Source organism: Amia ocellicauda, chromosome 15, assembly GCF_036373705.1.
Source record: "Amia ocellicauda isolate fAmiCal2 chromosome 15, fAmiCal2.hap1, whole genome shotgun sequence".
Classification (NCBI taxonomy): domain Eukaryota; kingdom Metazoa; phylum Chordata; class Actinopteri; order Amiiformes; family Amiidae; genus Amia; species Amia ocellicauda.
In genome coordinates this window covers 4,240,201-4,294,642 of record NC_089864.1, presented here as the reverse complement: position 1 = coordinate 4,294,642, position 54,442 = coordinate 4,240,201, and the positions used below count along the sequence as shown (strand labels likewise).

The following is a 54,442-nucleotide window of genomic DNA, read 5'->3' as shown; positions in this document are numbered from 1 at the left end:
GCAGGCTGATCCATCACAGGGCAGAGTGACAGAGTCCCAGACTCTCACTGACACTGAGACAGAAGCTGAGGAGACTGAGAGAGAGAGAGAGAGAGAGAGAGAGAGAGTGAGATAAAGCAACATAGCCAACACGTCAGCTTTCTTAAGAGAGACCAATCTCTGAAGCCTTACCTCCGGCATCAGTCCCAGCCAAGGAGACACTCAGGACTATAGAGAAGAATATCCTGTGGATATGAGCTGACTGTAAAGCATTCTGTTCAGTAAAACACATAAATAAAAATAATAATGATCCTACAAGCACATTTGATCATCTAGATGTTTTGTCTAATCAAGTGAATGTGGTGTCAATCATCTCTCTGCCCAAAGGCATCTAAAAGAACCGAGAACTGACTAACAGCTAACTAGAGGGTTTGAAAAGCTGTCTATGTGGTTTAAAAAGAAATTGTATTGAAATTTACTTTTTTACTTTTCTGAATTGTCCATGGTGTTAATTGTTTCTCAATCACATCTAAATGTTGTTGACAATGGGTAAAATGTATTAACAGACCCATCATAGTCTATTTGCAGAGGATTGAACTGAGACTTTTATTGGTATGAATATAGTCTGATATACAGCTATTAATGCAATTATTATACATATAAAAACTATGACTTTAGTGAAACATGGAAGCAAAATTGCTGTCCCTCCCAATAACATACATAGTCCCAATGTATATATATATATATATACATTGGGACTATGTGTATATATATATATATATATATATATATATATATATATATATATAATTTAAGGAATATCATGACAGAGCTTTTGGTATATTGGTCTAAACAAGAGGTCACCAAAACACCCATTATAACACTGTGGTTTGGATGAGCGTTTGCCTACATCTGTATTACAGTGTATCAGTTTGTCACATTTACTGTTTGTACAGTGTGTGTATCTATCCAGTCTGTCTCTCTGTCCAATCTATCTGTCTATCTGTCTGTCCAGTCTGTGTTTCTGCACAGCCTGTTAGTCAGTACAGAGCGATTCAGTGTGTCAGTACAGAGAGCTCGTCTTCTATTTCTATCCTGTTCTAAAATGTTATAATCTTGATTCAGTTGATCAGAAGTTAGTGGTAGTGAGTAGAAATCTTACTTGAAACTAAGCCAAACAAACTCACCCCTTCTGAAACAGAAGTACAGTTTAAGTATATCCCAGTATACTAAGAGTGCATTCCAGATATACAGCAGTGTAATGAACTGTACTTCTGTTCTCATGAGGGATGAACTGCAGTTGAAGAGCAGTGCATGGACGCTGCTCTGTGACTGCGTCGCAGCTCATACTCCAGCAGCAGGTACAGACTGTAGAGACACTGTCGAAAAAGGATGTCAATAAAGTCCTCCACTCACCATTCCACTTCATCCCTTTCTCCAAACAAGCCGAGCTTCTCCAGGTCTGTGGTTTGATTTGAGGAAAGGAGAAGAGCATGGATAACACATGAGATGCTCTTACTGTGTTGCTGTTTGTTCTGTATGGCAAGTTAATACTCCCCACATGGAAGGAACTGACTGCTTGGGTACTGTGCCCACTAATTCCTATACATAAAGTATAGCCTAACAATACCACACAAATGCATCACATGTTGCCAGCTAGAAAATCTATAGTTTTATACAGCAGAAACCTCAAATCAACATCCTGCCAACTCGGACATACTTTGCATTCACAGAAAAAACATAATTATATACATGACAAATAAATAAATAAACTAATACAATAGAATTGTACAATTTATTCACTATGTTTAAATTTTTCCTCCATCCTTCTCTACTGTCCATATTTTCAACACACAGATATTTCTGTGGTCAATACAGCGTCACAGTCAGAGTTCATTCACAGTGAGGGAGGGGCTGCACACAACAAATTCAGATTTGGGGGGCACAAGAAAAATAAATCAGATAATTTCTATTGACGTTACTGTGATGGCAAGTTAGCACACTTCAGGTGGCAGGAAGTGGTGAGATGCATTGTGCTTCTTCTGAAGCAGCACTCTCTCACACACATGACATGACTGGCTTGGTGCACAAACCTCAATGTCTGTCACCACAGATACTCATTTCCATTCTCAACAGTGCTCGTACCCGGGGCCAGGGCGACTCGCTTCGCCCCTCTCCACAGCGCACACCGAGACAGAGGCTCCTTCTCCTGCAGGAAGAGCATGTTACATTATTTGGGTATCAGTTTTCGGGGGTTTGTGTCTGACCTGAACTTCAAACAGTAGTGGAGCTGGAGCCCAGTGTTTTGTACTGCGAGGCGATCAGCTGTAGAGGAGCAGCAGAAACACTTATGTGTCTTCTGTGCTGTCAGTGTGGGATGAGAGAGAGAGAGAGAGAAACAGTAGAATCATGTTTGACCATCTCAAGGAGATGGCAGCCCTCTTTATTGAAGTGCAGAGGACCACAGCACCAGCTGCTCAACACCTGGCTGTCTAGTCTGCTACAGACACAATAACACAGCCCATTCCAGTAAGACACTGGATTCTGATTGGCAACATTTTACAATAGGAGCCGGTCCCTGATTAATCTTCAGATCAGTGTGCTGTAGTTGTAACAGATCTTAAGTTTGTACTTCTGGTAGTGAGTTAAAGACTGGTGTATACTGATATACTAGAACAATCTCGCTGCTATAGCAAAACAACATGTTACACTTACAGCGCCACCTAGTATTACAAGTATTCAGAAAGTTCATAAAAGCACACACAGCAATTTAAAGCTAGATTTCACAAAAACTAGTCACACTACCTAGTGCAGCCAGAGTATGATGGTGTTGATATGAAGACACTGCATGTTAATTGTAGATAAAGCTGCACATTGATACAAAATGTGGTTGAAGCCGACAATTTGGGATTTTAAAACAGACTGGATAGGATCCTTGGATCACATAGTTATTAATGGACAGCAAAAGAGCACGATGGGTCGAATGGCATCATCTTGTTTGTAAACTTTCTTATGTACTACTACTACTAATAATACTACTACTACTACTACTACTACTACTACTACTACTACTACTAATAATAATAATAATAATAATAATAATAATAATTGTAGCGGAGGTTGATGAAAGAGTTAAATAGCTGATCATTCAAAAGGTGTGATCGTTGTGGGCATCGGTAAAAATGCTCAATTCTCATTCATGCCAAACAATGTCCCTTTATTGGATCACTAGCACTGTATCCAAAACGCTGTCTTCAGTAATTGTAATATTAAATTTGATATATATGCATGTGTTGTTCTACAAAGAAATATCAATAACATAAAATCACTAATATAATAATCAATATAACCAATAATCATGAAAATAAGAATAACACAAATATGCACAGTTCTGACATTAAAGCTAATATGCTCAATGAATTTACATGCTGCATAAATGCACACATGATATGGATCTATGCTATCTTACTACAGCTACATGCTGAGAAATGACTTTAACCACGGTAAACTCTAGAAACGTATGCAACTTATACAAATCGATAATACACTGTCTTAAATTCAATAAACATGAAAACAATAGATAACGGTAAAACACAATATATATATATGAACGCAGTTCGATTTACGACCGCATGGTGACGCAGTAGATAAGACTCAGCTGGCTAACAGACTAGCATCGCTATTCTCAATATGTAGCGCAAATAACCTATACCAAACATGAACAAACATGTCTACTTACATTTTACTGCACGCACATCATCATATAAATAATAAACAATTACTCTCTGTTTTGTAGACTAAACTATAACTTTTCCAGCACCAACCTACACATAAAATGCCAGGGTAAATTTAGTGTGAAAAGTCAGGACGAGTATTACCTCCAGGCGTGGCGGCTCGGCGCTCCGATTCGCTGAATGTTAAGGGACCGGGCAATGGAGCAAAAAACATAAAAAAAAGTTAAGGGAGTCACTACAAAAGCAATTTCCACTGCCCTTCAAAACAATAATAATAATAATAATAATAATAATAATAATAATAATAATAATAATAATAATAATAATAATAATGTGTATCACCACTTCTATAATATAGGGGCATGTGTATCACAAACAATCTGCTCTTAAAATGTATTGTTGAATTTTAACAGAAGGACATTTAAGTGATAAATACACGTGAACAATATACATGTCACTATACAATATAGTTCAGCTGGGTGTCGCTTATGAAATAACAGAAGTAATACTACAGATGCAGGTTGTTAGGGTGGCCAAGAGACAGAGACACACAGGTTCCACTTCATTGCATTTGTTTAGAAACCAGTTTCTATCACAATTAACATCATTCACTGTACATTTCAAACGCATTAAAACTGCTGGGTGTGATTCACTTGCAGAAGAATGCAGTACAAATGGAATGGATGCATGTTGAATTAAGTCAGAATACAGAACAAAACGTGTTCCATTAACACACAATGGAGCAGTATTTTCCATTTTGGGAACAATTCCTTAAAATACAAAGCAGGTGAAACTCTAAGTTTAGACCTTTAAATAAAAGAACGAGCTGAGGTTCCCCTGGAGAGGATCAGACAGGGGGACTTCTCCCTGACTCTCCAGCACACACTGCTCTCTGATGGAGACATGAGAGGGTCTGGGGGAGAGGGATGGGGCGCCGGCTGTGGTCACTGGGGCTGGCAGAGCTCTGGGGTCTCTGGCTCTGGAGGGGCGGCAGGTGGAGGGTCAGCTCCAGAGGAGAGACACTGATGTGAGGAGAGAGCACAGAGACCCCTCCTCCAGCTGCACTGCTCTGACCTGGACCTGACCTGTATCCAGAGCCACACACACCAGCGCACACTACTGCAGCATCATGCTGTGGAGAGTGGAGAGGCTGAACTCATGTTGTTATAACTGGGCTCATCTGAACTGGCTAGAACATTAAAATCCCTTCACAGTCAGAAGGTTTTTATTCATTTAAAATGTCATACGCATTTGTGGTGAATGCTGATCTTACACAGCTCTACCAGCCACTGTGTTGGCCAATCAACTCTTACTGTTTATAAATTCCTCTCTGCTCATCATCTGCACTGACACTGTTATGTGCCCTTTACGTCGAAGCCAAGGTCACGAATGTGACGTCAGCCACAAACCAGCTTTGGTGTCAATGTGAGCACAGCCAATGCCTTCTCTAACAGCAACTTCCTATACTGCAGCGTAACTAGGAGATCAATAAATAGCAAATGGTACGTAAATCCTTTTATCCAATATACATTTGTTTTTACCTCAGGAGGGAAGTTTAAGGGCGTTTATGTTGTAGTCTCTTTTGATTTAAAAAACAGTTCCTCTGTCAACTCCTGTATTTCACTTTCGATTTGTCAGTTTTGTTCTTGTGTTTAATGGCGGACTCTTCCTCCTTCTTAATTCTCGTTCTACATGTATTGTTTCTGACGGGCGGCCGGATCTCAGTTCTGGTCCTGTTTATCCACCATCACACATCCAGTATTTAACTCCCAGTGCTGTCTGTGCCGAGTCGGTTCTGTCTCTGTTGAAACCATGAGTTTATATTCACTTAGACCAATGCAAATTCAGCACATTGATAATGAACTGCAGCCGATCAGTTATTTTAAGCCTGAGAACAGAAAATGCAGCACCTGTATCTCATGATAGGAGTGACTCGCACTCATCACAAACCACTTCTGGTCACCAGGGTGTTGGCTGTTACATTTCAGTGATCATCCTGTTAGTGTAAATACATCCGACTACCTATCCCTCTGTATTTACTTGTATCATTATATACATCTACCTATCTATTGATCTATATATGCTTGAATACAGTGGCTCTCAAAAGTATTCACCCCCTTGGACTTTTCCACATGTCATTGTGTTACAACATGAAATCAGAGTGGAATTAATCAGGAGTTTTTGCCACTGATCAACACAGAAAATGGCCATAATGTCAAAGTGAAAAATACAATCTGCAAGTGTTACAAATTAATTACAAATTCAAAACAGAAAATAACTGATATTGCACTTTAATATTTTTAATAGTGAGTATAGAACTGTTACTATACAACTACTATAAGCTGTTCTTCTAAAAAATGGTGAATCACCCACGTAACACTAAAACCCTTTAACCCTTTAAAAAAAATCACACAAGGGGTCTCCAGCCCTGGTCCTGGAGAGCCCCAATCCAGTTTCTCTTATAGGTCACCCTAAATCACCAATTTCTAAATACTAGGAACACATGTGAGTTATTAATCAATTAAGCAAATCAACCAAAGGGAGCTCTCACTCAGAGAGGCTGCAGGTATTTTGATAATTGCTTCAATGGTTTCAAAATTACTGAATTTACCAAACCAAAGCTTCACTGATCTGACTGAAATACTTCCAGGTGTTTAAAAATTGGCAATAGAAGGGTGACCTCTAAAACTTGCTGGATAGGGGCTCTCCAGGACCAGGGTCTACACCATGGGTTTTCAAAGTACTCCCTGGCCTGCTGGTTTTTCTTCCAACCTAGGTCTTAATTACTTAATTGAATTATATATTGCTTTGTTAGGTCAATTAAGGATTCAATTAAGCAATTAAGAACTCACCTGGAACAAAACACCTGGAAAACCCCTGGTCTACACATATCTAATATACGGAAGAGATCTGGGGCCTGTCAAAGAAAACAAAACAAGAATGTCTCATGTAAAACCTGAACTTTAGAGATTACAAGTTTAAATGTTGAGTTTTAAGGTCGAAATCCGGAGTGTTTTTGTTTCACATGGTCCCAGGGCTGTTCCGCGATATTAATTAAGGGCATAAGAAGGACATGTACAATCGAGAGGAGGCCATCCGACCCATCCTGCTCGTTTTTGGACAATAATAACTACATGGAAAAAAAACTTCTGTTGCAATTTTAAAATTAACTGAAACAGATGATTAAAATAAATGAATGTTACTCACCTCTCGTAATTTCGTGGCCACAGAACAGGTTGTGTTGACAGCTCAAACACTAAGCTGTCCTCCAGTGAAAGACATGTGGAAGCGATTGGTTGAAATACATTTCGCAGAGGACTAAGGTTAAAATAAATAACGTTACTCGAAAGGCCGTACTCTGCACATATTTCGTAGAAAACAACACAAAATGTGTCATGGTACTATTAACACATGATGTGTGTGTATAATTTCAACACATCGGTTCTAGTGCAGCTGTGCTGATTTGGGACCATCATCACAGCCTTCAATGAGCACAATTGTGATTTCCCATCACTGCGCCGCAAATATCCCAAAACAAGCGGCGTCCATAAGGATTTCTACATTACACCGATCTGTATCCGACTGTTTTTCTAACAACAAGTCGAAATAATAAAAAAACGAACTAAAAAATCAGCTGCAACATGAATGAAAAATGATCCGTTCAAAGCATATTCATAATAAACTTTATGCGCCGTGATGAATGCATGTTAACATAAATTTGTATTTTAGTCAATACAGAAAAAGTGACTGAAATTGCAAATCGGTGTAAAACCCTTCACGAACAAACCCCAGTGTTTCCACCTGTGTACATTTTCTTATATTCAACTGGAGGATACACAGTGTTCAATTGTATGTATATTTATGTATTGTGATCATGAATGAGAAATTAATCTAGCAATTTATTTCCCTGTAGCACCTAATGTCCTAATCTGGGGGAAACGCTTTCATTCCGTGTGAAATTAGACACAAGTAAAGTAAAGGCTGAGTTAGCTTTGCATTTTCGTGTTGTATTTTCGCTTCTGCTCGTCTGCATGTGATCTGTGACCACGGAGCCAGAAAGACAGTTTGAGTCACCGAGGCTGCCCGCGTCCAGCCCCATTCACTCTGAAATGCCAGCACAATACACGCAACGTTTGCCTGCTTTTTTCCATTTTGCCCCCCATTCACACTGGCTTTGAAAGCCGGCAACATGCGGAGTGAGAGACATCACACGAACCCCAAACACACCGAGTGACCTGGCTGCTCTCAGCACTGAGGCTGCAAGAGCCAGATTAAGGCACTTGACATGGACCAGTTTATCAAACTTTTTGCCACCCAGCACAAAAACAGGTTTATTCGGCTGTTTTAAAGGTGCAGTCTGAAATATTTTTATGGCGCCATAGATCTCATCAATACTCATGTATTTATCGTGTATCTGCAAAGTGCTGCTGGGGTTTGGGTTTGTATGTATATATTATGATTATTTTTGTATTGTTTTAATTGTTATTTATAATTTGTTTATAGTTTCTACATTATGTTAAATATGTACTAATGTATGCTAATACCCTTTTATAAAGTCATAAACTTCAATGCAAACACTGTATTAAGACTTGGAATTGAATTATGAATTATGATTTATTTGAAGGAGGAAATGTACCAAACCTAAGCTGAATCATTTAATGTGTTGAACCATCATAATTATATTGAGAAAATCTATCTTGCATCGATTAAGGATGGCCCCTCTAAATTAGGTCTGTACCACCCCTTGGACACCCTATTCAAAATGTTCTGGACACGCCACTGCACCAAAGGTCCCCATACAACTTGATGGAGCTTGAGCAATTTTGCAAAGACAAATGGGCAAACATTGCTGTGTCCAGATGTGCACAGCTGGTAGAGACTTATCCACATAGACTCATGGCTGTAATTGCTGCCAAAGGTGCCTCTACAAAATATGGATTGAAGGGGTGATTACTTATGCCTTCAAGTATTTTCTGTTTTGTATTTCTAATTAATTTAGAACAATTTGCAGCTTATATTTTTCACTCTGACAATATGGACATTTTCTGTGTTGATCAGTGGCAAAAACTCCTGATCGAATCCATTCTGATTTACAATTATACGTGGAAAAGTTCAAGGGGGTGAATACTTTTGGGAGCCACTGTATATTATAATTGGTTTCCTCCTAACTTCAGGGTTTAGTTTTGCATTATATCTGCACAAACATTATCTTGCAAGTAATATGATTGACAGTGTAGATCTCTAAGGGTTTTGAGGCCAGGAGGAACAGAGCTCTGACTTAATGGGTTGTTACTGTTATTATTATTCTCATCATTATGGTAACACTTTACAATAGGTCTCCTAAATGACAGTTTATTATCATAGTATACAGCACAAAATCATTAGCAAACTGAACACTGTAAGTGTTAAGTGTACATGCACAATGTAATGTAGCTTTATAATTATATTTTAAGTACATAAATACCCAGACCCAATAAGACAAGCAAAGTGGTCATGCTTAGACAGTTAATGCTCAAAAGCAACACCACAAGCAAAGACATAGACAAGACAAAACCAAATAATTGTTAGGTGTTGATTCAAAGACATGACTTCTACTTAGTGTAGAAAAACCTGACAACACAAATATAAATATATTGGCAGATAAATATACATTTTACACTCAAACAATAATTACTTTACAATAATTAATATATACACAATAATTAAGAAAAAATAACACAATAAAACATAAATTATTGTGCATTGTGGGAAAGTTCAGTTATTTGGTTTTACACCAGTTCAGTGTTAATTCAACACTCTTTATTTTGACACCCAGTATTAACAGTGACTCTCAAGATGGTTCAACTCTCAGAGTGTTAATTTCACCCAATGAGTGTTGAAATAACAATGATTTCACTATATAACACTATATTTTAACACTGTAATTCTAACACTATAGATTTTGCTGTGTAGGTACTCATTAACCACATGTTAGTTACTCATAAGAACAGTGTAATTAAGCATTTGTTTACATATACTTAATGCGTAAAAAGTGTTTAAATTCAGACACAAACCCCCAAACACAATTCATTCTCTGTCTTTCTTCTTTCCTCATCCTCCTCTAGCACTCCCAGTTGCAGCTACACTCTCACAGTGTGCACAGCACTGACACCGTCACGTGCCCTTTACGTCGAAGCCAACGTCCCGAGCTCGACATCAGCCACAAAGCAGCCTTGGCGTAAACATGAGCACGGCCTACGCTGTCTCAACAGCAACTTCCTATCCTGCAGCCTAACAAGGAGGGCAATGAATAGAAAATGGTACGTAAATCCTTTTGCATTTGTTTTTACCACAAGAGGGTAAGTTTAAGGGTGGTGTTCACACCCTAGTCTGTGTCTCTTTTGATTTCAAAAACAGGTCCTCTGTAAACTCCGGTATTTTACTTTCGCTTTGTCAGTTTTGTTCTTGTGTTTAATGGCGGACACTTCCTCCTTCTTAATTCTCGTTCTACATGTATTGTTCCTGATGGGCGGCCGGATCTCAGTTCTGGTCCTGTTTATCCACCATCACACATCCAGTATTTAACTCCCAGTGCTGTCTGTGCCGAGTCGGTTCTGTCTCTGTTGAAACCATGAGTTTATATTCACTTAGACCAATGCAAATTCAGCACATTGATAATGAACTGCAGCCGATCAGTTATTTTAAGCCTGAGAACAGAAAATGCAGCACCTGTATCTCATGATAGGAGTGACTCGCACTCATCACAAACCACTTCTGGTCACCAGGGTGTTGGCTGTTACATTTCAGTGATCATCCCGTTAGTGTAAATACATCTGTCTACCTATCCCTCTATATTTACTTTCATCTTTATATGTATCTACTTATCTATCTATCTGTATATGCTTGAATATATTTTAATTGGTTTCTTCGTAAGTTCAGGGTTTAGCTTTGCATTTTAGCTGCACAAACATGAACTGTTTGCAAGTAATATGATTGACAGTGTAGATCTCTAAGAGCATTTGACTCCGGGAGGAACAGTGCTCTGACTTAATAGACTGTTATTGTTGTTGTTATTTTATCATTATTATTATTATTATTATTATTATTATTATTATTATTATTATTATTATTATTGTTTATTTATTTGTTAGCAGACACCCTTCTCCAGGGTGACTTACAATATATAAGAGCAATACAAAGTGCAATAATACAGTACAGTTGAAGGCATAATACATTTGACAAATTCAGAATTTACACAAGTGTATAGGAGATATACTGTAAACAATATATAAGGTCTTACATCCTAGAATGTAAAAGCTGATAAGTGCAGACAAGATGTTAAATCACAGTCTAGGGCCAAGGGAGAGGGAGCAAAGGGGAAATCAAAATAAACAATACAAGTGCTAGTAATGCAAAGGCAAGAGTATGACAAAACATTGTATAAGTGCAATCTCATAGGAGAATAAATGACTAAATTACATAATTATGGTAACACTTTAAAACAGCTCTCCCAAATGACAGTTTATAATATAGTATGTACTCGTTAACTACATGTTAGTTACTCATAATAATAGTGTATTTAAGCATTTGTTTACATGTACTTAATGTGTAAAAAGTGTTTAAATTCAGACACAACCCCCCAAACACAATTCATTCTCTGTTTTTCTTCTTTCCTCAGTCTCCTCAGCTCCTGTCTCAGTGTCAGTGGGAGTCGGGGACTCTGTCACTCTGCCCTGTGATGGATCAGCCTGCAGAGGGACTCCTGTAGAGCAGCTCTACATTAAATGGGATGGATGACCAGCAAGCAAAAGTAAACTTTAGCCCAGCCCTGGGTTTGAGAACAGAGCAGAGGTTCCCCTGGAGAGGATCAGACTTCTGCCTGACTCTCCAGCTCCCCTCCTTCTCTGATGTAGACATGAGAGGGTCTGGGGGAGAGGGATGGGGCGCCGGCTGTGGTCACTGGGGCTGGCAGAGCTCTGGGGTCTCTGGCTCTGGAGGGGCGGCAGGTGGAGGGTCAGCTCCAGAGGAGAGACACTGATGTGAGGAGAGAGCACAGAGACCCCTCCTCCAGCTGCACTGCTCTGACCTGGACCTGACCTGTATCCAGAGCCACACACACCAGCGCACACTACTGCAGCATCATGCTGTGGAGAGTGGAGAGGCTGAACTCATGTTGTTATAACTGGGCTCACCTGAACCAGACAGAATATTAAAATCCCTTCGCAGTCAGAAGGTTTTTTGTTTGTTTGTTTGTTTGTTTAATTATAAGAATTTCGTATTAATTTGTGGTGAATATTACACGTCTCTATAAGACCCTCTGTTGGCCATTTAACTCTTACCGTTTATGAACTCCTCTATGATCATCATATGCCATACTATACAGCACAGCTGAACTCCAGTGTGGACAGTAGTGGATGGACGGGAAATTACTGTGGCCCCCGCAAGATCGGAGCACGCACTGTCCACAGCACTGAACCGTCACGTCCCTGTACGTCAAAGCCAAGGACGTCAGCCATCGGCGTGAACATGAGCGCGGCCAGCGCCTTCTCTAAGCGCAACTGCAATGAACAGAAAATGGTACGTAAAGCCTTGCATGTAATTTGCATTTGATTTTACCACAAGAGGGTATGTTTAAGGGTGGTGTTTACGCCCTAGTCTTTGCCTCTTGGTTTTGAAAAACAGTTCCTCTGTCAACTCCTGTATTTCACTTTCGATTTGACAGTTTTGTTCTTGTGTTTAATGGCGGACTCTTCCTCCTTCCTAGTTCTTCTTCTGAATTTGTTGTTCCTGACGGGCGGCCGGATCTCAGTTCTGGTCCTGTTTATCCACCATCACACATCCAGTATTTAACTCCCAGTGCTGTCTGTGCCGAGTCGGTTCTGTCTCTGTTGAAACCATGAGTTTATATTCACTTAGACCAATGCAAATTCAGCACATTGATAATGAACTGCAGCCGATCAGTTATTTTAAGCCTGAGAACAGAAAATGCAGCACCTGTATCTCATGATAGGAGTGACTCGCACTCATCACAAACCACTTCTGGTCACCAGGGTGTTGGCTGTTACATTTCAGTGATCATCCTGTTAGTGTAAATACATCCGTCTACCTATCCCTCTGTAGTTACTTTTATCTTTATATGCATCTGCTTATCTATCTATCTGTATATGCTTGAATGTATTTTAATTGGTTTCTTCCTAGGTTCAGAGTTTAGTTTTGTATTTTAGCTGCACAAATTTTATCTTCTTACAAGTAATATGATTGACAGTGTAGATCTCTAAGGGTTTTGAGGCCGGGAGGAACAGAGCTCTGACTTAATAGACTGTTATTGTTGTTATTATTATTATTATTATTATTATTATTATTATTATTATTATTATTATTATTGGTGGTGGTGGTATGGATAGCACATGGCCTCAATGACAGGATTTGTTGATCACTGATTAATTTATGAAGAATCCAAGGTGATGTTGTTTGACCTGGCTGAGGTCAAAGCTGACAGAATTTGACAACTTTATCTTTACCTGTCAAACTCACTTCAGTTGAGGGTCAGCCCTGTTTAGGAGCTTTTAAACAACAACTTTATAGAGGGACTTGACCATGTCAAGCACAGTGTTATCATGTCTGAGACACAGACACACACATAACTGCACTCAAGGTCCCAGCAGGCTGTGTGCTGTGCAGTGACCTGCTTCTCTTCCTGTCCACAGGGCTCTCAGGCTGCTCCTGGCTGTGACGCTGTTGAGAGGTAGGGGCTCTGAGACACTGTCTGTCTGTTGAGGTCCTTTCTCATTGGTTTATTATGGGAGAATTCATATTTAACAGAATCCTGACCTGAGATTTTTTGAGTCTGCTGTGTCTCAGTCTGTCTCTGCACTGTGTCTCTCAGTCTCCTCAGATCCTGTCTCAGTGTCAGTGAGAGTCGGGGACTTTGTCACTCTGCCCTGTGATGGATCAGCCTACAGAGGGACTCCTATAGAGCAGCTCTACATTAAGTGGCAGACAGTGGATCAGGATGTCTGTGAGTTCAGTGGAAGTAGACTGTACCCCGGTCCTGGGTTTGAGAATAGGACTGAGTTTCCCCTGGAGAGGATCAGACAGGGGGACTTCTCTCTGACCTTCCAGCACACACTGTTCACTGATGAAGAGATATATGAGTGTCTCTGTGAGGGAGATGCAAACCAAGCAGTACATCTTGGGAAGGTTGATCTCACCATCACAGGTAAGAGTCTGAGTTTGTTTTAATTACAAAGAAAATCTACACTTCCTGTCATTTACAGCTGGATCCTGTTCTCTCTGCAGGCCGTGAGGAGAGCAGCTCTCTCTCCTATGGGCAGCCCCTGACCCTCCGTCTGTACAGCAGGGCAGCTGTGACAGTGTGGTTTAACCCTGCGGGCGCTGGAGCCTCTCTCCCAGTGTGTGCTGTAGAGGGCGGCACTGTGACCCCTGACCCTGCCTATGGGTCCCGAGTCTCAGGGCAGGAGCAGGAGGTCACACTGTCTGCACTGACCTTCACTGACCAGGGCTCCTACACAGTGCTGGACTCCCAGAGCAGGACCATCAGCACTGTGAATGTCACTGTGACAGGTAGGACAGGGGCCGGGCTCTACTGGAGATCCAGGCTGTGATGAGAGACAGGACTCCGGCTGATACTGACACTCCTGGACCTGTGCTGATCAGACTTGATTTACATGTAAATGAAAATTACAACCTATATTTGAAATAGTGAATGTTGCTAATGCAGACTTAGATGTGATGCTTTCACTACCAAAACAACATATGAATGTAAATATTTGACTAATTTTACAAGATGCATTTATATTCATCTAGACAATTATGAATTGACTGATGATCACAAATGGTCTCTTATTTATTATACTGTGTCCTGACTTTATACTTGGATTAGATGAGAAACAGGTGCACTTGATCGAGTTGAATGCTTGGCCATTGACAGGGGCATCACACAGCTTAATATGGCCATTGCAGCCAGCTGCCCCCCGCAACAGAGTCTTCTCTGTCGTTTCTGCAGCTCCAGACTCTCGTGACTCCACAGGGCTGGTGATCGGGCTGGTGATCGTACTGCTGGTGCTGCTGGTGCTGGGGGCTGCTGGGTGTTACTGGAGGAGGAGGAGGAAGAGAGAGTTTCACTCCGTCAGCTCTGACCCCCCGACAGCAGAGCAGAACGACATGGCAGAGTTGGACAGAAAAGAGGGGTCTGGACACACTGAGTCTGCTCTCTCTGGACAGGGCTGACCAGAGTAAGTGTGCAGCAGCAGTGCTGACATTTGAGCTCTTTTCATTAAATGTTAACATTCAGATTGTCATTTATTTACAGCACTGCCCTGCCCCACTCAGGAGCCAAGTTTGGCCCCCTCTGAATAACAAAGATATTAGATTGTGTCCAATTTATTTTCACAAACCTCATTTCACATGTTTAAACCCAAGATCTGACTGGAACTAGACTCATCAAAGGTGTATGTTCAGTTTGCTGAACACTGTTGGAGCCTCAAACATTCCAGTTGGCTGGGGCGGGGGATTGGGGGGTGTAAGGTCTCGACTGCCTCTCAGCACTGTGTTCAGATCTGAAGTATATCATTGATTGCATTACATGAGGCACAGAGTAACACTGTTTCAAATAAAGCATCTCAGATTGATTAATTGTTTGAAAGTTTCCAAACGAGAGGAGGTAATTCGCCCCATTGTGCTGGTTTGGTGTCCATTAATAACTGAGTGATCAAGGATCCTATCCAGTCTATTTTGTAATGTTCCCTAATTGTCTCTTCTACCACATTGCTGGGGAGTTTATTCAGATTGTGGTGCCTCTCTGTGTGAAGAAGTGTCTTTTGCTTTCTGTCTTGTTTTCTGTAGCCCAATTTCCATTTGCGTCCCCGGGTTATGGACTACCTGTAGTAACAGACTGGTCCTGTTGTTGAGTCAGAGACTGACCTGTTCTCAGTTACAGTTTAAATAAGCTTCTTAACATTCAGCTGTGTATTTTTATGAAAGGTTCAGCTTGTTTTAATTTATTTATGTTTAGTCATATTTATATACTATATAATTTCAGTGTAACCCCACCACTTGTTTTCACTCCCAGGCCTCTGCAGTTCAGACACCCTCTCCACAGCAGCAAGAGAGCAGGTGAGATGTGCTGTTATCACAAGGCAGAGGTTTGTAGGATAACAAAGACAAACCTAATGAACTTGAGCCGCTTCCAGCTCATCTCTCTGTTTGAGCGGCTGTTGATCTTGCTTCTCACACACAAGATGCATGATCTCTGTGCTCTGAAGGAATGAACAGATATGAAACAAAACTCACTGGAAGTGAGACGTGGCAAACAGCTCCCAATCAAGCCTTGACTAAAGCAGGATGTTCAGTATTGTATGTGCTCTTCACTTCACTGGAGTCAGCAGTCAGCACCACTGCAGTGAGGCAGCACTACCACCAGGTGGCAGCCCAGGCCCAGGATCTGTCAGCAGTGTGCGGCTTCCGTGACACTCTGTGGATCATCAGTCAGAGAAGTCATATAAACAGTGCTATATAATTACAGACTGCAGGCCAACATAGAGCCTCCTCTGTGATGGTTTGACTGCACATATATACACTCACCTAAAGGATTATTAGGAACACCATACTAATACTGTGTTTGACCCCCTTTCGCCTTCAGAACTGCCTTAATTCTACGTGGCATTGATTCAACAAGGTGCTGAAAGCATTCTTTAGAAATGTTGGCCCATATTGATAGGATAGCATCTTGCAGTTGATGGAGATTTGTGGGATGCACATCCAGGGCACGAAGCTCCCGTTCCACCACATCCCAAAGATGCTCTATTGGGTTGAGATCTGGTGACTGTGGGGGCCAGTTTAGTACAGTGAACTCATTGTCATGTTCAAGAAACCAATTTGAAATGATTCGACCTTTGTGACATGGTGCATTATCCTGCTGGAAGTAGCCATCAGAGGATGGGTACATGGTGGTCATAAAGGGATGGACATGGTCAGAAACAATGCTCAGGTAGGCCGTGGCATTTAAACGATGCCCAATTGGCACTAAGGGGCCTAAAGTGTGCCAAGAAAACATCCCCCACACCATTGCACCACCACCACCAGCCTGCACAGTGGTAACAAGGCATGATGGATCCATGTTCTCATTCTGTTTACGCCAAATTCTGACTCTACCATCTGAATGTCTCAACAGAAATCGAGACTCATCAGACCAGGCAACATTTTTCCAGTCTTCAACTGTCCAATTTTGGTGAGAATGTGCAAATTGTAGCCTCTTTTTCCTATTTGTAGTGGAGATGAGTGGTACCCGGTGGGGTCTTCTGCTGTTGTAGCCCATCCGCCTCAAGGTTGTACGTGTTGTGGCTTCACAAATGCTTTGCTGCATACCTCGGTTGTGACGAGTGGTTATTTCAGTCAAAGTTGCTCTTCTATCAGCTTGAATCAGTCGGCCCATTCTCCTCTGACCTCTAGCATCAACAAGGCATTTTCGCCCACAGGACTGCCGCATACTGGATGTTTTTCCCTTTTCACACCTGTCTTTGTAAACCCTAGAAATGGTTGTGCGTGAAAATCCCAGTAACTGAGCAGATTGTGAAATACTCAGACCGGCCCGTCTGGCACCAACAACCATGCCACGCTCAAAATTGCTTAAATCACCTTTCTTTGCCATTCAGACATTCAGTTTGGAGTTCAGGAGATTGTCTTGACCAGGACCACACCCCTAAATGCATTGAAGCAACTGCCATGTGATTGGTTGGTTAGATAATTGCATTAATGAGAAATTGAACAGGTGTTCCTAATAATCCTTTAGGTGAGTGTATAGATCCTACATTCCACTTCTATGCTTCGTACTCTAAACATATCCCCAGTACACTACTGTATCTCACCCTGTATGTGTTTACACAACTTGTATTATGCTGCCCTTTACAATTTTTGTGATTAGCTGCGTTATAAAAATGTGGTTATGCATTGAAATGTGTTTTGCAACAGGATGCTGTATGTGAAATGGTTATGGAACAACAAAATCAAAACTCCCTCTGTCTTTGCAAAAATGCATTTAAATAAAGGGGGGGTTGCCGTGATGAACGGACACACATCTGCCCACATGAAAAGCTGTAGTGTCAGTATCTGCAGTGAGGAGAGTGAGCGCCTCACACTTGGGCTCTGAGCAGCTCACACCTGTAGCAGCAGGCCTGTGTCAGAGCCGTGGCTGAGGCTCACAGACAGGCGCTCTGCTCTCTCCTCTGAAGGTGTGAAGCTGCAGGTGCTGCTGAGACTGACAGAGCAGACAGCTGCACCCAGAGCTGGAGAGAGGAGCCAATTTATATCAATTTCTGATAAATACTTCCCTATCCCGTTGCATTATTTTCAATTGAAAAAGCTGAAGGGTTTGGTAAAATAATTGTCAATTGTAACTTTAAATAAATGTATTTATAATGTTTGACCTTACCAAGCAATTAAAGGTCGGGTTAAAAGTTGTACCTGTACTTTCTAAATATGTCCTGAAAGTTTCATTCACATCCGTTGCTTATAAGATGTGTTTTTTTATGTTTGTTTTTTGTGATACATTTTTAAAAAACATTGACCCTCCTGTAGCTTTTTAGAGCGACCGTGCGTGACGTCACAGTAGGTATTTCACTGGTTGCTCAATGGCAGATGACAGGGAAAGCGCTGGTGCTGGTTCGGACGATTCGTGTGAAGGACAGTTCACCCCCACAGTCCCAACATCAGATACAGTAGAGCAGGGTGACATTTTTATTTTATTTGTTTAATATGCGTTGGGGCGCTATTGTAATACCGCCGCACTTTCGAGACAGACTACTTAATTCAGAAAAAAATAACCTGATAATTAGCTCCTACACCTTCGATCAAATAGTGCTTAATTATCATGCACGGCAAACAATGGAATAATTATAATAATGTATATCATATATTTACAATATACTTTCTGTATTTCATTATTATTAATCATAGTATTTCCTTTGTTCATATGTTAGTTTTCTTTGTTAATACTGTGAATTGCCATAACGTGATTCCTCTCCCATTCATTAACGCGGCTCGGCTGTGCGGAGGCGGGACGTTGAGCTCATCATCACAATGACTTGTTTGTTGCAGTCAGTCATCAGCAACCGGATTCATTTTAGCGAAAGTGTAGGTGTAACATGAGGGATTTTTAAATGGCCTAGAGATAATGTCCCTCACGGCAGTGATCATTATTTTCCATATTTAAATGTTCTCTTTCACCCTTAAAACAGTGTCACACACAATACTTAAACAGAATAATGAGTTGATTTTATTGTTATTTTTTTTAAGTTGGACTTATCCAATGCTTTCAATTGAAACCTCTTGAAACCAACACTTCTGTACTTATTTTCGTATTGAACACACTCCATACATAAAACAAACACAAAAACAAAAATAAATAAATAAATCCAACAGTCCAAAGTTTGTAGAGAATAATATATATATATATATATATATATATAATCAAGTCCTTAGCATAGGTAATAGTTGAGATCTGACAACAACAACAACAACAATAATAATAATAATAATAATAATAATAATAGTTAAATTGCTAAAAGTCGAAGTCATAATCATAATACAAAAAACCTCTCATAAATAACAAATCTTAGCCTGGTTTACAGAACTGTAGCACTTTTCCAGTGACTCAGATTGAAAGAAAAAAATGAATGTTATTTTCTCTTTCTTTTAAAAAGAAACATATATATAATTACACAAATAATCAACCAAACACATACAATACATACACATATTCACACAAACTGCCTAACAGCATGCTTCTTGGCAGGATATATTGTAAGCTTTCCGTTAGTAAGCCTATTTTAACTGACTAAAACAACACTAGTTTCAGAGCTGAGCATAATAATAATAATAATAATAATAATAATAATAATAATAATAATAATGATACTCCAGGGGTCAGAGCTGTAAAGTTCTGCTTCAATTGGACTGCACTGTATTTTAGCTCTCATTGACCAGGGCTGCAGACCCTACTGCACTGTATTGTAGCTCTACAGGACCAAATGTGGGGACTCCCAGCTATATTTTAATAATCTTTCCAAATCTTGTCTAGGACAGTGTGTGCAGTGCTTTGTCCACTGGAACAGTAAAACTGATGTTAAAGAGGACCGGGGCCCACACTGTCCCCATGACCTTCAGTCCTCATGTGTGTTTGCACTTGAACCACTGGAGACCCAGAAAACTACAATATATATATTGTTACACGAATGCTGTGAGCTTGATCAGGTTTGGAGTGAAACAAATAAATAAAACAGGCAGAGGCCTCACTGGTAAAATCAAACAAGAGGAAATTTTATTATTTAAATACAAACAACAAACTGGTTTAGTAGCTCAAAATTAAATCAATAACTTAAAGAGCAGTCTAAAACACTAAATTACATTTCTTTTATACATTATTTACATTATCTAGAACTTTCTAATATCTAACAGTAGCGAAATATGCATATACCCAAAATATATTGTTGGTGATATACTAACACAGTGGAGACTATACATTGGTTCTGACATTGAATATGTCCGTACACACACAGGCCGCTGAGATCACAGTAAGCTTACCTCCAGTGTGTCCTGTCTAGGGCTCCTCGAGGCCCTGTCTGAGTCACTGATCCACACTGCAATGTTTCACTGCAGCCACTGCACTATATATACTGTACACAATGTTCACCAGGAAAAAGGGTTTTAATTCCTCCTACAGTGATTAATGTCCGAGTAAGTACAGAGGTCTGTCTTCTTCTCTGGTTGCGTCCTGGGGGATCGGGGGGGCATTCGGATTTCCAGAGAGGTGTAATTCAAATCTATATCTTCATCCTGAGCAATGCAATATACAAATTAAAAAATGTATTAATCTGATGTATCCATAAAACAAGTTTTATTTTTAAATTCACAATGAAATAGCAATTATTTTTGAAGAGAAGATCCTGTACTCTTACTACAGAGGTACAAACCCTGTCTCATTCTCTCTCCTCTTATACGGAGATTACATCTGAGTGCTCTGCAAAACTACAAAACTAGCCGGTATGTTGATGCTGCAGTGCTGCTGTAACGGAGAGTATCACCCAGTGCAGCCCTGTGTGCTCCTCTCTTCACAGGGTGTCGAGCGGCTCCCCTGTGTGCTCCTCTCTCTACAGTGTGTCGAGCGGCTCCCCTGTGTGCTCCTCTCTCTACAGGACTGTACACAATACCTGCGCTGCTCCTTCACTCCTGCTCTGCCCTGGACTCCTCTGCGCCCCGACACACTGAACACCACCTGGACACAGAGAAACACAGAGTGAGGGGTCAGACAGCACATTGATGTAATAATCACATCACAAGACCTACATATTTATTTGATTTTTTCACATTTATGCAAATGTAGCAGGGCTCATAGTGCATGACTGTTATGGTGACATAATCCCTCTCTGGATATAGAAGAATATACAAATACAGAATTTAAGTTACCTCTCTCTACTGGTGAGGCTGGGGGAGCAGGGTGCTCAGAGGTGTGCCAGAACGATGGTGGATTGAATCTGAGCAGTGGCCCTGACCTCACATGCTACACATACATACATACATATATATTTATATATATATATATATATATATATATATATATATATATATATGTAATGCTGCCTGGTGTCCAGACAGATGATATTCAAATTCTGAGAGTTTCAAATGTGTTTGCCCTTTCCTACCACTGCTATTTAAAGATAACAGACACTTTTATCATTCATGATATAAATCCATCGATACATTAATCCATTAAACAAAACAAAGAAACAGTTCCATTGCATGAGTAAAGTGCAGAAAACCAGAGGAGTAGAATATTTTATTCTTAAAGAAATCCACCAGATTTGTGCACAGAATTAGCATACTGTATCATCAATAATCTAGACCAGCTGGGCTACTAACCACTCAAAGGGTTAAGAACACAGACCAGAAATCTGACACCCCCAGATAGCATCCTGTGTCCACCTGAATAAAACAGCTGCAGTCAGAGCAGCTCAGCACATTGCAGAACACGACAAAACACTTCCACTTACAATTCTGGATAAAACACAACTAGAGAGGAAATGAAGAAAATATAAGATCATATTTCCAGTGACAATAATACTCTGTTGCTGAATAAGCAACAATGAACTGGTCACACTAACACACCACATATGTATTGTCCCTGTAGCAGCTCTGAGAGAGGACAGTCTCACCTCTCCTGCTCCAGAGGCAGCAGAGACAGCCGGAGAGCAGGAGGCAGCCTGCAGACACACAGCCCAGCAGTGCCCAGTTCAGCACACAGGGGGCAGGGGGAGAGGGAGAGGAGGAGCAGGACGGGAGGGGTGTTGGAGATGAAGAGGGAGAGGGAGAAGAAATGGGAGAGTGTGAGGTGGGCGGTTCATGCTGATCTGGGGAAAGAAATTCAGGTAAGATTCTCATCTGCGATCTGAGTTGTCATATAAAAGACTACGGGCTAAACATTCCAGTCAATTAAATATATAATGTACTATTGTGAATGTAACCTACTGAACTCTATCCTAAACTCTACCCCAACCTTAAACTGATAATATACATTCAGTTATATTTTTTAAAATAAGAAGTTTGTGTGTCTTGCTTACAGCATTCAGGGACATAATGTGAAAGCACCCACCTGCATAGACGAGTCTGGTCGCATTTCCAAACCGCATCTCTCCTCTCTGTGCGCAGTAGTACAGCGCCAGGTCCGTGTCGCTGATGTTCTCCACCCTCAGACTGAAGGAATCAGGGGTGGAGGTCCGTGTGGCAGAGAAGCGAGGGTTGGTTCTGTTATGTAGCAGAGCATCGTTTGTGCCACTTTTAGCACTGACTGCGAGCACCAGAACCGGAGCCTCCTCGCCTCGCTGTCCAAACCACAGAGTAGTGCGCTGGTGTTTGACACCGCAGTCCAGGGTGACGGTGTCCCCGGCTCTGACAGTCCGCCGCTCGGCCGCTTCACACAGACTCTCCCGCTGGACCAGAACTACAGCAGCGGGACACAGAGGAGCGGCTCAGGACAGACACCACTACAGCAGCGGGACACAGAGGAGCGGCTCAGGACAGACACCACTACAGCAGCGGGACACAGAGGAGCGGCTCAGGACAGACACCACTACAGCAGCGGGACACAGAGGAGCGGCTCAGGACAGACACCACTACAGCAGCGGGACACAGAGGAGCGGCTCAGGACAGACACCACTACAGCAGCGGGACACAGAGGAGCGGCTCAGGACAGACACCACTACAGCAGCGGGACACAGAGGAGCGGCTCAGGACAGACACCACTACAGCAGCGGGACACAGAGGAGCGGCTCAGGACAGACACCACTACAGCAGCGGGACACAGAGGAGCGGCTCAGGACAGACACCACTACAGCAGCGGGACACAGAGGAGCGGCTCAGGACAGACACCACTACAGCAGCGGGACACAGAGGAGCGGCTCAGGACAGACACCACTACAGCAGCGGGACACAGAGGAGCGGCTCAGGACAGACACCACTACAGCAGCGGGACACAGAGGAGCGGCTCAGGACAGACACCACTACAGCAGCGGGACACGGAGGAGCGGCTCAGGACAGACACCACTACAGCAGCGGGACACAGAGGAGCGGCTCAGGACAGACACCACTACAGCAGCGGGACACAGAGGAGCGGCTCAGGACAGACACCACTACAGCAGCGGGACACAGAGGAGCGGCTCAGGACAGACACCACTACAGCAGCGGGACACAGAGGAGCGGCTCAGGACAGACACCACTACAGCAGCGGGACACAGAGGAGCGGCTCAGGACAGACACCGACTGTAAATCAACAGACTTACAAAGACAACATCTTTAAAATAAACGTCTCGCACTGTGACTGCATTTAAAATGTGTTTTATTCCACTTAAAAACTAATTCACACCACAAGCTTTGAGGCATTATAACTATATATAATTATCCTGTATGGATTTGAGATTTTCTACCGCAAACATATTTTGAGTAGATTTTCGACTACTTACTGTATTAATTTAATGCATGTAGGCTATTGTATTTAAAAAAATATTTGTTTTATTTTCAAACAGCTATACTAAATTTAAATCCCAAATCTTTCCAAACCTGACTGATCTTTATAAACCCTGAGAGACTGAATTATCCAATGTAAGACAAAAGTTACTTTCACAAAAAATACAAAATAAAAAAATCTTTTTTTTCTTAGTTAACAATCAAATAAATGGCCTAATATTTCCATCTGCGGAATATAATATTTTACTACTACTACTACTACTACTACTACAGCTATATAGTTGTATTCCGCTGAGGAATAAATATTCCATTTAATATATATATATATATACGTTTACTCCACGCTAAATGTTCGCATACTATACTTACGTATAGGCCTACTTAACTGTATTCTTTCGTAAGGGCGTCTATGAAGAATCCGACAAATAAAATCAAGAATAACACTACTCAGCACATGTGCATTTGGTAGCTGGTAAAGTAGCCTAAGTCGAGTAATATTAATTGGCTAATAATAATAATAATAATAATAATAATAATAATAATAACTATAATAATAGAGTTTGAGTTCAACAGGTTTATATTCCACAGGTATATTTTGATTAGAGTTTCTCTCATTATGACTTTATTATTGTTGTTATTGTTATTATCACAATCATTAGGATATGTTGTAATGTATTTAAATGAACGTTAATTTTTTTTTGTAATGTATTAGTTATTATATTGTTAATTTATGTATCCTTTAGCATATCATCATAACCGACTGTATTAGAAGCAGCAGGAGCAGCAGGAGCAGTAAATCTGTCAGTCTATCGAAATGTAGTCGCCCTGGACAAAGGCGTCTGCTAAGAAATCAATCAATCAATCAATCAATCAATCAATCAATCAATCAATCAACCAATCAATCAATCAATCAATCAATAAAAATAGGCAAAACGTGGATAATGGTGTTTCCCCAAGAACACAATTTATGGTGTTTATTGGGGATGAAAGACATTTACAGCAAAGATAAGTTGGTCACAAGAGTGTATTGAAGATGAAGCAAGTTCATGTATAGGCTACCTCTTTTTATATTTAATATGTATTATTATAATTGTTGTTCTTGTTATTTTTGTTGCTATGATTTTTGTTATATTATTTAACACTGTAAATGTGTAAAACGATTTATAAAAATCAAACTGATAACAAACATTGTAACAGGATCTGTCAACATCTTGGAATCTGACTGAAGCGACAGTAAATATGATTGTGTTGAAAAATGTTATCCGGCAGTCGCAGTACTCACAGAGGAAGAGGAGCAGAGCCGCCCTGCTGTCCAGCCCGTCCATCTCAGCAGACACTGACTGCACTGGAGAGACTGGGGCTCTAGGGCGGATGAGCAGCTTCCGCACTGGGGGGTGAGAGAGATGATGTTTAGGAGGGGGTGGTCAGGTCTGCACCACACGGTGATAGAAAATCTCTGTGTGTGTGTGTATTTGATTTATTGCGTTATTTAATTTTATTTGTTTATTTCACACTCTACTGACTGTGATCCTACACAGACTGTGCAGAAAACTACAATACATATGTCAGTATTTTTAACGCACATTTTGTATCCAGTTCACAGTTTTAAAGTTTGCCCTGCACTGTCACCTCTGATGAGGCAACTGGTGTCTACAGACAGGTGTGTCAGGTGCGAGAGCTCAGTCAGTAGGATTGTCCAAAGTGCTTTCTTCTCACATTCTGCTACATCCACTACCTGACAGTTCCCAAGATCACCACCAGAGGCCGCCATTGCCACAGTGTTTTCCCAGGCTCTTCGCCTCCATTCGCCTCATTATTGATTTATTCGTCCCTGGCTGCGTCCAAAACCGCATACTACATACTACGCACTAATTATGTCATCAAATCTCGACGTGTTGAACTTTCCTTTCGCGGTTTAATGACGACTTCCTGTAAACAAAATGCACCGCGCTGACTTACAAATGTCTTACGACTATTTATATAAATCAGTCTTAACTTACCTAGTCTATCTGTACAGTTTTTTACAATTGAAAACGCAGTTGTCCACCTATTTCTCAGACATGGAATGACCACATCAGACACGCCCCTTTTTTACACATGGTCTTATGGGATTGAAAAGTGTCCAGTGCTTGCATACATCGTTTTCAAAAAGGAAGAAGTATCAATCCGGTACTTTTCGCATACTATTATATGCATACTTTGTATTTGAACGTACTACTAAAGGTGGTGTACTGTTTTGGCATACTATTTAGTATGCTAGTATGCGGTTTTGGATGTCCGCTGTCTCTCTTATCTCACTTCACCTGCTCCTCGCTCCCTACTCATTATCCTCTTGTGTATATATAGCTCTTTGTTCCCAGTCTTGTTTTCTTTCTTGAAACAATTCCGAGCCTTATTTCTCCTAGTATTGACATCTTATGTATCAGTTCCTTGCTTTTGTCTTTCGATCTCTGACCCTTGGATTCTCCTGACCAGCCTGTACGCCCGATCTCTTGACCACCTGCTAGTGTCCTTGTCCTCAAGTTCTGCTTTGCCCTTATTGTTCCTGTTTGCCAGCTATCCACCACTCGCCTGACCTGACATGTCTCTTGTGCTCTGCACCTGGGTCTACACATGGCGATCCCCGTCATTACACATTCACAGAGTATATAAAGACTGATTGCTTCTTGTGTGATTACTGCCTGATGTCTGAAGTGGCAATTTACTGTATTAGATACTGACCACAAAACACTGTGCTGAAATAGCAATGTTACAATGTTTGCTCTCACTGTGGGAATATGGAGCCTGCCAGTAGCACACAGCACACAAACACACAGGAGCACAGCATTGTAGTGTGTAATATATAGCATAGCACATTTGTCAATCTCAGAGAAAGGGACAATAAAATTAAGATATTCATAGATGGTTCTTCTGTAAATCAGGATTTTTTTTAATACAGCAGCCCTAGAGCCCCAGTCTCTGCAGTCAGTGTCTGCTGAGATGAACAGGCTGCAGGAAGGCAGCTCTGCTCCTCTTCCTCTGTGAGTACTTTTGTCAAAGGAAGTGTGTGACACTTAATACAATTTTGTTTTATAATAATAATAATTAATATTGAAAGTGCACGTTACAATAGGGGTCTCCAGGGTCTGATTTCTGAACTTGGAGTGGTCTCTTCATTTTCTCCAGAGCTGTATGTATGTATAAGCTGATTTATGTATAACATACAATCTCCAAAGTAACTTTTCCCCAGAGGGATCTCTATTGGTGCAGATTCCAATGGCTGTGGAACATGTACCTGTTCTTGGGTGTATTTTATTATATTTTACTGTGTGGATTTATTTAATTTAATTTTATAATATTGTTTATTGTATGTTTCCTACAGTGACAGTCTATTTAATTATTCCGTCACTCATTCACACATCCTGGCATATAATCAAATGTGTGATATTGGTCTGATCAGCAGGGGTAATAGGGATTAATATTATAGACTAGAGAGAGACAGTTCTAATAGATACTGTATACTTATGGATGTATTTCTGCAGCAGTATGATCTGGGAGCAGTTTACATGTGCAGCGGCTCTGTTTCTCTGAGCACACCACTGTGGGCATCTGTTCCACTTTCCTAACCACAGAGGAGTCTAAGTGCTGGCAGATTGTGTTTGTGTGTGATCTTGTGTGTTAGTGTTCACTGGCAGGATGCACCTGGTGGTTCTTTGTGTGTGCAGCTCTCTACAGGTGTCAAACATCCACATTGCTGTAGATGTGCACACAGTGGTGATTCTAGGGTATGTGGGGGGCCCAGGCAAAATAATTCCTGACGGTGTTGGTATTTTCATGTAAATACTATTCTGTAGGAGTAGATATGTTTGGGAATTTGGTGAATGCCTCTGTGGGTTATTGGTTGGGTCAAAGGGGAGAGGCTGGGCCGACAGAGAGGCAGTCAGTAGAGAGAGCTGGGCTGAAGGTTAATGCCCTCACCCATTTGAGCCTGCAACAAGGATTAGGTTATGTCTTTTTTTATTATTATTATTTTGTTTATAGTTGAACTATTGGACTAAATGCTGGCAATTACATTATCACCCTGTTTTGTTCCTGATTTTGGCTGTTTGTCCCAAAAAACAATAAATGCTTTTACTTAAATTGTTCCCCTTGTTCTTAAACATCTGACACCACAATGCATGTTTGCTTTTATGGACACAATTTAGTTTTTGCAGACATTTCCTATTGCTGTTACTAGTATCACATAAAGTGCCATTTAGCGACTGTAATAGACACCTTGGTATTTTAATCAGTGGTGAGATAATAACATGAGAGACTGTGAACTCAGGTGATCACCACCTCCCTCACTTTAAAAAAGTGAACCTACAGGTATCAATGAAAGGGAGGTCAGACTGACAAACAATACATCACATTTGTATCTAAACACACTGATTTCAGTAACAGGGCAGTTACTGATCTTGTGAAATCTATTCTCTTTAAATCTTCAAGTCAGTTTGTTATAAGTATTGTACAGATACGTGTACCTTTTCCTAAATCCTAAGTGGTACCAGATACAGGTGTCAGATGGTCCTGAGGTCAGGTGCTTGTGTGTTGCTTGCTCTTCAAAAAGTTTTCAAATCCCACCCTGACAATCCTTACTCCCTAGCTTGGTAGCATTAACTGATGGCTCTTAACTGCCACCTAGTGGTCTTATTGAGGCAGTGCAGACATTAGAGTCCGGAGAACTCACGCCTGTGTCGCAGTGCGCAGGTCAGACTCGTTAACCACTCTGAAAAGCCCCGGGTGTGGAAGTGATCTTCAGCGTTTAAGGCAAGCCAAATTGTAATTTAGAGATATCTCAAAACGAAAGAGTGGCGATTGGTTTGAATATGTTATTGTGAGGGGGCTGAGTGACGTCACGTTTAATAAACGTTTAATAAAAAATCATGAATAACGTTAAAACCACAATAGTTCAAACAATAATTTCAACAGCACAAACATAGCACAAACGAATGATATGCAGTGTATCGTTTGTGCTGTAAGTGGGGGGGTAACTTCACGGAGCTCAGGAGGACAGGCTTACAGTTTCTGTCCTCGTCCTCCTGCTCCCACAGCGCCACACCGCAGCATGAACACTCATCATAACACTGACATCTCGTCCGTGAAGTGCAGATTATTGCAGTTCTGCACGGATCTGCGCAGCTCCACCAAAGGGAGCGGAGGATTCTGCAGTTCTGCGCATAACTGCGAAAATCTGGGCACAAGAAGCCGACCTACATGAATACTCAGACAATAACGCGGCGCTGCTCAATGACTTGGGGGTGGTGCCGTCACTGACAAATACACTGACTGGGTTTCTAAAGTTCACCATCCCTGCCCTCCTCCTCCTCACTCAAGGGCACACTCTGTGACGTCAGCACAACGTCATGCGAAGTGTACGCTTGTCGAAGGGTGTAGGAGCGAGTGTGCGATTTGGGACGCAGCCCAGGTCTCTGGAGTGGAGTGTGCGACGATGGTGTCCTTGTTCATTTGTCTCTGCCATTGTGACTGACGGTAAATTAATAGTTTTGTGCTTCTTTTTCACAGTGGCGAGCGCACACGGAAGACAGAACTGAACAGCGTTTTGGTGGTTTGTGTTGTTACCTCAAGTCTTTGTGGCGCTTGTGTTATATTACATTGTTTATTGGAACACATTTTTAAGAATGTATCCAATAGATGAGACTGCTTAGAATTAACAGACATCTTCCAATAGAAGACAAGAGGTCAAAGCACAGAAATACAGCCAGAGCTGGGCCAATAACTTGGGGCCAGAATGGGCTCAACAAGGGCTGCCTGTTATGGCCATGTTTGCTGGGGTGTTATAATTGCCACAATGCCACAATAGCCTGTTTCCTAATAGTCAGTAGTTTAACATTGCATGTTAATATATGGTATGATTTAATGTAAACAGCTGATGTTTGTGGAATTCCTGTGGTCAACTCAAGCCCTTGGGCCGAGGCAGAAAGGAATCAGTTTCCAGAGGTCATTGCAGTTTGAGGCCCCCATGGTAACATGGTCTGGTCATGTTCTGAGCCCATGGTAAAGATGTGCTCAAATATGATTGGTTGGGTTAAACCTTTAAAATCCACAACTGGACAAAGTAAGTGGAAGTGGACCAGAGGAAGAAGACTGCTGAAGACGTACCAGGCTGCCTGCTGCCAGCCAAGACTCAGAGGTCTGCGAGGGGAGCAGGGTATTGTCTGTCCTTTTCTGTAGCTCCACAGCAGATCTAGATTTCATATTGTATTAATCTAATCGAATGATATTAGCTTCACACTAAATCTGTCCCAAATAAAGAATTATTGCCCACTTGTGGCTCAGTGCATTTTCCCTCCAAACAGCATGCTACACAGATGATGGTATGAGATTCAGATCAACAGTTTTCATATTAGAGTACATTCAGAAAGTATTCACAGCACTTCACTTTTTCCACATTTCATGTTACAGCCTTATTCCAAAATGGATTAAATTCAATATTTTCCTCAAAATTCTACAAACAATACCTCATTATGACAACGTGAAATAAGTTTGTTTGAAATCTTTGCAAATGTATTAAAAATAAAAATAAAAAGATGCACATGTACATAAGTATTCACAGCCTTTGCTCAATACTTTGTTGATGCACCTTTGGCACCAATTACAGCCTCAAGTCTTTTTGAGTATGATGCTACAAGCTTGGCACACCTATTTTTGGGAAGTTTCTCCCGTTCTTCTTGGCAGGACCTCTCAAGCTCCCTCAGGTTGGATGGGGAGCGTCAGTGCACAGCCATTTTCTGAACATCTCTGGAGAGATCTAACAGGTTCAAGTCTGGGATCTGACTGGGCCACTCAAGGACATTCACAGAGTTGTGCTGTAGCCACTCCTTTGTTATCTTGGCTGTGTGCTTAGGGTCGTTGTCCTGTTGGAAGATGAACCTTCGCCCCAGTCTGAGGTGCAGAGCGCTCTGGAGCAGGTTTTCATCAAGGATGTCTCTGTACATTGCTGCATTCATCTTTCCCTCGATCCTGACTAGTCTCCCAGTTCCTGCCGCTGAAAAACATCCCCATAGCATGATGCTGCCGCCACCATGCTTCACTGTAGGGATGGTATTGGCCAGGTGATGAGCAGTGCCTGGTTTCCTCCAGACATGATGCTTGCCATTCAGGCCTAGGAGTTCAATCTTTGTTTCATCAGACCAGAGAATTTTGTTTCTCATGGTCTGAGAGTCCTTCAGATGCATTTTGGCAAACTCCAGGCGGGCTGTCATGTGCCTTTTACTGAGGAGTGGCTTCCGTCTGGCCACTCTACCATACAGGCCTGATTGGTGGAGTGCTGCAGAGATGGTTGTTCTTCTGGAAGGTTCTCCTCTCTCCACAGAGACACGCTGGAGCTCTGTCAGAGTGATACGCTGAATCAATACGCTGATTAAATAAAAGCAAACGTATTTCATGTTAACAATAGGCTATGTAATTTCTTCCTTGCTGGAGAAACCGTTCCCACTGAGCCACTGCCCTGTCAGACACGGCCTGTTCGCAATGCGTCACGTTTCATTATTATTAATATAAATATTTATTTCTTAGCAGATGCCCTTGTCCAGGCCCTATATTCATCCCTCCATGGGAGAGGATGAGGTAAGCGCGGGTGCGGTTTCGGGGGTTTTATATAACAGGATCTAAGGCCCACCTCCCAAAAAGTGCTCATAGGTGCATATTATTTAGATCTTTTTATGTTCCAGTAATATGAATCATTATGCATTACTGACACTCAGAGTGACTGCATCCGCTGAGCGGCTCTGCGGTGTCCTGCATCGTTACACAAGCATGTGTGTGAAATTGAACATTCAAACTGGCAACACCTGTGGAGTAACTCAATATCACTTTAAAAACTAAATATTCTTCAATTCCTATATGAATACCACAGGATTAACCCATAAATATGCCCAGCTCTATAAATGGGTACAAATGTAAGTCGCCCTGGCTAAGAGCATCAGCTAAATTACACATAATGTAATGTAATGTAATGTAATGAAAATACCTCAGGCACATTGTCTCACTTCTGATCACATGAACCCCACAACCCTGTGACACATGATTAACATCAGAACTCGGATGAAGACCATGACATATTCACGTGTTAATGCTGTGGTATTCATATATTAATTCATACATGAATAGCAGTCATTATTATAAAGTGTGACCAGTAACTCTTTTAGGAAGGTATTGTGCCAACCTGGCACATTTGAAGAAGCCTACGGAAAAACATTGTATTTGATCCTGCCCGTACAGATGATTTAAAACTAAAAACACTGAAACTCAAAAGAATATTTTTAACTTGTGAGAGCGAAAACCAATACCATAAAAAATAACTGAAACTGAAACACCTGCAGCAGCAACTGAGAACAAAGCACAATGAACTCCTTATATCTCCAGTAAAAATCACAATTAAAGTGAACAGCAGCCACAGTAAAGCATAATAGCTATTGTATTGTAGACTAAACATTTCTGAACCACACTGAGAAAGTTTCACCTCCAACTATAGATATATTGTTATGAACAGATATTTAAATAGTTTTTTTTTTTTAGAAAAAACAGATCAAACAAACAGTACAAATACAATAAAAGACTCGGAACAATAACCTGGGAATGAATTATGTGTACACAGCTTTATTGCACTCATAAAAACAGAAAGAGAACTCAACAAGTTATTTGACAAATTAATGTGAAACTGAATATGCTTGAGATCTGACAAAGAGGTTTAACAGTCAGATTCATGTTTTTGTATTGAGACAACAGCACATGACAATATGAGCAGATTAGGAATCAGCATATCATAAATCATAATAATACTTTTCTGCCATGAGAAGAAACAGGCTAAAGCCAAACTGTATTGCTTTCCCAAAAAGGCCCTCTGGACTGACACAGAGACATACTTGTTATATTACTCACAGCTCTATTGCATTAGTAGTTGTAATTGTGAAGTATGATGGGAAAAGCACCTTCCACTTATTGAGCAGACATTGCATCAGTGCAGTCCCAACCCCTGATAAGCGGCCTGGGAACAAACACCATTCTCAGACGTGCAAGAAACTCCGAGGTACACAGGGTTTCATTTGAGGCGATGGATCCATGCAAGAACTCAGCAGGATGTCCTAGGATGGTGCTAAATGTCAGGTTTAACATTAAAAGTTTTAGAGCTACATGTGTTTGTTTATTTTAGAACATACTTTTCATATGCATTTCCCTACAGAAGCCGTGGAAAAACAACCACAGGAAAAAACAGCTGCTGCAATCCATCACCACCACGAAACAATCCTCATATGACCTGCCTGCCAGTCACCAGACAAGACCGAAGCAGGGATGGTTATCTACCTTTCTATTTATGTATTTATTTATTAGGAGGTCATGGAACATGTGGTGGCTGGAATCACAGGATCCTTATCAGCCCCCTGTCACGGCTATAGTTGAGCAATCTGTGCTTTGCGCAAGCGATGTAAACACAGAAGCAAGTTTCCCCACAGTGCCGAAACACAGACCATTCAGCAAAGTGTAGATTAGGGCACCTGGGTCCCACTATATATAATCTACCTGCTGAGTATTTAAAGTGCACGGTGAGTACAGCAGACTGAGCATGTGGCCCAGGACCTTCGATACTGACCCCATGATTTCAACGTCCCATCATGCCTCAAGTGTCCCACCAACTCCCATCCTGCTGTGGCCACTCAAAGCGCCTGTCTAGCCCAGATCTTTAGACACTTTCTGAGTCAGATGTGGTGTTAGTACAGTCCAGTGCGCAGTCCCATTTGAAAATCCTTTTGCTCCTCTGAAAGGTGCAGGGCAGTAAACCAAGGCAAAGCTTAAGATGTGTCAGTTTCGTGAACCGTAGCCTGGCTTGGTGGAGCACCCCTTACACGGGCAGTAGCGAATCAAGAGTAGTCCTCGGTTTTTGTGGTCTCCTCTTCAGCCTCAGGCTGCGCCAGACATACACAGAGACCCCGAGGCACAGTAACACCCCCAGCACAGAGACAGAAACACTCCAGACCCAGAGAGGAGGAGCCGAGTCTGAGTACAAGGGGGAGAAAGAGATCATCAACACACCGTTTCACTCATTCATCGGTTAATAAAGATCAGGTAGGGACAGAATGAAGACCTGGACCTGAATTCAGATCTCAGGTCCACAAGACCATCAGAAAAGAAAGAGAAGAGGAGAAAGAAGGTTAAAAAAAGAAAAGAGGAAGAAAGAGAAATGGAAACAATGAGAAGAAATATTTTTATTTTCCTGCTCCTATTTAAGTTGTATGACTCACTGACAGACATCACTGTTATATCTTTAGGCAAATTAATGCGAAACAGTCATATCAGATAGAAACACACCCTGCATAGTAAACTAGAGATTAGAGCACAACGCCCAAGTCTGGAGCACAAACAGGCGCTGAGTGTGGGAGCTGGATCAGAAAACAAGCCCAGAGTCAGGCTGCTGCCAGGAACTCTTACCTTCAGATGTGAGGGAGACAGACACAGAGACGGTGCTGATGGTGCGGTTGTTCCCAGACTCCCTCACTGTGTAGTTTCCCTGGTCAGCTGCTGTAAGTGAGCGCAGGGTCAGAGAGCCGCTCTGCACTGACACTCTGTGCTCGTACCCGGGGCCAGGGCGGCTCGCTGCACCCCACTCCACAGTGCACACTGAGACACAGGCTCCCTCTCCTGCAGCAGCAAACAGCACCTCCACCGGCCCAGGAGAGTATAGCGGGAGAGACAGCGAGGCTCCAGACGGCAGGGTGAGGGCGTCTCTGTGAGCTGAGAGGATGAAACAGGAGAACATCAGCCCGAGTCCTGTCTCTCACCACAGCCCTGATCTCCAGTAGAGCCCGGCCCCTGTCCTACCTGTCACAGTGACGTTCACAGTGCTGATGGTCCTGCTCTGGGAGTCCAGCACTGTGTAGGAGCCCTGGTCAGTGAAGGTCAGTGCAGACAGTGTGACCTCCTGCTCCTGCCCTGAGACTCGGGGCCCATAGGCAGGGTCAGGGGTCACGGTGCCGCCCTCTACAGCACACACTGGGAGAGAGGCTCCAGCGCCCACAGGGTTAAACCGCACTGTCACAGCTGCCCTGCTGTACAGACGGAGGCTCAGGGGCTGCCCATAGGAGACAGAGCTGCTCTCCTCACGACCTGCAGAGAGAACAGGAACATCTTTAAAACTGTTTTGAGAATTACTTAATCCATGCTCTTAATGAACAGCAGCTCCCTGTTCCAGACACCGTCTGCTCTTTGCACTCATCCGCTCCATACCTGTCCGCTCCCCTCTACTGCTCCCTATTGTTGTGTATGCCAACCTCAGTCCGGCACCTGGCATCACCTCCCCATCATCATGCTGCACTGTACTTGTCTTGGCTCTTCATGTCATCTATAAAGCCTCTAACAATACAGGCCAGCAAACAGCCCTCGTTGAGTCAGTGAAAAACGAAACCTTATAAACACCATGCAGACAGTTACTTGCATACAGGCAACCGTCTCGCTGGATAATGGCATCGGAAAGCCACCCACATGGAACAGATTCAGTTGTTTAACATTGAAAATCCAGAGCATCTAAAGCTGTTGCAGCATCTGGAGTCGTCGCCCGCTTCACACCGTTCTCAGAGGCATACAGGTTTTAACGTTCTGCCGAGTCCAGTGGAAACTCAGTAGACAGCAGGCTACCGATACTGCAGCTGTGATCAAAAAACTCTTCTTCTTCTTCTGCAGCTTCTTCAAAAAACTCCGTTCACACTGTACGACTGTGCCGGAAGAATGAAAACATAACTAAATACATCTTTATATAAAAGCTGAACTTCAAACACAGTATACGTTCGCGAGTCAGACTCTTACCCTGCACAGAGAGCTCCACATTGCCAAGGAATTCTCCCCGGTTCCCTCTCCACTCATACAAGCAGTCAAAGATCCCTGCGTCCGAGAAGGAGGCGTGCTGGAGGGTCAGAGAGAAGTCCCCCTGTCTGATCCTCTCCAGGGGAACCTCAGTCCTGTTCTCAAACCCAGAGCTGGGATAGGACTTTCCATAGACAAACTCATAGACTGGATGGGTTATCGTCTCCCATTTAATGTACAGCTCCTGTTCAGGAGTCTCTCTGTAGGCTGATCCATCACAGGGCAGAGTCACAGACTCCCCAAATCTCACGGACACTGAGACGGGAGCTGAGGACACTGGAGTACAGAGAAAGAGGAAGAACTAATCAGAAACACAACCCAAAAATGACAGAGAGATCAACCTTCAATACACAAATTACAAATAATTAAACCTAATCTTAAATGTGATGACAACACACTGGGTGGCAGTGAAGACCTGAATAAACGTTAGAGACAGCTGGTCTGTGTTGAGTGTTGGAGTAATGGGTTATTGTTTACAGATGTCACACTGGTTGTGGTCTGGTCTTTTGTGTTTCTTATTATAATTAGTTACATGTTTATGTAGGAATGACTTTTATACGTGTAGCTTAGGCTAAACGAAGAACAAGGTTTTGTTTTTTTGGTTTTGCACACTGTATAATAAGAGCACGTATATCCCCACATCCCTGTCTGCATGTTCCTTAAACCCACTGAGAGCCTGTGCTGGACACCCACAGCACATATCTCACCAGCCCCTCAAGAAATACAGCCATTAAAAAAAACCATAAACCACTAAAAAAACAGCACCCTGCCATAACAAAACAACCCGAGTCCCCCTCCTCAGAGAGGGAGGAATACAGTCACACAACTCAGAGACAGTTTAAGAGTTGAGTATAGTTATGTGTTCATGGATATCTACATTGAGATTTTCACTTTAGAGAGTTGCCTTGTTTGTCACTCCTCCTGTATCTTAATTAGTATCACAACACAGACCCCTTTAACAATACAAAGCAGGGAGATGAGACAATTCAGAGCCGATATCAACACGCCAGTCTAGGCTTCGGTTATTTGATCAACATCCTCTCCAATAAACAACGGAGAGAGAGAAAGAAAATGAATGAATGAATGAATGAACCGTTTTCTCTTCTCCTACCGTCTGTGAAGTTGCCGATCAGGAACAGACACAGCACAGCACCGGCGAGAGCTCCGGAGGAAACCATTGCGGATATTGTAACACAGTACCAACTGAACTGCAACACAACCCACAACACTAAACAAGTCCAGACTGAACCTTGTGCACAAACATCACAACCATCATCGATACGACGCGGAGAGAAAATGTGTTTAAAACGTACAGGGCAGTGATTCAGTGTCGAAACTAATAACGATTGTAAACACATGCGGGGGTTTTCGTGTCAGAATAGAAGCGGATCTCAATTCGTCACACTGTCGTGAGCACAAATAAGCAACCATCCCAAGAAGATGCACTTCTTGACAAAATGAAGGAGTGTAACTCAGTCAAAGGTATTGAATAGCGAATGGGGTTAGATGTAACCGCTTTACATCACTGCCATAGTTATTGGGCTTCTAGTGGTGCCCGGGCAAAACAGTACAAACTGACTTTTAGACTGTAAAATAAGGAACCTATTTATTGTTATATGAAATAGAAGTTAAAAATAAAATAAACATTCTCTACAATGCAGGGGGGACTAAAATATTGTCGACACTTTGAAAAAACATGGCAAAGGCAACTGATGACACTTATTATACATCTTTATCACCTAATGCTTGGTGTGGTCTTCTGGGGATTTTTTTTTGTTTTGTTTACTTTCTTCGCGTTATTCTGATCTCGGCTGATTTAAGGTCAGGACATTTTTAAAAATGTAATCAAGAGAATTCCCCCATTTTGAGGTTAACCAAGAATAATCCTATTGATTTCATTTTACCAGCTTCTCATGTCCTCTGCGTGAACTCGGCAGGAAGATGAAATTGGGCAGGTTTGTCGCAGATTCTGCGCAGACTGGGGAATGTCTGCATGTTGTGCATGTTATAGAAAAGCCCCTCTCCACAGCGCACACTGAGACACAGGCTCCCTCTCCTGCAGCAGCAAACAGCACCTCCACCGGCCCAGGACAGTAGAGCGGGAGAGACAGCGAGGCTCCAGCCCCCTATTGTGACATTTCTATGATATTGTCAGTAGAGTCCCCTGTTGCGACAATAGTGTCTGTTACAGCACTACTGTACTGTAGTGCCACTACAGCCTCCTACTGTGTCAGCATTAAATGCCACATTATATTGAGTTTGTAATTGTAGTGTTTGTAGATTTTGGAACTATTGTCTGGAATGGAAATTAAAACATTTGAGGAGGCAAATCATTTTCCTCCCTAATGTTAGTTCATATTTTAATTAATGTTTTTTAATATTTACATTGAAAACAACTAAATGTTTTACTGAACAGGAAGGTAACCTCTAAAGGCTGACTCCTGTATTGTGTGGGGGACAGCAGTATATGTATTATGTAGGTATCAGCTGGAGGGTGACCTGCAGGACCGTAATATTATTTGAAACCCGACTGTCTACATAATGTAACTGTGAACTACCCTGTGAAACAGATGGACATATTGTGGAGTCAGGGGTGTCCACTGTGTCAATGGAGGCTGTGGAGATGACTGGGTGTCCATTACAAACTGTTACATTAGACAGACAGATAAATAAAGTGCTATTATCCATTGACACCCAGAGACATACACGGGTTCTCACATCACACAGACAGACACACTCACAATGAAAAAGGTCCCAGTCCAGTTCATATACAAAAATGCCTTTATTGTCTTTTCCTAGGTTCCACTGGCGTAAGCGCCAAGCCGTGCCATGCTGAATGCACAGGGTTGCTAGATACTCAGAAATTCACCCCATTTTCACAATAACCTTATTAGAGAGGAATTGCAGATACAGTATTATCGTACTAATGTATATGGACAATAAATGTCCCATTAATTCATATGAACTTGATATGAACTGATATTGTGATAAGGGTCATGATTCATTTAGGCCTACATTCTCAGTCAAGGGCTACGGGAAAGGGAGCAAGGAGGAAAACGGATCGAAAACACAAGAAGCATGATAAAACTGTGAAGTGCCATCTAGCAGGGATAAGAGGAATAATTACTAAGTACTGTCAGAAAAGATGAGTCTTGAGTAAGTGCCGGAACGTATGCATTTTAATTCATGCCGATTACTTTTAAATATAAACACAGTGGCAGAATGATTTGGTGAATCAAGAGAAATTCTGAGGCAGCTACTGTATGCGATACAGTAAAGTTGTTGGATGCCGTGTTTTATAAAGCAAACTCTGGAATCATTTTATTTTGCGGTGTAGCGTAAGGTACACTTATACATTTCAATTAAAGAAGTGAATTTATAGTATCACCTTATCACAAATCCTGGAATCTTGTAGAACTCAATTTCTGTAATAATTGGACGCAGACACCAATTCCAAAGATATAAATTGTCAAATTTATTCAAAACAAAGACTAAATGTAGCACTACACTAATTATACAAAAGGGAAAAACTAATTAAAATTCAACTCTAGATCAACAAATCAAAGACAAATCACTTCCGTGACCAAATCAAAGACCATGGGATCGCATATGATATCACACAAATCGTTAAACAAAAAAGGTTATAAACACATTGACTACAATACCGGTTAGTAAGACGAAGGTGAGTCTCTCATTAGTATTGTTAGTCAGACATTAAATAACTACGCAGGTTAGTATTTAATGTCAGGTAACTTCTCGTTATATATATATATCAGTCTCATTAACGTTTAGGTGCCGAGAAAGATCCTATCATTACTTGTTACCACAATTTCCCTTAACTGATTATTATTCAATGATTAAGGATAGGCAGGGCCACCAATAATCTAATGTCTATTAACGTGTGTCAATTTCAGACTAAACAGTTAAACAGGAATGAGAAGATATTTCTCGGCGTTGACAGATTTTATTTCTAAAATTATCAACAAAACAGTTTAATGCAACACACATTTATATTTAAGAAAACTAAATGATATTACACATTCTAGAGTTATGAATCACAGATTAACATTTCTAATTGATTTCTCAAATGTCATGAATCATGAACTCCAAACTGTTAAACTTATGTGAACTTCGTCGCAGAGAGGCCTCTCTGGCTTCGGGCTCAGATAACAGCACAGGGCACGAGGTCCGTGTGGTTTGGAACAAAGGCAGTCCGGTTCAGCTTTGTCCAAGAACTTCCACTCAGTCGATGCACCTGGAAGTTGGGGTTTCGCGAATGTAGAGTCTTTTCCAAACAGATTTTCCACTGGTTTGAAGGTTCCAAGGTTGTGCACAAAATCTTCTTGGCAAGCAGGGTTTCCACCATAGTTACTTGAAGACGAAGTCTTTGAGGAAAGCAGGGCCCTGTTTGTTCCAAGGGTCAAGTTTCTTAAGACTCAATAGCTATTTAAATGACTGACACTTTCGTATACAGTCGACTTAGTCAATTGTCCAGCTGTATTCACTCCACTGATCAGGTGGGCACAGGCGGGCAGCGCAGTCTGTAAAGTTCTTTATTTAATAAAGTCCTTTAAAAGAATTCTTCGTACGGCTCAATCTCCTTCTCCCAGGTTGCCGGCAAAGACTTGGTTGGTTTCTGGTTCCGGAGAGAGCGAGAGAGAGAAAAAGGCTGTGCGCTGTTCTTTATAGTCTGTCAGATCAATAGGTGATTGGTTCTTGAGTTTTGAGATTGGATTTCGGTTTCAGCCCCCAGTGTCCTATTGGAGGGGGGCTTGATTTATGACTGATGTCAATCCATGCCATCTTTTGGAAATGCCGGTTGGCCTGGGTTCGTAGCTCTGTGTTGGGATTTCGGCTCTCGTCCACTTCAAAGAGTTTTTATCACCTACAGGCCCCTTTCTCCAGACATTTCACAGCAGGATTCCAAACTATTCGGCCCATTCTCGGTGCCATCCTCCCCAAAACTGTCACTTTGATGTCAACCAGTACCAAGCTGATGAGTTAAGGAAATCTGATAAATTTGGGGGTGAGAGGTCTTCTTTAGATCAGTGCTTCAGCGCAGGGCTAAAATGCTCTTATCAAAATACACCCAACATAACGCTACAGCGGTTTAGTGTAAACTACAAAAAAAACGAACATGGCGACTAGCTAATGAATTCGTGGCCTAGCAACTTGCACAACACAACACTACGAGCAATAGAGTCTGACGTGGAGAGGACTTTTGTGCCCATTTTATTCTTTCTGCTTTACATGATTGTAAACAGCGTAATAAATACTTTTCTGTTGAGATATTAGGAAGAGCTACACGTGTATAGACATTACATTCAGACAAGCATTACATTACCATAAGAATACATTTCCATGTACAACAATAGAAATAAATATTTGCTATTATTGTTATCACGATCAAGATATGTGCTAGTAAATATCCATTTTAAATGGCACACCTTCACTCTCTTAACTCTTACTACAGATTTGAGGTTGGTACCGGAGTCCCTCACTGTGTACTGGCCCTGGTCAGCTGCTGTGAGTAAGGGCAGTGTCAGAGAGCCGCTCTGCACTGACACTCTGTGCTCGTACCCGGGGCCAGGACTGAACAGTGTAATGTTCTCCACAGAACTCACTGAGAGAGAGGATTCACCACCTTTCCCAAAGAACAGCACCTCCACCGGCCAGGGAGATTAGAGCGGGAGAGACAGCGAGGCTCCAGACGGCAGGGTGAGGGCGTCTCTGTGAGCTGAGAGGATGAAACAGGAGACCATCAGCCCGAGCCCTGTCTCTCATCACAGCCCTGATCTCCAGTAGAGCCCGGCCCCTGTCCTACCTGTCACAGTGACGTTCACAGTGCTGATGGCCTTTCTGCTCTGGGAGTCCAGCACTGTGTAGGAGCCCTGGTCAGTGAAGGTCAGTGCAGACAGTGTGACCTCCTGCTCCTGCCCTGAGACTCGGGAGCCATAGGCAGGGTCAGGGGTCACGGTGCCGCCCTCTACAGCACACACTGGGAGAGAGGCTCCAGCGCCCACAGGGTTAAACCACACTGTCACAGCTGCCCTGCTGTACAGACGGAGGCTCAGGGGCTGCCCATAGGAGACAGAGCTGTACTGTACAAAAATACTGTACTGCAGTAGGGCCTACTAGGGCCTTATGAAATACTTTGTGAAGTTTTGTAAACTATGCATCCACCCCCCACTATATCACCAGTTCTGCTGATAGTCCTTACCATGTGGTATAATGAGGGCTGACAGTATCTAGAGAGACTCAATACGTGTGTATATTATCTATATTTTCAAATAATCTATAAAGCCTCATAATACAGGCATGACCATGGATAATGACACGTGTGGGAGAAAACAACCCTATTAATGTTAGAGCAGGTTTGTAATAGTTATTAGTTAATTGTGAATGTTTCTCTGTACATTTTCAAAAAAATCTACCTAAATATATAATTCTTAGACCAGTGTGTAGCTGACAGCTGGGTGGGACATCAATCCAGAACACACAATGACCTCTGACCCTCACAGGTATGCAAGTAAAGGATCACATAGCAAAACAGAAGCTGACATAAGCAGAGCCCTGTGTTTTGCATGTTTTTTTTTCTCAAACTATCTGCCCTAGAAATTAAGATTAAAAATTAGTATCTGTGTGACTCATATGCTGGATAACCAAATATATAAAAATAATATAGGAAGCATGATGTTGCCCTGCCTCCTCCCAACCACTACACCCAATTAGTCATACAATCAACTGACAATATGGATGTTAATTATGGGTTTGTCAGAAACCTCTATGTTGCCGATCAATATCAACGTGGAAATCAACAGATCTTGTAAATACTAAAGCACTAAAATACAATAGTCTATACAAAAACATTACAATTGTAACATCACTACAGAAATTCACCTACAGGTTAGAGTGAATCAAATGAACAGTATATAGAAGCCTCACAGTACAACCACAAGTGAGTACAAGCTTTGACATGACCAGTTAGTTAATGTATTGTCTGGCCTTGGTGAGTTGTTAAATCAGGTCACATAAAACAGTGTGTGCCATAAAAAAGAAAAAATAACTAACTAAATACAACCCATCCTTGTATATTAGTCATGCTTTGCCTACAGCTCTACATGAGTCAGACTCTCACCCTGCACAGAGAGCTCCACATTGCCAAGGAATTCTCCCCGGCTCCCTCTCCGCCCATAAGCAGTCAAAGATCCCTGCGTCCGAGAAGGAGGCGTGCTGGAGGGTCAGAGAGAAGTCAGGGGGAAATCTTGTCATTTAAATACGGACTCGCCGAGACTCCCCTGATTTGCGGGGCAGAATATGCGGGGGTTCCGCTCCCTCACGCCGTCCCGCACTTACACCCGCAGCCGATCTCAGACCCGGGGCTGCGGAGGGCCTCTCCCGGCCTGTACCCTGAAACCACACGGTGCCATCTCCTTTCCAGCGGGCAGTCGGGGGGCATCTCTTTCTCCGTCTCTCTTGATGTGTAGCGCATGCGCAGTCTGCTCTCTGCGCTCAATGACACGCATCTGCCAGTCTCTACGTCATTACTGACACACAACCCACACTTACCTGCACAAAACGAACCACTGAAAGATATTACCTGAAAAAAATACCTGATATTTCCGAATATATTTGAGGTCAGAAAGTCTTTCTTTTTGTGATTTGTAATTATAAATAACTTGTGTGTTTTAAGCTAATGCTCGCTAGTAATGTCCATGTTGAATATTGTAAACGTAGCAAAGCAACCTCACGCAGTCCAGCCGCCCCATCCTGTCTGTTCACTTGGGCTCAGCGCAGCTGCTGCTTAAAGGTGTCACTATTAGTTTATTTGCAGACCACTGATAAATCATGCATAAACTACCGTTTAAATATTTTATTAATAGGCATACAAATGCTATTCTTTATTTAAATGAAGCAGGTGGTAAATGCAGTCATTTTTAAACGATTGGAGCAATTATCTGAATACCTGCAGTCTCCCGGGAAGAACTCCTTTGGTTGGCTTGCTTCATTGATTAATCGCTCCCATGTGTTCCCAATATTTAGACTGGTGATTTAGGGTGACTTATAGGATGAAGTGGATTGGGGCTCTCCAGCTGAAGTGAAAAACACCCACCGTGCTTTTAAAAGGTAACAAATCTGAAACAGTTTGGGTAATTTTACTATAATTTTAACTTTAATTTTAACCTATTCGTTAACATTCCTTAACAAAAACGTAATTTGATATTTCAGGCCTGTCATTTAATTTAGTGTATTTTGAAGAAAGTGTATTGAGGATTCTAGTCTGGCAGTCAGTCCTATTCATGTTATGTTTTCAGTGTTTTCGGTATCCCTGTCATTCCGCTTTCGATCTGTGCACTAGTTTATTTTCAAGAAACTATTCGTCATTTTATGATTTCTGTCTAGACCTTCTGTTTTCCCCAGTCAATGGACTTTCCGTCCTGTCAAGCGTGTAAGAAGTTGTTTCACACAGTAGATCCACCGAGAACAATGCGACCAGGCGATAAGGGGTTTCGGGGACTTTCATACATGACAAATTGTGTACGTTTGACAAAATGAAAGTATCGACACAAAAATAAATGTTGATAAATAAACAATTTACTTATCGTGGCGACGTAACCAGTAACTGTCACTATTCTCTCTATTTTCTCTGTGTATTCATGTTTTCTCTGTTGTCCTTCATAATCTACCATTCAATCAATCAATCAATCAATCAATAAATGTTTAAATAAATACAGGAATGAATTAATTAATACAGGTTTAAATAAATAAATACATGGACATTTATCTATGTATTTTTGTATTTATTTATTCATTTATTTATTTCAGCATGTATTTATTTCCCGTTTGACGCTTGGTTATTTACATTTCTTTGTATACTTTTACGTTTCGAAGCGTCTTTACACCCTGCTGTGATCTACGGAGAGATGCAGTTACAATTGCAATATTCTCACTGAAGAAAATTTTGATTTAAAGACATTTCTTCATTGATTATTTTGATTAAATAATTTCTGTGCTTGTTTCTTAAATTGTTCACCTGGTGAAGGTTCTAGAACCCAGGAAGCAGAGTTCTAGATTCAGGTAATTTACTAATTGAGCTAACCAGGCTACGGTGAGAGAACATCTACACAGTCCTGCATTGCAGCACCGTGTCTGAGTTGTACAATAGTCAGTACAGCACAGAAGAAGAGTGCTGTTACAATAGGGGGTAGTGACAGTACAGTAGAACTGTGACAACAGGGGGCAGTATAGTTCAGAGAGTGCGGTAGGGGATCAATGTGAGGAACAATCACATTTGACATGTGGTGTGTTTGTGTTTCTACAGCCCATAGCCAGTGTGTGTTTGCACTGTGTTGTGTGTGTTGGACTATAGCCCTCCAGGACCAGGGCTGCAGACACCAGCTGTGCTGCGGTGAGCGATGTAGTTATAGTCTCGATATTCTTAATGAGGAAAAATGTATTTGACAGCTAATTATTACATGATGTTTTGTTTTTTAATTAACTTTAATTTCAGGGTCCTGATATTGAGGGCTAAGCAATTCACTGACTAAGCAAAACAGGCTACTGAGACATGGACGTCTACATAGTTCTGCTTGCCAAGTGTACAGTTGCATCATGTACAGCACTTTGGCTGTCCCATAAACACACCTCCTTTCCCTGTGACAGGCTATGGCTCCTCTGTACTGTAGCCCCCGATTGTGACATTTCTATGATACTGTCAGTAGAGAAACAGATGGATACATTGTGGAGTCAGGGGTGTCCACTGTGTCAATAGAGGCTGCGGAGATGACTTGGTGTTGTAAGAACTGGTCTCAGTCTGAGTCCTCTCTCCAGCAGAGCTCTTGTACGCCTGGTAAAACCTAATTTTACTGAACTGATTGTGGCATTTTAAATCTATTCTACAAACTGCACTTCACATTCACTGTTCTTTTTGATAAAACATTTTACTTTCCCTGATGACAATCTTGTAGCCAACGCCTTGTTTAATTGTTTACTTGTCTGAGTGATTTTATTAATATGTAACAAAACAAAATAAATGTAAAGAATATAAAAATTGTGAATAAATTCACATTGAGAGAGAGAGATTCAGATAAGGTTAGGGTAAAACCTAGTTTGGGTTGGAGGTTAATGGTTAGAGCAAAGTAGGTTGACGTAATATTGAGGAAAAAGTGTCTGATTTCATAACCTAATGAAGTGCAGCACTATTCCCAGGGGAAAATGCATCAGCTGACTGTAGTTGGACGAATTGTCATTGTCACAAATATAAAGTTGAGTATAGCAAAGCCGGTTACCTCAATGGTACGTCTGCTTCATTTCAAGAACTTGCAGGTTTTAAATGCTGTCTGGCTCAAAACAAAAATCAGGACAAAACAGAAGGATTACTAGCAGCTTCTCAGACACAAAACAATCTGGGTATTCCTAGTTGCAATATTTCCACTGGAGTGAGAAAGCTAGGGGATGTGTCTGATTCTCATTGAAGCATTGCATTTCTACAGTCGGCCTATCACACGAGTCATTTATCAATTAGGCCTGAAAAATATTGCCAAGGATCATTTCACCTCGACCGGACTCTTGTAATGCTCTGTGCTCTGGTATTACTGGCCAGAAATCCAGTACCACGGTCCCGACCAGAGATAAAGACCTGGCACCATATTCCTTCATTGCTGGCTTCACCACATTGGCTCCAAGTATGTTTTAGGATAGTCTTTTTTTTTTATTAAATTATAAAGCATTGCACAGAAAGTGTGAGCTGTAAAAAGAGATGTACTGTGCAAACCTATCAATTTCTTATTTCACAGTTTTTCATCCCTTGGGATTGGTTTGATCGCTTCCTTTGTCCATCTGTGATCTGTTCTTCTTGTAGTGTGTCTGGCCCATTGCCATTTTAATATTTTCACTCTTAAAATTGTGTCGCTTACTTTAGTTTTTTATTGAATAAATGTTTTTCTGTCTCTTGTCATTCCAAGCATGCACCTTTCCATATGTCCTTATGTTTCAGACCAGGTTTCAGAGCCATAAGTGAGTACTGGCAGTATCCACTGATACTTTTCATTCACTTTTTAATACTTTTCTCTTGAGGCAAATCAGTAGATTACCACAATGCACTCCAACCCATTTCCACTCGAACTATTGATTTCTTCCATAATATCTCCATCTGTGCCATTTGCTGTCAAAGCAAACATACACTTAGATTTATTTGAGTATCTTTTGACCTACTTCAAAATGTCTTAATTTTCACAAAGTTGTTGATCTTGACCTTGGTCTGAATCAATATATACAAGTGGTTTTCCACCTACTGGCTTTTTAAAACTAAAACAGTGTTGTGAATATTGATTTATATCTAGGTAAAAACACAGGGGAAGAAAATATTGAATATGTTTTTAACAAAAACAGGAAACCACAGCAAACTTCCTGTGAACAAAGGCAACAGCACAGCCAGGACAAGACCCGTGAATGGTTAAAGGTCAAACTCTGCAGTAATCTATTGGCCATCTTGGTGTTCCCCTGTATTTTTATGTATGGTATGTAGCATTTGAAAGTCATCATTACATAAATATTATAGTGGTTATGCACATCTGTGACCACAAATGTCAGTCGGCTTCAACAATAAGAGCATTGCTGAATTGCAGGCCCGCCATCTGCCCCAGTAAACAAATATACAGCAGTCCTAATTGTGTCTCATTACGATGTGAAGAATGCTGAAGCTGCAGAGTAACACGAGGTTTGAGTCGAGTATCTTAATAGCAGAACATGTTCATAAGAACATAAGAAAGTTTACAAATGAGAGGAGGCCATTCGACCCATTGTGCTCATTTGGTGTCCATTAATATCTAAGTGATCCAAGGATCCTATCCAGTCTATTTTTAAATGTTCCCAAACTTTCAGCTTCTACCACATCGCTGGGGAGTTTATTCCAGGTTCTGACGCCTCTCTGTGTGAAGAAGTGTCTCCTGTTTTCTGTCTTGAATGCCTTGAAGCCCAATTTCCATTTGTGTCCCCAGGTGCGTGTGTCCCTGCTGATCTGGAAAAGCTCCTCTGGTTTGATGTTCCTTTCAGGGCATTGCACAGCGCCGTGGCCCCTAAACAAACACGTGGAATACAGCATTCACCTTCTGTAGAGAGACACTACAGTTGTGAACCCCAAGACACATTTTCACTGTGGGCTGTGCTGGGATATAGTCTCTACCCGACACACACTGCACAAGCTATGTACAATGAGCTATGCAACTCTGTTCAAGGGAAGCATGATGCTCATCTTCCTGAGCTTAAACAACTCCTTTCTCACCCATCCCTCTACTGCGGTCTACCCTGGAGAATATACACAGCCTGCTCTGAATTGGCATAGTTGTAGTCTGTGTGAACTTCTACAGTGGCGTAATCTGACTCTGCATCTTCCCCCTGTAAGAGATAAACAACAAAAACACACATGCCATAAACAGCCATTCAAAGTTTAAAGTTTAAATAGTAAGAGGCTCAAATCTGTTGACTATACTGTAGTACTGGCTGCGATCTGGGCCCTCTCTCTACAGTGTGTCGAGCGGCTCCCCTGTGTGCTCCTCTCTCTACAGTGTGTCCATCAGGACTGTACACAATACCTGCGCTGCTCCTTCACTCGTGCTCTGCCCTGGACTCCTCTGCGCCCCGACACACTGAACACCACCTGGACACAGAGACACAGACAGAGAGTTAGGGGAGCACAATACATGTAACAATCACTAAAATTTTAAGTAGATATACAGTTGCCTCCAAATAAACCATTAGTGTTGATTACAACTGTAACTAAAACCCTTCAAATTTGATTTGAATGTAACAATGAATCCAACCATCACAAGTGCATCTAGTCCGCATAGCTGTGTCTCACCTCTCCTTCTCCAGAGACAGCAGAGACAGCCGGAGAGCAGGAGGCAGCCTGCAGACACACAGCCCAGCAGCGCCCAGCTCAGCACACAGGGGGCTGGGTGCTGGTTACTGGTTTCTGTAAACACAATCATCCTGACCATTATAATCAAAATTATAACCGACACCTAAAGCACAGTCAGCATCGATCCAGATCACAGTTTAATATCATAAGAAAGTTCGAATAAAAGCCGAACAAATCAGTAGGCAACTATCACCAGAGCCCGGTTCTGTCCCCCACTGTAACGCTTTGTTGTGAACGTTATAATTAGAAACACAATGTCAATCATATCAATTGATCACATCAGTAACGAAAGACAGAAAGGCTGAATACAGGAGTCCTCTCTCACCGTAGACGAGCCGGGTCCCATTCCCCAACACAAGCCCTCCCTCTCCTCTCTCCACGCAGTAGTACAGCGCCAGGTCCGCCTCGGTGATGCTCTGGATGCGCAGACTGGCGGAGCCGCGGGGGTCTTTATCCGACTCCCACACCACAGTGAAGCGGGGGTCGTCGCCTCTGGAGAACCGTGAGAAGAGTTCGTCTACTGCCGTTTTTTTTGTTGCTAAAATGCTCAGGAATGGCGTCTCCGCGTCGCGCTGCCCAAACCACAGAGTCTCTTGCTTAAATCCGATGTCGCAGTCCAGGGTGACGGTGTCCCCGGCTCTGACAGTCCGCCGCTCGGCCGCTTCACACAGACTCTCCCGCTGGACCAGAACTACAGCAGCGGGATACAGAGGAGCGGCTCAGGACAGACACCACTACAGCAGCGGGACACAGAGGAGCGGCTCAGGACAGACACCACTACAGCAGCGGGACACAGAGGAGCGGCTCAGGACAGACACCACTACAGCAGCGGGACACAGAGGAGCGGCTCAGGACAGACACCACTACAGCAGCGGGACACAGAGGAGCGGCTCAGGACAGACACCACTACAGCAGCGGGACACAGAGGAGCGGCTCAGGACAGACACCACTACAGCAGCGGGACACAGAGGAGCGGCTCAGGACAGACACCACTACAGCAGCGGGACACAGAGGAGCGGCTCAGGACAGACACCACTACAGCAGCGGGACACAGAGGAGCGGCTCAGGACAGACACCACTACAGCAGCGGGACACAGAGGAGCGGCTCAGGACAGACACCACTACAGCAGCGGGACACAGAGGAGCGGCTCAGGACAGACACCACTACAGCAGCGGGACACAGAGGAGCGGCTCAGGACAGACACCACTACAGCAGCGGGACACAGAGGAGCGGCTCAGGACAGACACCACTACAGCAGCGGGACACAGAGGAGCGGCTCAGGACAGACACCACTACAGCAGCGGAGCAATTATTATTTTTAATCCTTACTATGATAATCTAAAATAAAAATGTACCATGGTTAGCATCATTGAGTTTGGAGTTGATTGATTGATTGATTGATTGACTGATAACTCAGAGTATTCTACAGCCTGGAGCCACAGCCGAGCTCCTGCATCTGCTGCGCTCTCTTGCCGTCTGTTAAACACGGTTCAGTTCACCCGACAGTCATGTAATTGAATAGGTATTTTGTGTACATTTTGTATCACACACCAACTTGGGCTTGGGCAAATACTCTGTAAATGTGTTTCATTACAAAATCAAATCAAATTACCAAATACAAATGACTTTTGATTAACTATTTTAAATACAATTCCAAAATACAAAATATCTTTAAAGAATATGTACAATGGTCTCACAGAAACATTTATTTAGTCATTGACTTACCTTAATCAATGAATAATGCATGAATATTAAAGTTTTCTTAAAATTCTCACAGGGACACGATTAGACTACAATGTAAATTAATAAATGTAATATATCTCAAACTAAAGCACTCTGAAAACGGCACACAGTGAGTGCATCAGGTGATTTATATCTCTCCCGTCATGCACGAAACTGCAGGGATAATTTTATCTTGCAAAACAATCCAAGTTATAAAATCTGCAGATTCTTCTCATCCGACATAAATGTTGCTAACACTTTACAATAAAGTACCGTGATTCCTCATAAATGAATATATGAATACCATACAATTCAAACAAATACATAATGCACATAATCTGAGTTCTGATGTTGAGCACATGAACCCGCAAGTACCCTAACCCAGTGGTTTTCAAACCGGCCCTGGAGTACCCCCTGCCCTGCTATTTTTTGTTCCAACCTAGGTCTTAATTACTTAATTGGTATATTGATTTGTTAGGTCAATTAAGGACCCCTGACATAAGTGCATAACATATTCATGTTTTTATCCTGTGATATCCATATATTTATTCATTAGGAATCACGGTACCTTTTTGTAAATTGTGACCGAAATATTATATTGAGCTTAATACATTCAATAAAGTTTTACTCTGGTTTTCACCGATTACACTATTACAGTACTGTGCGCGTTTACATGAAATGCCCCTAAACAGACATTTAGTTCAATGTGTTTATTCTTTGATGCCCATCCCCAAGTCGACTTACAGTAGTCACACCAAATACGTTTCTGAAAAATTACAGTAAGTGCAAGTCAGTGCATCACCTGATCTTATTGATGTATCTAATGTATTAAACTGAAACTTGTAAAGTCACATCAATGCAAAAACAGTGTACATATTAGTGAAAAACAGACATGGTTTACTAGAGTTACCCTAGTAAATTGAGTAATGTAAAGTGCATTGGAAAAGTGGGCGAGACAGAGACAAGGTGAGAGACAGAGAGAGCAGCAGTGGAGTAAGTGGCGGTACTCACGGAGGAGGGAGAGCAGCAGCGGCGCTCCGCACTGCCCGGCCATAGCGCTGTCCAGCAGCTGGGAACCCGAGCGGCCACGGCTGCAGGAAAAAACACTTTCTCCTCTTAGGGAGGTATGAGGGGGCTCATTCATTGGTCAGGAAACCAGGTGATTGGTTTCTGTTTACCAAAAAGAGAGCAATGTAGCCCACAGGTCTGTATTGTCATCCTCACCGAGAGGAAATGAGGGGGTGTTGTAGACCCTCAGAGCATCGCACACGGCAGCTCTGTGTTGTGCTGTTTCAGTCACACACAGGCTCGTTGACACACAGCTGCAGATATATTCACACTCACACACATTCACAAATGCAAATACACAGACACAGACAGAGACGCTCTCACACAGACGAACACAAAAGTGCGGATAGACACATAGGCCTATACCTGTACATGCACAACACCGAGCAGGAAATGAAGCGCATACAACAAGCCCGAGCAGCTGCAGGGCCTGACACAGACGTGCAGACAGGGTGGCTGCGGTTTGTCGTAGAGGACGCAGACAGGGCTGTGAGAACAGATTGACACTGCCACCTGCTGGTACTGTTAGCAAGTCTTATTACACTCAATTTCACACCCTTTGATGTCAATTAAAACGAACCAAAAGCTGATCTAGTGCGTAAAGTGTCACGGGCGGTGCGTGACGGGCAATTCATTATTGTATTTGTTTCTTTCACTGTTATATTGGTGTGTGCACTTTAAATTGATTACCTTTATTTTCATTTATGAAGTAGGTTCTTTTACTTCCTTATTTTGGTTGTATCATTTCCTGTGTTTAATTGGGTTTTTAATTGTTTTATTGTTTGTCCGGCCCAGTACACGCCGCCAGAGACATTCTCACCTGGACCTGCATAATCTCTCCCAATCACCTTCCCCTGCACCCTGGGTCTCTGCTGTGGTATATAAGCTGAGAGGGATCGTTCACTCAGAGACGCACAGGTTCACAGAAAGAGGCGGCTTGCGAGGTGGTGAACAGCGGATGCGGAAACCAAGCCAGTGCTGGACAGGGGAGCAGAGGAGACTTTTGCGGGGCTTACAGTGGATTACAATAGTACAACGGAGACTCTGAACCCTGAGGCGGCGATGAGATGTATTAAGGACCGGCAGCAGAGCAGTGACCGATGGGTTTTTGTTGGCTGTATGTGTAACAGAGTAGTAATTGGTGAGAGTACGAGTGAAGCGGCTGTGAACATGGAAATTAAGAGCCATACGGATCAGCACTGTTGAACTCGGCTTTATTGGTATTCGCCATGTTCAGTTCTATGTAGAGAAGAGAAGAACTGACTGACTGTGTGATTGGAGTGTTGATCATATCTGCGAGAGGAAGAAGTTATTGGTGTCTTTTGTACATGACGTATAAGATTTTGTTAGTTTACTTTCTTATTTTTGGATAGTGTTTGTAGCATTTTATTGCCCTTCTAATTAAAGGCGGTTTTAGTTAGGTTTTAAATATACTTGTATAATTCTGTACGTTTTATCCAGGACAGTCTTCATGCCCTGTCTGGAGGTGGTTAAATATTGTTCTATTTTACCTGCCTGTGTGAGTGTTGCGGTCCCGTCGAGCCGGCCGGGGAGAGCATTGGAGTGGGTAGACAAATATTGTATAACAAAGGAGGTGGCGTGGTCGCCCCTAAGCACCCACTAGGGTGTGACACTACCTCCACCATTGCAAGGAACCAATAACATAAAGAAAGTCCTCCAGTTGCAGGTTAAAAATAATCTGAACTACAACTGCTCAATAGATGTGTATAAACAAACCTATATAAATACATAACACATTATCCATAGTCCCATGACGCCGCGCACAGGCTAAATGACGTCATTACGCCCCTCCCCAAAACCGAAATACATTAGTTAGCTTTAAAAGTTGTCTTGTGTGATTTAATGTTTATAATTAATTTAAATAGACACCACACGATCTACAGCTTTAACATTTAGGACAAGCTCAGTGGGAACAAAGTAAAATACTTTTCCTATGTTTGTCATAAAAGACAAATGCAATACGGCTCCGGCTGAACGATCAAATGATTGACGGTACAGTGAAAAGACAGAGTTGGATGGATATATTTAAGCGACAATTTATTGTTATTTGTATACAGCCTTAATGAAGGCAAACGAAGCAAAAGCACGGAATGTATATTCAATTGCGGTGTGTGTGACAGCGACACGGGACACCACAATCACATACTACATGCAGTTTACACACAAGTCCCAATAGTTACAACAGTGCGTGCAGTGTGGTCAGAGCAGGTGAAATGACCAGGACAGGGGCAGTTACAGTGCCGTGCAGAGCAAACCCCACCGTGCTGCTTCAGACTAACACAGGGCAACGACGAGCTGCAGCGTTCAATCACTCAGCGACACACCTGCTCTGACCCGCTGCACACTATTGTAACTGCAGTGTAACTTGCATACTCTTATATGTGATGTTTTGAGAAATGTCCTCTACATACTGCAGGGTGTACTATTAATTAAGTCTCGTCCGAGAGATGAGCTGCCAGTGATCGATAACTGACACACAGGCACAAGGGGAACGTGGAGGCGTTGAACTCCTACTACATGGAGGCACGCATAACCATTTTCTTTATTTGATTGTTTAATGGTTTGTCGATCAGCCTCGGCTCAGCGTAAATGGAAATGTGTGTTGCACCTGTGTGGGCGAGTGTGAGTGAACACCACAGCCGCCCCCCCGCCCTCGTTGGTCACCCGGAGCTGGGGGCTTTTCACCGCAAGAGCACTAGAGCAGACTCTCAACACCTACTCGCTCAGAGGGGCCCACCGCTCACCTATGGCCTCAGATACCCGTGGGAGTCTGTACGCCGCACTTCAAACATCATGCACACATCGAAACAAAAGGCTGCTTTCAAAACAGCCTGCTTCCTTCTGATTAACAGCCTCTTTTTGGTGCGCTGTATAAGAAAACGGTTCTTAAGCTGGGTTAAAAGCACAGCAAACCATGAGAAACCCGGTTGCTACAAATCTTATGGTGGTTCAGGAGTGAATAACAAACTGCAAGGAAAACAGGGTGAAACTGTGACACTAGGATTCAAAAAATGCTCAAACCAGGGCTTAATGTATTTGTTTATTTACTTATATTTTCCAGTAGAGACGGAGTTCATTGTCCAGGTCTCC

At 42.2% G+C, this 54,442-nt stretch overlaps 4 protein-coding genes across 7 annotated transcripts; 1 reads left to right on the top strand and 3 right to left on the bottom strand.

Annotated features, from left to right (window-relative positions):
- The first annotated feature begins 5,125 nt into the window (after window positions 1-5,125).
- LOC136711099 (uncharacterized) lies at window positions 5,126-18,169 on the top strand. 4 transcript variants are annotated; one of them, XM_066687098.1, is made up of 8 exons: window positions 5,126-5,215; window positions 9,818-10,012; window positions 11,371-12,269; window positions 13,400-13,437; window positions 13,579-13,911; window positions 13,992-14,276; window positions 14,743-14,947; window positions 15,784-18,169. In XM_066687098.1, the coding sequence occupies exons 3-7, from the start codon at window positions 12,256-12,258 to the stop codon at window positions 14,940-14,942; spliced, it is 870 nt and encodes a 289-aa protein (XP_066543195.1). In that variant the 5' UTR covers window positions 5,126-5,215; window positions 9,818-10,012; window positions 11,371-12,255; the 3' UTR covers window positions 14,943-14,947; window positions 15,784-18,169. The 4 variants fall into 4 exon arrangements, 3 of the variants coding, with proteins under 3 accessions (XP_066543195.1, XP_066543193.1, XP_066543194.1); XM_066687096.1 differs by having other exon boundaries at window positions 14,719-14,947; XR_010804705.1 differs by lacking the exon at window positions 15,784-18,169 and having other exon boundaries at window positions 13,992-14,382; window positions 14,719-14,829.
- A 1,934-nt stretch (window positions 18,170-20,103) lies between these two features.
- On the bottom strand, window positions 20,104-25,107 carry LOC136711098 (uncharacterized). Its single transcript, XM_066687094.1, has 4 exons — window positions 25,009-25,107; window positions 22,357-22,704; window positions 21,920-22,114; window positions 20,104-20,982 (listed from the first exon to the last, which is right to left on the bottom strand). The coding sequence occupies exons 1-4, from the start codon at window positions 25,049-25,051 to the stop codon at window positions 20,897-20,899; spliced, it is 672 nt and encodes a 223-aa protein (XP_066543191.1). The 5' UTR covers window positions 25,052-25,107; the 3' UTR covers window positions 20,104-20,896.
- A 7,233-nt stretch (window positions 25,108-32,340) lies between these two features.
- LOC136711097 (uncharacterized) lies at window positions 32,341-36,978 on the bottom strand. Its single transcript, XM_066687093.1, has 5 exons — window positions 36,733-36,978; window positions 35,565-35,897; window positions 34,584-34,868; window positions 34,194-34,496; window positions 32,341-33,761 (listed from the first exon to the last, which is right to left on the bottom strand). The coding sequence occupies exons 1-5, from the start codon at window positions 36,797-36,799 to the stop codon at window positions 33,607-33,609; spliced, it is 1,143 nt and encodes a 380-aa protein (XP_066543190.1). The 5' UTR covers window positions 36,800-36,978; the 3' UTR covers window positions 32,341-33,606.
- A 7,449-nt stretch (window positions 36,979-44,427) lies between these two features.
- LOC136711096 (uncharacterized) lies at window positions 44,428-51,755 on the bottom strand. The gene is made up of 5 exons (XM_066687092.1): window positions 51,275-51,755; window positions 48,866-49,231; window positions 48,481-48,594; window positions 48,215-48,279; window positions 44,428-48,017 (listed from the first exon to the last, which is right to left on the bottom strand). Exons 1-5 carry the CDS (start codon window positions 51,405-51,407, stop codon window positions 47,913-47,915), a joined length of 783 nt encoding a protein of 260 aa, XP_066543189.1. The 5' UTR covers window positions 51,408-51,755; the 3' UTR covers window positions 44,428-47,912.
- Window positions 51,756-54,442: the final 2,687 nt, after the last annotated feature.

Excerpts from the sequence above, each read along its gene's own strand:
- LOC136711098 (XM_066687094.1), bottom strand. The coding sequence starts at position 25,051 with ATGGACGGGCTGGACAGCAGGGCGGCTCTGCTCCTCTTCCTCT. Across the intron at positions 22,705-25,008 it reads GGCTCTGCTCCTCTTCCTCT|TTCTGGTCCAGCGGGAGAGT; the intron begins GTGAGTACTGCG and ends CCGCTGCTGTAG. Across the intron at positions 20,983-21,919 it reads CTGCCTCTGGAGCAGGAGAG|GTGGTGTTCAGTGTGTCGGG; the intron begins GTGAGACTGTCC and ends CTCTGTGTCCAG.
- LOC136711099 (XM_066687096.1), top strand. Across the intron at positions 13,438-13,578 it reads GGCTGTGACGCTGTTGAGAG|TCTCCTCAGATCCTGTCTCA; the intron begins GTAGGGGCTCTG and ends TGTGTCTCTCAG. Across the intron at positions 13,912-13,991 it reads GGTTGATCTCACCATCACAG|GCCGTGAGGAGAGCAGCTCT; the intron begins GTAAGAGTCTGA and ends TTCTCTCTGCAG.
- LOC136711096 (XM_066687092.1), bottom strand. The coding sequence starts at position 51,407 with ATGAATGAGCCCCCTCATACCTCCCTAAGAGGAGAAAGTGTTTTTTCC. Across the intron at positions 49,232-51,274 it reads GCTGCTGCTCTCCCTCCTCC|TTCTGGTCCAGCGGGAGAGT; the intron begins GTGAGTACCGCC and ends CCGCTGCTGTAG. Across the intron at positions 48,595-48,865 it reads TGGGACCCGGCTCGTCTACG|AAACCAGTAACCAGCACCCA; the intron begins GTGAGAGAGGAC and ends TTGTGTTTACAG.
- LOC136711097 (XM_066687093.1), bottom strand. The coding sequence starts at position 36,799 with ATGGTTTCCTCCGGAGCTCTCGCCGGTGCTGTGCTGTGTCTGTTCCTG. Across the intron at positions 35,898-36,732 it reads GATCGGCAACTTCACAGACG|TGTCCTCAGCTCCCGTCTCA; the intron begins GTAGGAGAAGAG and ends TCTGTACTCCAG. Across the intron at positions 33,762-34,193 it reads TGTCTCCCTCACATCTGAAG|ACTCGGCTCCTCCTCTCTGG; the intron begins GTAAGAGTTCCT and ends CCTTGTACTCAG.